General features: G+C 38.0%; 1 protein-coding gene, 1 long non-coding RNA gene and 1 other non-coding gene across 3 annotated transcripts in view; 2 read left to right on the forward strand and 1 right to left on the reverse strand.

Annotated features, from left to right (window-relative positions):
- Positions 1–15,035: 15,035 nt before the first annotated feature.
- TRUB1 (TruB pseudouridine synthase family member 1) lies at positions 15,036–54,661 on the forward strand. The gene is made up of 8 exons (XM_054503867.2): positions 15,036–15,426; positions 19,547–19,645; positions 28,031–28,086; positions 36,694–36,775; positions 47,330–47,402; positions 49,106–49,245; positions 51,314–51,370; positions 52,102–54,661. The coding sequence occupies exons 1-8, from the start codon at positions 15,141–15,143 to the stop codon at positions 52,356–52,358; spliced, it is 1,050 nt and encodes a 349-aa protein (XP_054359842.1). The 5' UTR covers positions 15,036–15,140; the 3' UTR covers positions 52,359–54,661.
- Positions 46,427–46,534, reverse strand: LOC129006980 (U6 spliceosomal RNA). The gene has a single exon (XR_008492165.1). It is a non-coding gene; the product is annotated as a U6 spliceosomal RNA (small nuclear RNA).
- Positions 54,662–70,489: 15,828 nt separating the features above from the next.
- Positions 70,490–72,089, forward strand: part of LOC129045295 (uncharacterized) — a 1,942-nt gene continuing 342 nt past the window's right edge. The window contains exons 1-2 of the long non-coding RNA XR_008504939.1: positions 70,490–70,618; positions 71,273–71,365. This is a non-coding gene — a long non-coding RNA (uncharacterized LOC129045295). The remainder of the gene's footprint in view (positions 70,619–71,272; positions 71,366–72,089) is intronic.

The raw sequence follows: 72,089 nt of genomic DNA on the forward strand, positions 1-72,089 counted from the left end.
AGAATTCCTTGTGGGAATGGAGACTGATTCCTTAGTGTCCTGGTAAGCCTACATATTTTCCTTTACTCATCCCTAGAAACAAAAGAGAATTACTTCACAGAAAAATGGTCATTTTCAATTCTATCCAGAGAAGTAATTACCATATTAAGTATTTCTACAGCACAGAGCATTGTATTATTGCTGGTAGGTGGATATTTTACTTTATTCTCAGTAAAAACTAAAATATTTTCCTGATAGAAGCACCAAACTAAGTACTTTTTAAAAATCACAGAAAAGCAGTTTTTTGTAAGTGTAAGAAAAAGAGCTTTGTGTTACAGACTTCTACAGAATATTGAAAATGGCCAAATGTGATTTTTTGGAGGAAAACAAAATGTACTTTCTCCAATGGCAATTCTTCCCACAAAAGGAAAGTGAAGAAAAGGTTGTAGTCTTAAAATGAATCATTGAACACTAATACCCAGTTACAGGTTTTATTGCTGTAATCTCAAAAGGCCAAAGACCAATATCATTTCCTATCACATCTGTAGCCAGGTAACAACCTTTTAGAAAAGATCATGGTCCGGAAACACACACCAAAATAACTGATGTATTCTGCAAAAAGAAATAGTACTCTGCAGTGCCCATCAGCAATCCTGGAGAGGGATAAATAGCCTCACTCAGCCTATGCCACCACTTCTTTTTTTTTTCTTTTTTGAGATGCAGTCTCACTCTGTCGCCCAGGCTGAAGTACAGTGGCACGATCTCATCTCACTGCAACATCTGCCTCTCAGCTTCAAGCGATTCTCCTGCCTCAGCATCCCAAGCAGCTGGGATTATAGCCACGCGCCCCCATGCCCGAATAATTTTCATATTTTTAGTAGAGGTGGAGTTTCGCCATGTTGGCCAGGCTGGTCTCAAACTCCTGACCTCAAGTGATCTGCCTGCCTCGGCTTCCCAATGTGCTGGGATTACAGGCGTGAGCCACCACTTCCATCTGCAAAGAAAGCTCTGCTATGGTAGGGCATCCTGTGTAATGATACCCAGCTAAAGTTACACATTAGTGATCACTGATAGTCTTTCTTTATATTTGTCCATAAAAAAACGCTGTGTGTCTCTTCTTGAAGCTATCAACAATTTGTAGTTTTCAAGAGCTATCAAGCTATGTAATGTTTTTTCATCTCCAATTAAATAGGTGTGTCCCACAGCCATGCTACTCCACACTTTGCCTGCCTAGCACTGTGCTGGCTACATTGCTCAGTAAGTACCCACTGAAGGACAGTTCAATGACTGTGGTGTGGTAGCTAATGCCCAGTGAAGGATAGTGACCTCACTTTGAACCCTCATTGGCAGCTAACCAAGGAATTTATGTCTCACCCATTCCAATTTCTGCAAGTTATTAATATAATGAAGCACTTTCTGAAACTCGTTAAAGTGAGAAAACCCTTCGATTTTTCTCTGCTGGCATTGCCATTTTCCTTTGCTTCCTTTTTTGTTCTCTTCTTTCTTTTTTACTACTTCCCTTCCTTTTCCTTTCTCTTTATACTCATAAGCATTTATTGTTGGGCACTGAGCTAGAAATTGGGGCATATACAAAGATAAAGATGTGGGTTTTTTTTTTCCACAACCTGCCTTAAAAGGAGCTCCCAGTTTAGTGAGCTGCCATTTATAATGATAGTTCCATTTATTGCCTATTCACTTCATACAAGATACACTTTATACATTGTTGCATTTAATCTTCATAACAGTCTTGAGAGGAAATTGTTATGGGCACCCTATTCTACAGATTAGGGAAAAAAAGGCAGAGTGGTTAAGTAACTTGCTAAAGAGCCAGTAAATAACAGATCGGGATTCAAACCTAGGTCTGATTCCCAAACCTGTGTTTATTCCACAATATTTCATCCCCAGAAAGGAAAAGATGAGTTCCATGTTGGCAGATATACCACCGAACTAACAAGGTATTTTTCCTCTTCTGAGACAAAATTTCCTTGAAAAAGTTTGCATCTCAGTTTGATTTCAATTTATCCAAGCATATAAGGATATATAAAGCACAAAAGGCAATGGTTCAGGTCGTGTTACTTAAAGCCTGACCTGTAAACCTGCACCAGTGGGTGAACTATGTCTCAGTCTGTCATGAGATAAATACAGAAATTGAGAATAAATATTTGAGAACTTTTATAGGAATTTAACACAGTATAATAATAATAAATATGGCATTGTATTATGGGCTTTTAAAATTTTAATTAATTAATTAATTTTTATGTATTTATTTATTTTTAAGGCAGGGTCTCCTTTGTCCCTTTGTCGCTCAGGCTGGACTGCAGTCCATACATGATCATAGCTCACCACAGCCTCAACTTCCCAGGCTCAGGTGATTCTCCTGCCTCAGCCTCCCAAGTAACTGGGACCACAGGCACACACCACCAAACCCAGCTAGTTTTTGTATTTTTTGTATAGATGGGGTTTCATCATATTGCCCAGGCAGGTCTCAAACTCCTGGGCTCAAGCAATCCACCTGCCTCTGCCTTCCAAAGTGCTGGGATTACAAATGTGAGCCACCACTGTGCCCAGCTTCTTTTTTTTTTTTAATTTAATATTTTTAGTAGTTCATTTTCATTGTGTTTTATAAAAGTATGAGTGTACAATAGATTGAGCATTTTTAAAAACTCATCCTTTTCCACAAGTAGTTTGTGAAGCACTAGTTTATATAAATATGTAACATTTAAACAATGTTAATAAATTGCCAATATGATTTTCCTGTGATACCACTAGGATTCCCAGAATAGATAATTTCCCTGTCCTGGGCCAGCTACTGTTGTTCTTCTGAGCTCTAGGAAGTATATTTGCCCCAGAACTTCTTTAGCATGGAACATGAAACAAAGGCTCTGTTTTCAAGAGGTGTTTGATGAATGTTGGATGGACCAATCAGTAACCAGTGACCCCTGAGATAAAAATGTTTCCTGAGTGTTAATTTATATTTCTCAGCGAAAAAAGAAATGTGGACACATTGGTGCACCTTCCAGTAATTTTGATCATGAGACTGAATGACAGACATTGAAGACAGTTTTGAGTGGTGTAATTTACACACGACATTGACCCAGAGTTTTGTCCTTTACCCTACCACGGTGGAGTATGTCAGGGAATAATACACAGCGAAAAGATTCTCTCAGGGCTCTTCTCTGGGCAGAATATAGAGGTATAATTTGGTGCTTGGAAGAGACATCCTGGACAATTTATGTACCCAGGAATCAGAATTGGCTTATTCATGACTTCTAAGGGAAGTCATGCATTTAAGGAGTTAGTTATTGCAACTGATGATAAAATGCTGCTGCTAGCAGAAAATGTTATTTTATGAAAGCTTTTAACAGAATTCTTTCCCCAGACCCTGAATGATAATATATTTAAGATTTCAATTGCATGTGTCATTTCCTTATTTTCACAGCCATGTCCTGGCTGTGAAAACATCTTCTGCCTACAGTGATACCTTAACTGGAGTTGATAGGGTTGATTTTCTGCTGGTTGGTGACAAATGTGAAACCATGGAAAAATCTGCAGTTGCGTGGCTGGCCCTGCCCCCAGAGACCAGTGACTCTGGGGCACAAGACTGCTCTTTTATCTATGACTAAAGAAACTAACAGGATGACTCAGAGGCCAGGGGAAAACATGCTCTAGGGATTTCTTCTCTCAGACCCCTAATATGGGAGGAAGATTAATGGCTGGCAAAGTCACACTGCAGATTATAATTCTCTTCCAGCAGGTTATAAAGGTGTACTGACAAACTCTGCAAGGTGGGGGAGATGAAGAAAAGCAAAGGCTATATGGCTGCTTTCAAAGCTGTTTATCAGAAAAGAAGATATCTCTCAATAAAATAACACCATGTCTAAAAATGCTTGCCTGGCATCCCGATCTGTTACATGCTGGAGTGTGAACTACATTTGCCTTCATTGTAATCAGAAAATAAAATGTATGCCCATGAAATATGTAAATATTAGATATGAATGTGTGCTTAATACAACAGACTGGCTATAAACTTTGAAATGGATCAAGACTAAAACTTAATATATGAGCTTGCCCTTCTGTTTGATGAATTGTATAGACTGGTAGCTTTGTAGATTCTATAGGTATCCCAGCTTTCTCATAAAATATGGAATATTTATTATGTAATATCAGCAGCAGGATATTAATGTTATTCTAAAAACTACATACAAATGCTCCTTGACTTATGATGGGGTCATGTCCCAGTAAATCCATCATAAATTGAAAAGATCATAAGTCAAAAATGCATTTAATATACCTAATTTACTGAGCACCATAGATTAGGCTAGCCTACCTTAAATGTGCTCAGAACACTTACATTAGCTTACAGTTGGGCAAAAGCCATCTAACACAAAGCCTATTTCATAATAAAATGTTGACTATCTCATGTAATTTATTGAACACTGTACTAAAATTGAAAAACGGAATGATTGTGTGGATATTTGAAGTACAGTTTTTACTGAATGGGTATCGCTTTTGCACCATATCACCTCTTCCTTTCTCCTCATATACATAAATTTATGTATATATATTAAAGGTGGGAGGAGGAAACGGGGGGGGGAGGGAAAGAGAGGGGGAGGGAGAGAGAGAGAGAGAGAGAGAGAGAGAGAGTTGTCCCCCCTGGGATAGTTCTTGGTTATCGAAGATAAATTTGTTGGGTGAGATACACCCTTTAGCAGAACAGGATAAAATAAATCAGTTCAGCTACTGACTGAGATGTCATGACCAATCACAAACCAGATATGAATTTTAAGTTCCCGCGGTACAGATTAAGAGACAGATCAAATCCCAGCAACACTGAGTTTTGAGTGTGGTCTTAAATGAACTAAGAAAGTATTGTTTTCTTTCCCTTTAGAAACTCCGTAAAGTAGAAGTAAATTTTATTTCTGGGGCGATAAAGGATCAGGTGTTCGTGGTTAATTAGTGCTGTTGAAAAGTACGAGAGTAGAATAGAAAAGAAGTCAGAAAATAATGTGTATTGTGGATGTAAGATGTGAGTGTAGGTTAGAACTTATTCTTGAGTTTCCTATTATGAAGTTCATAGAGTAATAATCTGCAATCCAATGTGAAGAGTAAAAAGTAATTTTGGGGTTTGTAATCAAGATTTGCTTTTTAAAATATTTTTCTCTACTTAAAGCTAACCATAAAAATCAAGACACTTAGGCAGATATGCCTTGGCTCCAAGGATGAGAACATATTTTTATTTTCTAATTTGGCCAAAACATTCAGATGTTTTTTAAATTGTGGAATAGATACCAATCACAGATGAGAAGGAACATATCCAAACCTTCTCCAGCCAGCACCCCCGCCCCCATCAATTTTACATTTAAAAACCTGTAAAATATTTAAAAAGAAGATCACGATTTTCTAAATTCAATTACGTAGTAATAGGAAAGGTTGAAGCTTTCAGTTTTGAGATAAAAAATGACAGAGTAAAGCCTTCTTCCTCGGTTTGCCTCTAGGCATGGACAATGCTAAATAAGAGGCTTTTCATTCAACCTGGTAATGGGAGACATCCATCACCTCTGTCTCTGAAGCCAGCCTTAAACCCTTCCTCAAGTGGAGAATATTATTAAATGTTTAAAGAAAACTGAAGTCACAGAAGGACATTTCCCCAACCTATGATAGTGTAGATTAATCAAGGAAGACAATTTGCTCGTTATCTTTGAAATGTGAATATAAAATGGCTTTAAATGTTCCAAATCCTCAGAGCCTACTTAAGAACAGATACTGATAGCACTTCTCCAAACTGTTTATAAGAATGTCTCTGTTTGCAGCAGAGATATGAAAGTTTTCTCACGTGTCCATTACTGAGCAATTGCATAATAAACATTTGTTATACAAATGAATGTTAAATAACATAAAAACAGTCATAACTACTGTGTTATTTTGGCAGCATTAAAGACAACATTTGACCAATTCCAGAGTAGTCGGTTCTATTGTATTTGTAATGTATTCAACATATATAATCACACATATTTAATATATGTTATATTATAAATATTTATATTAATGCAATTTAATAAAAATTCAATATTTGTAATTGTATATATCCATTTAATTTGAGACTTTATTAAATGCCCTGAATGTCCCTGTATAACATTCTGCACATTGTAGAGAATCAATTATGCTCCATGAATGAATGTTCTGAGGGCTCAGGAGTAATTACAGGGATTTCTTTATGGACTAAAAAGGAAAAAATTCTAGTACTCGTATTTTTATATATTGTAAAATATCTTCATCCTCCCAGGCCTCTGCATCCTGTCCCCTCATTTCCACCTCTTTGCCCTTTAAAATGTTCACATTTGTCTTACTCCAAACTCCTAAGCTGAGGGAGAGAGGACATGCTGTCTCTTTTTGCTTATTAATGTGAAAATGTGCTGTATACTTTTTGATAGAGAGGGTTGTGTGAGCCAGCAAATGCACTGGCAGGTGGACTAGTTTTTGCTGCCAAATGAGTCAGCTGAGATAGGAACCGTAATTTATTTGAATGGACATGGGTTGACAATGCCATAAAAAGGTACTGGTATAGCTTAATGGAAGAAACTGTCAAGAAAATGTAGGTTGAGCATGGTGTGATTTGGCAAGCATCAGAGTGTCTCCATGTCCACAAGTGTCTGCCCTTCCTAATCCGGGCCACTGTCTTCTGGATTCCTTGGCAAAAACGCAAATACCCCTAGAGGAGTGACACATCAAATGATTATCAGGTGTTAATATTATGTTGAAATCACTGATATTAATTTTTTTTTTGAGATGGAGTCTCAACCTGTTGCCCAGGCTGGAGTGCAATGGCACAATCTCAGCTCACTACAGCCTCCGCCCTGGGTTCAAGCAATTCCCCTGCCTCAGCCTCCCGAGTATCTGGGATTACAGGTGCCCGCCACCACGCCCAGCTAATTTTTGTGTATTTCTAGTAGAGACAGGGTTTCACTGTGTTGGCCAGGCTGGTCTCGAACTCCTGACCTCGTGATCCTCCCACCTCAGCCTTCCAAAGTGCTGGGATTACAGGCGTGAGCCACCGTGCCCAGCCAAGATTGCTTTTTTAACAAAAGCAGAGGACAAGGCATCTTTGAGACAGAGAAAGACCTGGAATATGAACTGTTGCAGAGAGTCAGCCATGTTATGTTATCAGGACCTGATAACAACGCCCTCATTCTAGACACGATGAGTCTGTTATTGCTGTCAAGATCACAATCGCTGTTCTGGTGGCCATTTTATATTCACACAAAGCTTATATTGCACTCATGTAAGGCTCATTCTAGACTGAAATCCTCAAGACTTTTCATTTAGATTGATTCTAACCTATATTTTCTATGACCTGATCTTGAAAATTGTTTTTTAGCATTCACATGTGAGGGCCTAATGGTCCATCACTGTAAAAATTCAGTTGCATGTAGGTTAAATGAGTTGTGCTAATCACCATGGCTGACATATGCTAAGTGCTCAGAATTTACCATTCTGGAAGGTCTTTCTGTTCTCAAATGTGCTTACTCTTTTTTCCTAGCTTCTTGTCAATGGTAAATGATGTAAACATACTTTCTATAGCTTCATCCAAGTCAATGATACTTAAATTTTTGGTCAGAACAGGGCCCCAGATGCTGCCTTGTTACACAACACCAAAAATCTATTTTGAGTGACAGTAATCCATTAAACAGCACCCTTTCCCAGTGGATATTCCATGTAATTTTTCCTACAATGCCCACATTTCATCATCTTGTTCTTAAGAAGAACAAGAGTTCTTCTTCTTTATATCATTATAAACCTTACCAAATAGTTTGCTTAAGTGCAGGTAAACCATACCTGCTGATTTCCTTCACTTACCAGTCTAGTAAACTTATCAAAGAAGGAACTGTGTCAATATAACATGACTTGTTTAAAAGGAGTTCTGAGAGTAGGAACTTTTTCTTTTACATCAGGCACAGAAGCTCAAAACACATTTGCAGAATTCCAAACTCTGTACTGCTAAATCCCTAATGCTTTATACATAGTAGATTCTTGATAAATGTTTGTGGAATTAATAACCCATTCTGGTTTTTTATGACCACAACTTCCTTTCTATACAACTATTTTTTTTTTTGAGACAGAGTTTCACTCTCACCCCCCAGGCTGGAGTGCAATGGTGCGATCTTGGCTCACTGAAACCTCTGCCTCCCTGGTTCCAGCAATTCTCCTGCCTCAGCCTCCCGAGTAGTTGGGATTACAGGCACCCACCACCATACCTGGCTAATTTTTGTATTTTTAGTAGAGACGGGGCTTCACCATGCTGGCCAGGCTTATCTTGAACTCCTGATGTCATGATCTGCCAGCCTCAGCCTCCCAAAGTGCTGGGATTACAGGCACAAGCCACCAGGCCCAGCCTATACAACTATCTTATAAGGAACTTATGTTAGAATTTTGCCCTCATTTATTGCCTGTAGTTCACTGAATCTGGCTTCAATTCCTTTTGAAAATTGAAATATGTACACAATTTGTGTCTTCTGAAATTACTCCCGAGATAATTCTTCATTTTTGCTCTAAGATCTTTGGCAGTGGGTATAGCAGGCTTTGAAGGATTTGGAGGAGGCAGGGGTTCCAGTGCCAGCTTCTTTACTGTGCAGTAAAGGGTTAAGGCCATGTGTTGGTTAATATTAAGTGTCAACTTGATTGGATCGATGGATGCAAAGTATCGTTTCTGGGAGTATCTGGGTGTTTCTGGGTGTGGCCAGAAAAGATTAACATTTGAGTCAGTGGACCTGGAGAAGACCCACCCTCAGGAAGACCCACGCACACTGTGGGTGGGCACCATCCAACCGGCTGCCAGCATGGCTAGAAAAAGCTGGCAGAAGAAGGTGGAAGGAGCCAACTTTCTGAGTCTTCCAGCCTTCATCTTTCTCCCTTGCTGGCTATTTCCCGTGCTGGCTATTTCCTGTGCTGGCTGTTTCCTGCCCTCAAACATCAGACTCTACATTCTTTGGCTTTTGGACTCTTGGACTTACACCAGTTGTTGCCAGGGGCTCTTGGGCCACTGGCCCCAGACTGAAGGCTGCACTGTCAGCTTCCCTACTTTTGACATTTGGGGACTCGAACTGAGCCACTACTGGCTTCCTTGCTCCTCAGCTTGGGCCTATAGAGGGAGTTTACTCTGTGACTGTGTGAGTCACTTCTCCTTAATAAACTCCCCTTTATATATACATCTATCCTATTAGTTCTGTCCCTCTAGAGAACCCTGACTAATACAGACAGTAAGCTTGGGGTACGCAAGTTTTGCACATTTCAGATAAATGACTGACCCTTTACTGGCTCCTGGGAGACAACCTCTGAGCCCGTGGAGTATCCTGTCTGATAAAAACGTTTTTGTGTACCTAAGGCCCTGAGTTACTGCTGTATCAGTTTGATCTCTAGGGGACTAGAGACTGAGTACCTAAGGTCAGTCATGGAGGCACCGTGTCTACATGACTGATCCCCAATAAAAACTCTGGACGTCAAGGCTCAGGTGAGCTTCCCTAATTGGCAGCACTTCATACACCTTTGTCACACTTCAGTGCTGGGAGAATTAAGCACTGTGCATGTGTCAGTTGAGAGAGGATAACTGGCCTTCATCCCACGTGCTTTGCCTTTTGCTGATTTTAATTTGTATCCGTTCACTATAAGAAGCTATAACCATGAGTATTATAGCTTTTCTGAATCCTTGAGTTTTTCTAGTGAAGCCAGCCTGAGATTGGTCTTGGGAACTCCTGACATATCCACTTACTCTATGTTAGCAATGTGTCCTTGGTCATATTATCTAATCTTATTTAGTTTCAGTTTCCTCACCTATAAAATGGGGATAATAATAATATCTCCCTTGTAGTGAAGTTCCAGCACCCAGCCTACACTTTATTTTCTCCACAAGTATAAATTGAGAATTGCTATAGAAATTATAAGAAAGTGCTATGTCAGCACATAGTGGATGTTTAGCAAAAGTCTGTTTCCCTAAGCAATCCCTTTTGTAAGTTCTCATATTTCCCCTCTCCCCCAACCCTAAGATATAATTGTTGAGACCAGGAGATCTCATCTCAGCTAGTCCAAGGAGATGTCCTCTTCCAATCTTTTCACCCTTATGGACACCATTCTCTTTTTATCAATTGTTTGCTTTTTCCATTTCCATCCAAAAATTGTTCTCTTTGATGAAGAAGACAGGAAAAGTCAGAGCTTTGTTTGGCATTTGTCTTCCATCACCTTTATCTTATTGGCCTTAAGCAGTAAATCTATCTCTTTTTCCATCTGTTTTAAAAGTTCACTTTTGTTTTATTCTACTCTCTCTGGGATGTTTTCCTATTCCCAGATCAATTGGATGTCAGCTTTTCTGGCCTTACTCCTACATGTTTGTGATGATTCCTGGTATTAGTTGTTTTTTTTTTTAATCTACCCTTCCTTTTTCAAAAAAATAAAAACATATTCTTTACTTAATTTTAAGATTTATTTTGTTACTATTATTTTTCCTAATTACAAAAGGAATGTATGGTCAAAATCAAAACATTACAGGTATTTGTACCTTAGAAAATAAAATTTTCTAGACGCCTACTTCTAAAGATATCATATTTCCTTTAGACTCTTCATTTCATAGCGAGTTCTTGTGCAGCCAGCCACTGGTTTCTTTAATTACCTTACCATTTTCTTCCCTGTTAGGAGAATTTTCAATTGCATAACAGAAGTTATTTTTAAAAGTGTTCCAGCTCTCTCAGATTTCATTATGGAAATCATGAAAAGATGGATCATATTCATCCTTTTCTCTGGACTTTAAAACTATGTCTTTCTCAAGTCTACACACAGGTTTGAGCATACTCAGCTTTCTCTCCCTGGTTTTCAGGAATACCTTTTCGTGCTTCTTTTTTTAAATGAAGGACTTGGAGTATGTGGTCTAAAAGCACTCATCATTTGCTACTTTCTCTGATTCTACCATCCACAGAAAGCTGCACAGGTGAACAACATTTGAATAAGCCTTTGTGAAGAACAGCTTTCCCAGGCATACATAACTGTGACAGGGATCAGAGAAGTGCCCCAGGAATGCAGCCACGGGGGAGCTAGTGACAAATTTGGAGTAGATAATTTTTGAATCTTATTAATTAATGACCCTTTGAGGTACATGGGTGGTTGAAGGCAGCATGGAAGTTGGTCTAGAAAGGTAGAGTCTTATTATATGACTTTAGGTGATATTATTCTCTTTGCCTCAGTTCCATATATGTAAAATGAGATAATGGAAATTGAAGCCAGGTGTGGTAAGCTACGCTTGTGACTTACATCTATTATTTTATATGTTCAGCACTCCACTTTTCTGGGAACAGGCACTAACTTGCTGTTTTAGTCAGGGTTCTTTCAAGGGACAGAACTAATAGGGTAGACGTATATGAAGGGGAGTTTATTAAGGAGTATTAACTCACAGGATCACAAGCTGAAGTCCCACATAGGCTGTCTGCTTGGCTGAGAAGCAAGGAAGCCAGTCCGAGTCCCAAAACTTCAAAAGCCGACAGTGGAGCCTTCAGTCTGTGGCCGAAGATCTGAGAACCCCTCGAAAACCACTGGTGTAAGCCCAAGAGTCCAAAAGCCAAAGAACATAGAGTCTGATGTTTGAGGGAAGGAGGCATCCAGCACAGGAGAAAGATGAAGGCTGGAAGACTCAGCAAGTCTGCTCTTCCATCTTCTCCTGCCTGCTTTATTCTAGCTGTGCTGGCAGCTGATTAGATGGGGCCCACCCAGATGGAGGTGGGTCAGCTTCTCCCAGCCCACTGACTCAAATATTAATCTCCTTTGGCAACACCCTCACAGACACACCCAGGAGCCATAGTTTGCATCCTTCAATCCAAGCAAGTTGACACTCAGTCTTAACCATCACATCCGCATTTATAGAAGTTTCATTCATTCATTTATTCAACAATGTTTATTGGCTGGGCGCTATGGCTCATGTCTGTAATACCAGTACTTTGGGAGGCTGAGGCAGGCAGATCACCTGAGTTCAGCAGTTCAAGACCAGCCTGGCCAACATGGTGAAACCCCATCTGTCTCTACTGAAAATACCAAAAAATTAGCCAGGTGTGGTGGCAGGCACTTGTAATTCCAGCTACTTGGGAGGCTGAGGCAGGATAATCACCTGAACTCGGGAGGTGGAGGTTGCAGTGAGCAGAGACTGTGCCATTGCACTCCAGCCTGGGCAACAAGAACAAAACTCCGTCTCAAAAAAACAAAACAAAACAACCCAGTATTTATTGAGTGCTATGTCTGACACTGTTCTAGGTCCTGGAAATATAGCAATGAATAAAACATTCCTGTCAGCATGAAGCTGATATTCTGATAGAAGGCATCAGACATTAAACAAAATTAGTAAAATATGTGGTATGTATCAGTCCATCTATGTTACTATAAAGGAATATCTGAGACTGGGTAATTTATAAAGAAAAGCTTAATTGGCTCACAGTTCTGCAGGTTGTAGAGGAAGCATGGTGTGGGCATCTAATTCTGGTGAGGGCCTCAGGAAGCTTCCAATCATAGCAGGTGAATGGGGAGCAGGCACGTCATATGGCTGAGAGTAGGAGCAAGAGAGCAAGGGCAGGGAGGTCCCAGACTCTTAAACAACCAGATCTCACATGAACTAACTGAGTGAGAACTCATTTGTCACCAAGGGGATGGTGCTAAACCATTCATGAGGGGTCCACTCCTATGCTCCAATCACCTACCACCAGGCCCAACCTCCAACACTGGGAATCACGTTTCAACATGAGATTTGGAGGGAACCAACATCCGAATCATATTCACAGTATGTCAGGTGAGATGTGCCATGGAAAAAAATAAAGCCAGAAAGTTAGCTAGGAAAGTGCCATGGTAGAGGGATAGAAAGAGTGAGGTATTATGTTCTATAGGTGGTCAGGAGTGACTTCATCCAGAAGATTTTTGGAATTGGATCAAAATAGGATGGTTTAAAACAAGGATGTGGAATGAAGAGTTAGAATAAAAGGCCTGTTAGAAACAGGAAAGAGGAATAAAGACACAAGTGGGCCAGGCGTGATGGCTCATGCCTGTAATCCCAGCACTTTGGGAGGCCGAGGCAGGCGGATCACCTGAGGTTGGGAGTTTATGACCAGCCTGACCAACATGGAGAAACCCCATCTCTACTAAATATACAAAATTAGCTGGGCATGGTGCCACATGCCTGTAATCCCAGCTACTCAGGAGGTTGAGGCAGGAGAATCACTTGAACCTGGGAGGCGGAGGTTGCGGTGAGCTGAGATTGCGCCACTGCACTCCAGCCTGGGCAACAAGAGTGAAACTCTGTCTCAAAAAAAAAAAAAAAAAAAAAAAAGACACAAGTGAGTAGCATAAAAGAAGGATGTGCAGCCAGAGACAGAGAACTTTCTAGGTTCTGAATAGTGTGCCAGTGTATTTCTGATAAATCATCTCCCCCTGTGCCCCCCAAGCTGGTATGAATCAGTTTTCTGTTGACCAAAGAGCTCAATCTCATACATGTATTGGAGCAAGAAAACCTGTGAATTCAAGGCCTGCCCAATGTGGGAGATGTTGGTTACCTTAGAAAAACAAAGTTTGGTGCTTCTGATCCCAAGAATGCCGATATGATAGCAGAGTAGCATTAATTTTGTTGTGTCCTAGCATCCCGGAAATCAAACGTGCAAGAAATATCAATTTCTTCATTTTCTTTAAATCAAATTAACTCTGGTCCTACACTGGGCTGATGGAAAATTCAAATATAAGCATGATTTGTCACCCCTAGTTCTGCTCTCCCTCTGCATCCCTCACCCCCAGAGCCACAAGAGAAATAGGGAGGCTTGCTAATGTCCGGACAATCGGGAAAAGGCCTCTAATCTCCAAGTCATCATTGGTCAAGGCTTGCAACCTTCCCTGCAAGTCCCTGGCTCTCTGCTTCCATGGCGCAAGAACAGAGAGCACTTTCCTGAGGCTAATGGACACCATGCTCCTTTGGGTGCAGTCATCCCTTCTGAAGTCACAACATCTTCCTGGAAAAATTAACATCTTGAAGCAGGGCCAGGTGTCCACTAATCTTGTGATATGCCAATCTTTTCAGTTAGCTTAGGCTTTTATAATAGACCACAAGAGTAGGTGATTTCCTTCTAGGAGTTTCAGCTTTCCGCCCTGAAAAAACTCCCTCAAATATATTTTTTTTCCTTTTAATAAATTGTTCTGCCATGTGTTTCTTGCACGAATGGGTGCAAGTTCAAATGGGACCCCATGACTGGTGATTGTGAGCAGCTAAGGGGCATCACTAAAATACTAGATATTAAAGTCCAAGAGTATGATGAGGAGAAAGAGTGGTTGTAAAGAAACCTAAAAAACAATGAGGGCAAACTTTATCTATCTCACAATAGTTATGATAGCATTTAATGTATCTGGTGCAGAAGTAATTTTTCTCCACTCTGCCTTGTGCTGGAATCAAAACAATATTCCTCAATCTTGTTGGGGAGTGAATAACTTTTAGGGAGAGGTCTCAAATGGAAAGTAGTTTAAATTTTATGAATTGCAAGAATGCCTTTTGATGTCTAAGCAATGTGTACTAAGGAATTCAACCCACAGAAGAGCTGATACTCAAAATCAGAATTATTAAAAATTGTAGTGGGGGCAGTGGGGGTTTGGGGAGGGTGAACAGGAGTGCATGAAGAGCATCAAAATAAGCCCAAGTGATTTACCATTGGCTTGGTTTCTTCGGGGAATTTGAAGAATTCATACTTATTTATACGTTTTCAAATATTTATTTAAGTGCCTACAACATGTGAGGCATTTGGGAATGTCTCAGTTAACGTGGTACATAAGTTCCTTGCTCTAATAGAGCTCACATTTGGATGTCTTCTAATTCTGAACCTGAATGTAAGAGCACAATACAGTCAATGAAGCAGTGAGCCCAGGAAGCCATGGATCTTCACAAGCCTCAGGAAAAGTCAACATTTAACATTTTTCTATTTAAAGTACAAGGGCACAGCAAGCTCTTGGTCTCTATGGGAAGGCCACGGACTACAATTCCCACAAGTCCTTGCGACCTCTCCGTTCTGCGCAGCTTCGCGGTATGAGGAAGAGGGTCCTGTCAGGCGCACTCTTGTTGCATCATCAGCGTGCACCTCCACGATGAGACAGGTCTGGGCTACAAAAGTATGGCCGCTTCTGAGGCGGCGGTGGTGTCTTCGTCGTCTTTGAAAACAGACACATCCCCTGTCCTTGAAACTGCAGGAACGGTCTCAGCAATGGCTGCGACCCCGTCAGCAAGGGCTGCAGCCGCGGTGGTTGCGGCCGCGGCCAGGACCGGATCTGAAGCCAGGGTCTCCAAGGCCGCTTTGGCTACCAAGCTGCTGTCCTTGAGCGGCGTGTTCGCCGTGCACAAGCCCAAAGGGCCCACTTCAGCCGAGCTGCTGAATCGGTTGAAGGAGAAGCTGCTGGCAGGTACTGCAGCCCGGGTGGGGACCAGGCTGAGGCGGTCGCTGCGAGAGGGGAAGCACATTAGGCTTTTTTGCGACGCTCGTGATTCAAGAGACAAAAAGAGGGGAAAAGGAGAATGACCATTGAATTAGCTCTGGACAGGAATCTCAGGCATCTCGGGCTTGGACTTGCCCTGGCACGAACTCTTGTAGCCTACTTGGCAGTTGTAGTTCTCAACGGGAGAAAAAAAACCCATACTTACACAATAAAACCCTGCCCTTGGGCGTGCAGACCTGTTTTCTGTAATCTGATCGATCCCTCAGGAGGTTTTTGTTGGGTTCATGTGGATGAACCCCAAAAGGAAGTACTGGCTCTGCACCCCTAAAGTTGCATTCCTCAAAATGTATTGGAAATGCAGATATACTTCGTTAACCAAGACTTAATATAGTCGTTTTCACATTTTAGTGGGCCTAACAATTACTTAGAATCTCTTGTACAAATACGGATTCCTAATCCCTGCCCTGTCCGAGATTGTGATTCGGAGAGTTCGGGGTATTTTTAGGAAACTGCAGTTCTAAATAGTTGCTCCAGGTGATTCCAGTGTAAGTAGTTTATGGACCACATTTGAGGAACACTAAATATAACTTGGCCACTAAGCTGAGTGTTCATTTTATTGATTCGTTTATTCACGTACACTGGGAAAATACTAGAAAAGCCTAAAGAATCACCCCGTTAATCAGCTCGGATGATTTCACACATAAAGCATCCAAGATCCTTAAGTTCATTGGACATATACAATAAGCCAGGTCTGTGCTAGCCTATAGAGACTTGAAGATGAAAGATACTGTCTCTTACCTTAGCTGAGCTGATAGCCTAGTAATTTCTGCACCTTGTGGTAAAACTAGTTAGCTAGGTTATTCAAGGCCCTCCAGAGTTTGGCCGTAGTCTGTCTCACCATTAAACCAGTACAGGGACATTCTTACATTGTTTAGTGTCCCATGGAAAACTTTACACTTTAAAAAAATGCAAAAACAAATTATTCTGATGGAAATTGTAACTGACAATACAGATTTAAATGTTTATGGGCAAATAGGTACACTCCTGCAGATGTTTAATTCCAGTATCACGACTACTCATTCCTTTATTAAAGTTTTGCATTGTTGCCTGAAAGGATGGGTCATACAGAGGACGTCAAAGTGAGGAATTGCATCAAGGATATGTATTGTGGTGTCATCATAGTTTTTTAGTTTTCCTTCATAGAACTGCTTTCCTGATTTGTTAGCTAAACTCTGGGTTTCTTTTTTTTTTCTTTTATCCTTAAGGTAATGATTACCATTCTTTCAGACAAGTTTCTGACAAAGCCATATTCTGGCTTTCTGGCTAATCTGACTCTAAGAACTGAAGTTTCTTGTTGAATCTTGATTGAAATGATTGTTTCAAGGCTGTTGCTAGGCTAGAACCTTTAGCTAGAGACATTCTCATTATCCCCGATTTCTATATTGCTTGTGATTGGCCTATTCTGTATTAATGTTAGTTAGGCTAGGGCTTTCCAAATGTCATTGTAACTGGCTGTCAGAATTACTTGGGAAGTTTTTTTGTTTTTGTTTTTGTTTTTCTCCTGAGATGGAATTTTGCTGTTGTTGCCCAGGCTGGAGTGCAATGGCACGATCTCGGCTCACTGCAACCTCCGCCTCCCGGGTTCACGTGATTCTCCTGCCTCAGCCTTCCAAGTAGCTGGGATTACAGGCATGCACCACCACCTCTGGCTAATTTTGTATTTTTAGTACAGACGGGGTTTCTCCATTGTTAGTCAAGCTGGTCTGGAACTCCCGACTTGAGGTGATCCACCTGCCTCAGCCTCCCAAAGTGCTGGGATTACAGGCATGAGCCACCGCTCCCGGCCTTGGGAAGGTCCTTAAAGATACCTACATTCTAATGCCATGTTTGACAACCACAATCAGTGGCTGGGTCCTCTAATACCATTCCTTGTCTTTCTTTGCATTGATTCCTGTTACACTACAATCCCTACTCTTTGTCTGTTGGGATCCTTCAAAGCCCTAAGTGTACCAGAATTTTATAGCTAGAAAATAATAAAAATCCACAAATACTTAGTTCAGTGGGGTGAACCAAATTCCCCACTTTATATAGTAGAGGCAGTATGTCTGCAAGTTAGAAGAAGGTATATTTGGGCACAAAGGGAAGATAGTATATTTATGGGGCCTTCTTACTCCAAGGGGTGTCAAGTTGAAAATATAAAGAGTTCCCCAAAAGGTTTCTGTTAATTTATGAGTGAGAGAGATCCATGATGGATTGCAAGTGACAGGTCAAGGGTTTGAAACCAAGGTCTGGCCTTAGAAGTTTATGTCAAAGCAGACAACCATACCCTTCTAAGTATGGTGATGTCATAATTAGAGAATGAGGCCAGGGTGTTCCAGAGACCATGGTTCTCACTCAGTAGAGTGGTAATTTTGTTGGGAGGCCGAGCCAGCATATCCTTTTGGCCATTTAATCTGGCTTCTGCATTTCCACGGTTGCTTTGTTTTCCCTCCTTCCTTCTCTGTCCACTCGTTTCATTTTCTTTGCTTTATTTTCTTTCTGCTCAGTGTCAGTGTTGATAAGGAAGGTTTGATGGGCTTGGGGGCAGGTATAGATCAATATAGCAGTTCCTGCTTTTCTCTTCTTTCTCATTTGAAGTCTAATAGCCAATACTCTCTCAGTACGTTATATGCCATCATCAAAACAATTTATATTTATCCCGAAGGAAGCACTGGCTCTGTCTCCCCAAAGTACTTTCAAGTAACATTATTTTGCATTATCTTTTTTTTTTTTTTTTTTTTTTAAACAGGACAGGATCTCACTCTGTTGCCCAGGCTGGAATACAGTGGCACAATCTTGGCTTACTGCAACCTCTGCCTCCTGAGCTCAAGCAGTCCTCTCACCTAAGCCTCCCTAGTAGCTGGGACTGTAGTTGCACACCACCATGCCCAGCTAATTTTTGTATTTTATTTTGGGTAGAGACAGGGTTTCCCTGTGTTGCCCAGGCTGGTCTCAAACTTCTGGGTTCAAGTGATCCACTCATCTCGGCCTCCCAAAGTGCTGGGATTACAGGCATGAGCCACTGTGCCCGGCTCACTTTATATTTACAACAGGAATATGAGATAAGCCAGGCTGGCATCCTCTTTTTAAAAATCGAAATGCTTGGGAAGTTAAGGTGCAACTTAATCTTAGCTGCTTTCCACATAACGTTTTGTTGAGATTCGCTTCCTTTGTTTTTTTTTGTTTTGTTTTGTTTTGTTTTTGAGACAGTCTTGCTCTATCGCCCAGGCTAGAGTGCAGTGGCGTGATCTCGGCTCACTGCAAACTCCGTCCGCCTCCCAGGTTCACGCCATTCTCCTGCCTCAGCCTCCTGAGTAGCTGGGACTACAGGCACCCGCCACTGTGCCTGGCTAATTTTTTGTATTTTTAGTAGAGGCGGGGTTTCACCATGTTAGCCAGGATGGTCTCGATCTCCTGACCTCGTGATCCGCCCGCCTTGGCCTCTCAAAGTGCTGGGATTACAGGCGTGAGCCACCACACCCGGCCTAGATTTGCTTCTTTAATGAATTGAAAATTTTGGTTAGGAGAGGGAGACAGCGAATACAGGGAGTTTGGGAATTTAGTGTATTTAGAAGTAGCCCTGCATGAGATGTACTCGCAATGTTAGGTAGCTGGAGATAGCAGCAAAGACCATGGAAGAGATTTAGAAATGGAAATTGAGGACTTTTAAAAGTATCTTTCTATATAAAAATTAACTTCTTTTCATGATTCTCTATCTAACAGCCCACCACTACCACGAATTTACTAGATTTTTGCGGGTTAGCTTGGATATTTACCCACCTTTTAAAAATGCTGTTTTTCTCTTAGAGAATGAATTCTACTGTCTTGATAGCTAATTTTGGAATACTCTTTCTTTATAATTTAGGGAATGTCCATTTTAAAATCTTTTCTTTGCTAGTAATGAGGTCATAGTCTCTTAACATGTAAAGTTTGTATAATACTTTTTATTTGTTTTGAAAATGCCATCCCCTCTTCCTCCCAAGTTTATGGAGATCCTACTTCATTTGTCTTGGTAATCACCTTTTTTTCATCCCCATTTCTCTCGTAGAAGCTGGAATGCCTTCTCCAGAATGGACCAAGAGGAAAAAGCAGACTTTGAAAATTGGGCATGGAGGGACTCTAGACAGCGCAGCCCGAGGAGTTCTGGGTAAGAGATATGAAAGGAAGTGTCCACTGTCACTTAATATCAGAAAGAAACACTGGTTGAGAACAGATAGATTGACTAAAGCCTTCTATTTTTCAGTCTATTTTGGAATGTTTCAGATCTACTGGATATATATAGTGCTATCTTTTAAAGAAGCCCTTAAATGGTACAAGGCCTACAAGGCTGTTAGAAATAGCTACTTTTATGTGTGGATGGGACTTTGAAAAAAGGTTTCTCTCTGTACAGAAAAGAGTTAACATAACAGGCCTGAAATTACTAACTTTAGAAAGGCCTGCTTGGACAGCTTGCCCTTGGCTGGTATCTGGGAACTTGGATTTTGGGAGTGTTCCCACCCTTCTCTGTCTGATAAGGCTGGTTGGCTGTGCCTCAGATGTTTCTGAGAACACCAGCTTTCCTTCTAGGAATCTGGAATTTTGTTCCACTGCTAAGTCAGAGGGTGCCTGAGTGATCATCCTGTCAAATCCCCAATAAAAGCTTTGGGCACTGGGGCCGGGTGCAGTGGCTCATGCCTGTAATCAGCACTTTGGGAGGCTGAGGTGCATGGATCACGAGGTCAGGAATTCGAGACCAGCCTGACCAACGTGGTGAAACCCTGTCTGTTCTAAAAATACAAAAATTGGCTGGGTGTGATGGCATGTGCCTGTAATCCCAGCTACTTGGGAGGCTGAGGCAGGAGAATCGCTTGAACCTGGGAGGCAGAGTTTGCAGTGAGCCGAGATCGCACCCCTGCACTCTAGCCTGGGCGACAGAGGGAGACTCTGTCTCAAAACCACTGCACTCCAGCCTGGGCAACAGAGGGAGACTCTGTCTCAAAACAAAACAAAACAAAACAAAACACAGCTTTGGGCACTGAGTTTCTAATGAGCTTCCCTGAGAGAAACATTGCACACGTGTTACCACTTTTTTTGTTGGCGAAAGCAGCACGCTTGAGCATCCCCTCACAGGAGGGAGAGAGGATAAGGAAGCTTGTGCCCAGATTTCTCTGTGTCTTTTTCTCTTATGGTCCAGCTGTGTATTCTTACTACATCAGTGTAAAATTCTGAGCTATATATCAATCTTTGAATGTGGGCTGGTCTTGGGGATTCCTGACAAGGTAGAAGGCTCTGTTTGTCTGCCTATCTCTAATCTAATCTCTGAGATCAACTCTCTTGAGGAGGGGAAGCTTGAGAGTAAGTCATTTTCTGCTGGAGATGTATTAGTTGACTGTTTTATTGCTTGTGAAGGAAAATTGGTAGAATTGATCAAAGGGAATAAAAATATTTTATCCTTTTTTATTCCATCTTTTTTTTTTTTTTTTTGCACCTGGTAGAGATTCTGAAGTCCAACTTAATGGACTGCTGAACTGTGTGTACACAGGCTAGGGTATATTTTACTCTGTAACTGCATCCTTAGTCACAGAACTGCCTACATACATTGGGATCCCTCTCAGTGCCCCCTTCCCCACATATGAGAAACAAACTTTTATGGAACAATACTTATCTTTTTACATGCTCTGGTATTTTATATTTTATTCAGTTTCATTTAGAGCAAAAATTAGGTACAAAGAAACAACAGCAAACCTTGATCTAAGCTATCCAAAGTAAATGAGCGCTTATTTAAAAGGATAAAATTGGTGAAGAAAATGGTATGCTTCAAGAACATTATAAACTGTATGATTTTGTATTTTCTAAAATTATAGATTTATGTTGGCAATAATATTTTTACTTGAGGTTAAAATAGAAAAAATCAGTTCGAGACCAATCTGGCCAACATGGTGAGACCCTGTCTCTGCTAAAAATACAAAAATTAGCCGGGCATGGTGGCATGTGCCTGTAATGCCAGCTACTCGGGAGGCTGAGGCAGGAGAATCACTTGAACCCAGGAGACAGAGGTTGGAGTGATCTGAGATCGCACCACTGCACTCCAGCCTGGGCGACAAGAGCGAAACTCCGTCTCAATAAACAAACAAACAAACAAACATAAAATAGAAAAAATCAGGCTGGGCACGGTGACTCATGCCTATAATCCCAGTACTTTGGGAGGCCGAGGTAGGTGGATTGCTTGAGCCCAAGAGTCCAAGACCAGCTTAGACAATATGGCAAAACCCCATCTCTATAAAAAATTAAAAAATTAGCTGGGTGTGGTGACACATATCTATAGTCCCAGCTGCTTGGGAGGCTGAGGTGGGAGGATCACTGGAGCCTGGGAAGTTGAGGCTGCAGTGATCTGTGATTGCACCACTGCACTCCAAAAAAACAAGCAAACCAAAACCCCAGCTAATAATAACAAGCATTTATTGAGCACTTACTGTATATAAGGTCTTCAGTTTTGGGCATTCATAGGTTCTATAGTTTAATTCTCATTGTAACCTATAAGAGAGATTATTACTATCCCCATTTTACAGAAGAAGAAAGGAAGACCCTGAGAGAGAAAGTAACATGTTCACTGTCATAGAATTAGTGAGTGACAAAGTCAGGATTTGAGCCCAGATCTCAGTTCCAAAGCATCTGCCCTATTGTGGATGGCAGATACCTGGTGCTCCTGCTTTTGTTCCTCATGCCCTGTGCTCTTGGCAGAAATTAGGGCTTCATGATTCTTACCAGCTTAGCACTTCAGTAGCCTGCACCAGTTGATTAGAGTTGGCCTTTAAGTTGAAGCCTGTGTTTCTAACCCTTCTGCTTTACTGTTTTCCAGGCATGGCACCACAAATACAAGGAAAGAGAGGATAAGATCGGTTGCTTGTTTATGAATAGATCAATTCTATTAATTTCTGGTGGCGGTTCTTCATTGGCATGCAGAAAATAGTGATATTCAAGGCAGTGAATGAAAGTTTAGTTTTTACCCTGAACCTGAGGCTAGCTTGTCCAACCTTTGGCCTGTGGGCTGCATGTGGCCTAGGGCGGCTTTGAATGCAGCCCTACACAAATTTGTGAACTTTCTTGAAACATCATGAGTTTTTTTGTGATTTTTATTATTTTTAAGCTCATCAGCTATCGTTAGTGTATTATGTGTGTGGCCCAAGACAATTCTTCTTTCATTGTGACCCAGGGAAGCCAAAAGATGGGACACTCTTGGCCTAAGGGATCTTGTTGAAGCTTCCATTTTAGTATTATGAAGGGGCGGAGATTTGTATGCGTGGAAGAAATTGTACTGGAAACAGTTTTCTGGTTGGAGGCTTAATTTATATTTGATCACACAGGGACTTTTATGATGATATAATATATTTATATGTCAGATGTATTAATTTTTCTTTTAATGCATGTGATTTCTAAGGAGAGATAAAGTTTAAAAAATTGTAGGTGTTTAGTCACAGAGTAAGGGATGTTTGTTGTCCAAGTTAGCAGTTCTGGAAACTTATGAGAAGTCGATTTTTGATTGTGTGGTAAAATAAACACTGAACTCTAATCATACTTCGGTTTGTACACTGGCTACTGGCTGCTTTAATTACTAACTATATACATCCTAAGAATATCCCGTAACTTCACTGAATGTGTCTTCATCTCTTAAAAGAAGATAATGTCTACCAAAACTGAGTCAAAAGGTTTTCAAAAATATCTTACAAAGTACCTATAGTATATAGATATATACTTTATCCTGTGAAGTGCTGTATACGGGTCTTTTTTATTTTTATTTATTTATTTTTTTTGAGATGAGTCTTACTCTGTTGTCCAGGCTTGAGTGCAGTGGCGTGATCTCGGCTCACTGCAACCTCCACCTCCCAAATTCAACTGATTCTCCTGCTTCAGCCTCCTGACTAGCTGGGATTATAGGCGACTGTCACCACGCCCTGCCAATTTTTGTATTTTTAGTAGAGTCAGGGTTTCATCATATTGACCAGGGTGGTCTTGAACTCCTGATCTCAAGTGATCTGCCCACCTCGGCCTCCCAAAGTACTGGGATTACAGGTGTGAGCCACCGTGCCCGGCCCAAAGTTCTTTTTTAAAAAAAACAAAACAAAAAAAAACTAAAACTGGACCTGTGTGAAAAAAATATACTTTTACTTTCAACATTTTTTTTGCAATATTAATGGTGCAGATTAAGAATTTAGCTGACAATTTAAGATTATAACCTGAAATTCAGGTTTATAATTCTACAGCATAATTGCTAGAGGGTTCACAAGTTTCTCAAAAATACGTGGTAGGCAAAATAATGGCCATCTAAAGGTGTCCGTGTCCTAATTTCCATAACCTGTGAATATATTAGGTTACATCACAAGGAACATTAGGGTTGTAGATGGAATTGATGTTGCTAATCAGCTGACTTTAAGATAGATTATCCTGGAATTTCCAAGTGGACCCAATGTAATCATAATATTCTTTAAAAGTGGAAGAGGAGGCAGAAGGAGAGAGTCAGAGGAGATGTGGCAGTGGAAGCAGAGGTTGGAGTAATGTGGTTGCTGGCTTTGAAGAGTGAAGGGGATCACAAGCCAAAGAATGGGGGCAGCCTCTAAAAGCTGGAGGAGGCAAAAAAAAAAAAAAAAAAAAAGGTCCTCTAGGGAGGCTCTAGTGAAGGATTCTCCCCTAGCACCTCCAGAGAAGAACACAGTCAAGCCAACCCTTTGATTTTAAGCCTAGTTAAACCTGTTTCAGGCTTCTCACCTCCGCAACTGTATGATAAAAAGTTTGTATTGTTTTAAGACAGACTGGTAATTTGTTACAGTAGCAATAGGAAAGGAATACACCTATTTATCAGAAATCACTTAAAATGTAAATAAAATTTCTATATACCATTTCAAAAAATTTTTTTTTAACTTTAGAGGTTATAGAAACAGTGGGAAAATTTAGAAAATACAAGAAAGTTGAAAATAAAAAATTATCCATTTTCCACCTTTCATCAATAGTCAGTTAACATTTTTGCCATATTTCCTTGTAGCTTTTTGTCTATGCAGATTTTTAAAGTTGAGCTCTACTTCACTGTGTATACTTATATATCCATTTTTTAAACTTAACATTGTAACATAAACATTGTTCATGTTGATAAGCTCTTTGTAAACTTTATTTTTAATGGCTATAAAATGTTCCATCATGTGGCTAAAATACAATTTATTAACGATGTCCCTGTTTGAGGTCACTGAGGTTATTACCAGAGTTTTGTCAGAACTGATTTTGTGAGAGATGTCTTTATAGATAGAACTTTTTGTTTGTTTTGTTTTTAGTTTTTACCCACACATCTGTATTAGCCAGGTGTTTCAGATTCTTAAAATAGATTCCTACGATTGGAAAGATACAGATCTTGTAAGGTGATCCTACAGAAAGCTGGAAATACATGTATAGAGTCCATGCCTGTCCTAAAGAGACTCTCATCATAAACAAATTCTATCTTTTTGATTTGAGAATAGGATACTAGGACATTGGATAAGTTTGGAGATAGTTGTTTTTGTTTTTTTAACGGAAAAGACATTTGAGTGAGCACAGAACACTTGGGAGATAGAGTAGGAGAGTAGTAATTGTGCGACAGTGCATGGAAAACCCTGTTATTCATCTACTCTCTAAATTCTGCACACCTTTTCAAACGTGGTGCCTTTGGTCATGTTTTTCTTTTATAAGCTGCTCATCTCTCTTAGCACCTTTGGTTGTAGAAATCCTACTGACCTTTCCAGGTTCAGCTAAAATGCCATTTCCTACCTTTGAAGCCTGCCTGCTGCTCTTCTATACTGCTAATGTAAAATTTCATTTTGTTCTCTTGGTTTTTGTTAATATTTGTCTCCCTATTAGATTGTTAAATCACAGCTGAAGCCAGGTCTTATTTATTTCTGTACCTACACAATAAGTACTGAATACAATTTTGAATGATTGAAGGGAAAAAATGCTGAGTAAAAATTCTGTCCAGGAAACTAACCTGTGAATGAAAAGCTGCTGGTTGGCTAGGTCCCAACTCCAGATAATTTTTCTATATGCCACCACCATATTAGTCTTCTTAAAATTCTGCTTTCACTAATCACCTCACTTCAATGGCACTTGGTTATTCTTAGGTATAAAATGAGAGGATTAAGCTGGGTAAGTCTAAGATGCCTTCTTTTAAATTTTATCCTTCTGGGTCACTAAACTAGCTCAGAAACCATCATGAGTTCAGTATTTCAACCATGTTAAAGTCAAACATGTCAGCCTGCTTCTAAGACACCCTGTGTTCAGTTGATAAACTTACTGTTCTCATCCTTATATCTGAGAGTTTGTGCAATTATTTTCTTTTTTAGAACATGCTTCTCTTCTCTCTGTTGTGTTCCCTATACATCCTTTAAAGGCCTAATACAAACTCCGAAATGCTTGAATGAAGCATTCTCCGGCCTCTTTAGCCATTTAGGATGCTCCCACCTTTGCCCTGCTTTGGCAGCGGTTCTCTCTGTGTTCATTTGACACTTAATCATATACTATCATATTGTTATTTAGCATTATTCACTCATTAGGCAACATTTCTTGAGCACTGTGATTTTTCTGTATTTTATTTTCCCGATGAGATTATAAGCTGTTTCGAAGTTAGGAAATGTGTCACAGGTTTCTTTGTTTTTACATTAGAAGTATTCCTCTTGGGATTATGTGCATAGTAGTTGTTCAAAAAAAAATTGATTGGAGATTTATTTGAATGGAATCGAATTGCATTGAATCTTTCCTGTTTGCCTCATCAGCAGCAGTATCTACAAGTTCTGTCATTTGAAGAGTATTATGCTCTTCAGAGGATTACTGAGGACAGACTGTTTTTGATCTTAGACCTTGAACTATATGACTTAGAAGGATCAATACAGATGAGTGTCATAGAAGTTTTGAGGAGGTTGGAATTGACTTTATGAATGAGTTGGGGCTTGAGCTGGGCTTCAAAGGATTGACTTTGAATACTTTAATAAGGAGTTGGTGCTGTAGGCACTGGGACCCTACTAAGGATTGTTTGGGGGGCTTTGTAATGTGAAAAATAGGGTTTCAGAAATGGTTATGAAGTGGTATGAATTGGAATAGGAAGGGATAGGATGTAGAACTGTCAGGTTTGCAGGGATGTAGCCTGGTTGCAGTGAGAAGAAAGCCTAGGTGAGTTAAGGTGGCAGAGGGAATGGAAAGGAAGGGAGGTCTGCTCTTAGACCATTTGGTTTGAATCTTAACTCTACCAGGTACTGGTTGTGAGATGCTGGACAAAGTTCTTAGTCTCTTATTCCTGTTTCCTCATCTATCAACAGGGGTAATTATACTATCTTTTAAAGTTTTCTTTTTTTTTTTTTTTTTTTTGAGATGGAGTTTTGCTCTTGTCACCCAGGCTGGAGTGCAATGGTATGATCTTGGCTCACCGCAACCTCTGCCTCTTGGGTTCAAGCGATTCTCCTGCCTTAGCCTCCCAAGTAGCTGGGATTACAGGCATGCGCCACCATACCCGGCTAATTTTGTGTTTTTAGTAGAGACGGGGTTTCTCCATGTTGGTCAGGCGGGTCTCAAACTCCTGACCTCAGGTGATCCGCCCGCCTCAACCTCCCAAAATGCTGGGATTACAGGCATGAGCCACCACACCTGGCCTTTTAAAGTTGTTATGAGGATTAAATAGGATAATGAAAGGAGAGCATTTAGAGTAGAATCTGATACATGGTAAACTCACTGAATGATATTTGCTGTAAATAGTGGAGATATTTTTTCCAGTTTGCCAATCAGCAGTCCTTGTTTGCTCTTATAATTCTGAATTGTGGTGGTTGTACTGTGTTCTTATGCACAGTTGTATCTGTTGATGACAAATATTTCTATTCTTACAAAAATGTGGCTTCTTAACAAAAAGAGAAGTGACTAAATCCTCTCACCCTCACCAAGTGAAATGTGTTGTCATATGAATAATGTAAAGTTTAAGAGAAAGGTAGGCCATTGTTGTACTTTGGTCTCTGTTAAAATACATTCTTCAGCCTTCATTTTACCTTGTATTCTTCTTTGTGTTAGACTGATTTGTTATATTTCTCTTTTCTTGATTGTATATACTGCTGGGTGCTAATCATCTTTAAATGGTTCATTAGCTATGATAATGGCTTTTGCTTTAATAATGAATTCTGTCAAAAGACTTTATCATACCCACTTGAACATGGTTAATTGTGCCATGTGTTTTTCACTGGTGCCCATATAAAATTCCAGTGCATCCTTTGAGATTGTTCTAAGGCTTCATTATCTAATTGGCTGGGTTAAGGTTTCTACTGAGTTTAATACTTTGAGAATGGGGAGAAAGGTCTTCTCTCGTCCCTTCTTTAGAATTTCTTACTTGCATGATAAGTTCAACTGTTTGGAGTAATAGGAGCCCTAAAATTTTGCTAAATATCTGCTCTTTCACACTTCACATTACTTGAGCTGGGAAATTATGACCAAAATATATAGCTATTTTAAAAACCTAGTTTTCAGAACAGAGTGTCATAATATTTCTTTCTTTGATTTGTAGTTGTTGGAATTGGAAGTGGAACAAAAATGTTGACCAGTATGTTGTCAGGGTCCAAGGTAAGAATACTGAAATAGTTCTATTTTTCTTTAATGTTCTTAATGATCTACATGTATTGGATTTTTATCAAATAAAAAAAATAAACTGAGTAAACTGCACGAATGGGTATCATTCCTGAGTATTAATTATGTCTGTAAATGTATCTGAGATTGAAAATATCGAGACTGAAAATTGGAAATTCTTAATTGAAAAACCAATTAGACTTAAAGAAACAATGCTACAGTGCTCATCATTTAACAAAATTATATTTAGACTTTTAAAACATCATATTTCTTAGATGATTGGGACTTAGATGTCATAAACTCTAGTGACAGACTTTTTTAAACCTTGGAATTTTTATAGAAACAATACCATTTTGTAAACCATGCCCCTTGAGCAAAAATATGCTTTGTTCAATGGTTATAAAATGTTTATTAAAGAAAAGAGTAGGGCCTCTTTAAGATGACAAAGTATGTTCATATGTGATAGTAACCTTGAATAGATCCAAAAGCACTTTTCCAGGCATTTGATAGAAGAGAGAAGGGGTTATTTGGAGGCAGGAGAGGCTGGAAAGCTGTGAACTGCTGGTAGAAGGGGTCTCTTCCACCTCTCAAAGAGAGAATAATATCTGTATCTTAATGAGTAATTAGGTGCTGGTTATAAGTGCTGGGACTAAGGGCCAATGAAAATGCACGTGGAAGGAAGCTTAGTATGCCAAGAGGTAGCGAAAAATTTCATTATGTTCCTGGAATAAACTTTGTTTTAAAACTCTTGCTCTAAATGTGATATAAATTGTTGATAAAATGATTTTTGTTTCTTTAAAAAAATCTGTAGTCAAAGACCATTTAAAAAACAATTTCCAGTTAATTGCAGACTGATTGATGACTTTTGTAAAATATAATTAAAATATGGCAATGTAAAATTGCTAAATAAGTTTCTACGCAACCTCATTTTCTGAACTTATTATAGATACTGGCCTGTGGAAAACACTTGACATAGTAGTGGTTTAAGTATTAAAATAAAAGCCCTGTCCGAGCGTGGTGTCTCAAGCCTGTAATCCTAACACTTTGGAAGGCCGAGGCAGGCAGATCACTTGAGGTCAGGATTTCGAGACCAGCCTGGCCAACATGGTGAAACCCGTCTCTGTTAAAAATACCAAAAACATTATCCAGGCGTGGTGCTATACACCTTTAATACCAGCTACTCGGTAGGCTGAGGCAAGAGAATCACTTGAACCCAGGAGGCGGAGGTTGCAGTGAGCCAAGATCACGCCACTGCACGCCAGCATGGGTGACAGTGAGACGACTCCATCTCTATAAATAATAAGTAAGATAGGTAGGTAGATAGGTAGGTAGGTAGGTAGGTAGGTAGATAGATAGGTAGATAGGTAGGTAGGTGGGTAGGTAGATAGATAGATACATAGATACATAGATTGATTAATTGATTGATTAATAGATTTTAAAAAGCCCCATAGAACATATTGCATGTGATATCTCATTTTGGTTATCAACTGGCATAAAAATCGGTGCCATTCAATTGGAAGGAATCTTAGTGCCTCTGATAAATGAAAAACTTCAGTGTGGCTTGCTCTGTAATCTTCAAAATATTGGTGTTGAAAAATTACAGTGTATAAAAATTGCATTAGAATGAAGGCATTTGACAGTTTCTCAGTAAATTTGTATATTGTGCTTAGTGACACACAGAGTTTAGAATCTGTTTCTGATACTGGTTTTTGCCAGTTGTTTAATATTTGTTTCTGAACTCCCAAAGATGAACAATGTTTATTTTAAAATGGGATTATGGATGATTTTTTTTTCCACATTATTTGGTATTTTCTAAAATCTATACAATACACAAGTCACTTTTATGTTAATAATAAAAAAAAGATTTACATTAAGGAATTTGTTTGGGTTTTTTTACCAAGATAAAATATGTTGAGTTCATTGAGATATTCGTTGTTCACCCCTCCTCCCGCAAACCACAAACACAGCACACTATATATTACTGAAAGATTTTACTTGTAAATTTCAGGCATATTTTCAGAAATATTATGACTGAAAATGTAAATACATCATTGACTCTGGTATAAATTTTGTAACAGCCAATTTTCTGTTCAGCTACGAAACCTGAATATTGTACAGTGAAATCACTGATCCTCAAAATGACTGTAACATAAATAGAATACCACAGGCACGTCTTGTTACAGAAACCTAGTTCTTAGGTATTTCAAAAATAGGCATCGTTGTCTTGTTAGCTATTTATGTTTCTTATCCTTTTAATTTTATGTACATGTTAAAAGAACTAAATCATTAAGAGTTTAATGTTGAAGATTACTTTTTAATAAAAAGTAGTTAAAAACTGTTAATAAATATTTTTTCTTTTTTAAAAAGCACTAGAAGGAATCTTAGAGATCATCTTATCTAGTGACTTTCAAAATTTTTTTGACTAAGACCCATAGTAAGAAACATATTTTATGTAATGACCATATAGATACATACATTTATGAAAAGGAAAAATTTTATCAAACAACTTTGTGTTAGTCTGTTTGTGTTGCTGTAAAGGAATAGTCGAGGCTGGGTAATTTATAAAGAAAAGAGGTTTATTTGGCTCATGGTTCTGAAGTCTGTACAAGAAACATGGTGCTGGTATCTGCTTCTGGTGAGGGCCTCAGGAAGCTTACACTTGTGGCCATGTCGCATGGTGAGAGAGGGAGTGAGAGAGAGAGAGGCGGAGGTGTCAGGCTCTTTTAAACAGCTAGATCTCGCATGAACTCATTATTGCAGGGAGGGCACCAAGCCATTCATGCGGGGTCCGCCCTCATAACCCAGACAATTCCCACCATGCCCCACCTTCAACACTGGGGATTACCTTTCAACATGAGATTTGGAGGGGACAGACATCCAAACTTTATCCAACTCTAACCCTATGTATGATGTATTCTTGATACTTTTCCTTCTATTTCATTAAAAAAAATGGTGGCTGCAGCCCCCTAACTTGGCCCAGATCTAATGTCCACTTTTTCTTTACTTCCTATTTTGACAGATGAATTTTTATTTGCATCACAGTGCAACTAGAAAAATTAGACTTCTGGTGTGTGTAGGATGGAGTTACGTCAAGAGTAGAAATATTTAGTTCTAGGATGGCAAATATTCAGTGTTCTTGTTACAGCCATATTACAGGACAGCCTTCTCTCCCTAGCCAGTCCTAATTGGAGATATTGCTAATTGAACATGGCCTAACATTTCTTCTTGCTGAATCAAGAAACACCCTTAGAATCTTCTTCAACATGGTGCCACTTCATACAACTACTGTCACTTACTAGATGAAATTCTGGCTTTTAAATAAAATCTTTAGGCCATCACATTATTTTGCTTCCATCTATGAAGACTAGACACTAATCAGACCACCCAAATCATTTCTTGCCTTTCCGCCCATTCAGATCAGGGTAAAAGTTAAGAGCCACTGCTCTGTGTTCCTCATTGTCTTCCTCTCCTGCCTTGGAGTGAGCTTTGTTCTGCCAGTGATCATATTTCTCAAGTCTTTTTTTTTTTTTCCCTCTGCCTGATCATTTAGGATTATGTGTATAATGTGTGTGAAAAGCATGTGAGCTTTTTGTACAGTGCCTTGTGTACGGAAATTGCTCATTAAATACTGTTATTACTATTCCTAAGTATTTTACTTATCCCCAAGTCTCTCTCTTGAGGTCCAGGCCTGTTGGAGCTTTCTAGCCACATGTTCTGTAGACACCTGAAATTAATTTTACTCAGGCAAGTTCTGTTGGAACTCTTGAATACAGTTAACTTCATTTTTTTTTTTCATTGCTATCTGTGATTGCTGGTGATGTAGGCAAAATATTGCACTCATCAGAAAGAGAAAGTGTGCCAGTTCTTTAAGGGAGAGACAGACTTTCCTTGGACATTAAAGCCAGAAAGAAGTTTCTGACAATAAGGGATATTAAATGACAGATAGATGGTGATTTTCAAAAATAGTTTTACAACAGATGTAGAAATGGAGCTACGTAAAATACAGTTTAGGCAAAATTCTGAGAGGTTAGGCTGATGTGTTCCTTTGGCATAAGTTGATCTGAGTATAAAATGTCGCTTACCTAGAGGAGGGCAAATAGTCCCTCTTCTGTCTTCTCTAAATTACACTTTCTTTGAGCCAGTCATTCAGCAAAAGCTGGATAGCAGACGTTGTATTTTGAAGGAACGGACAGAAGGAACAGAAGAAAACAGATGAGGTTTTGGAGTGCTGTCTTTATTAGTTTTCTATATTGTTGATCAAAGTTGGTTACTTTATAAATGCTTTAGAAACCAGATGAAAAGGTTATGAAAACCTGAAGAATCTAACTAGCATGTCCAGATATAAAGGTACCTCCATATCTCTGTGCAGGTAAACCATAGTGGCACCTGCAGGCAAAGCCAGCATTTCCTCAGAAGGCGACTTTGTATCCCCCTCCAGTAATTAAACAAGTGTCATCATTGGAGTGAATGAAGTTTCCCCTTCTTGGTGTGTCAAAGGATAGTAACTTTCCCCAAGAACACTAACATTTTTAGGTTAACCAGTTATGAGAACTCTAAAGTGTGACTTGAGTAATGCTCCTATGAAACTTAGCCAACTCTTGAAGATTTCAGCATTTCTAGTCAGTTTTCTCCAGAGGCTAGTCCAGTTTGTAGCTTTTCTATGTACTGTATTAATTTTCATATATTTCATAAATACTGTGTTGAAAATTTTAAAGGGCTTGTACTTATGAACTATAAAAAAGAACTGTTCCTTCTTAATGAAGACATTCAAAGCCACATGTTTTTGGTTTGATAGGTTTTTTAAAAAGTGTTCTTTCTCATCCTCAGTAATATCCCTATTTTGTTTGTGAAGGTTTAAATCACAAGCTTTCAAAATCACACCTCAGTTGAGATCCAAGGAAATGATTGTGTATACTTTCTGTAGTAGAAACATTTTTCTTTCTTCTAAAGAGAACAGAAGCTGATTTGCTGCTAGAGATGTCTAGCTAATACCTGCTGTGGGGTTTAGGGAGCTTGACGATGAGTAAAGTAGAGAGTAGAATAATACCAGTGAGAAACTATGAGTCCCAGAGAGTACACAGGTCAATGGAATGTTCTTCAGGACCTCTCTTTTGTTGCAGTAGAATTACATTGTAATGAATACAGTAGTAGAATTCACAATTCCCAGGTATACGTCTTGGAGAATTAACAACTCTAAAGCACAGACTCTACGTAGAATTTAAGCCAGTGAAAAGAAATATTTTAGACTCCATAAGATAAAATGTTAGGGTTGAATGTGTATATCTCCATGTCTTGTTTCTTCTATCCCAATATCTTTTTGGTCATGAGGCTTTGTTTCAGCTGAAGGCTTAACTGTGTGGGTGAATTTTTCTAAGTGGTTTGTGGATAACTGAATAAAATTGAAGGATAATTATTACTAGATGCCAGGACAAGGGAAAGCTAGGAAACAGCTGATTTCAATCATCGGTTCACAGGGTGTGGTCTAAGGACTCCTGAGACTCTTTCAGGGTGTCTGTTGAAATTGAAATTATTTTCATAGTTTTGCCTTTTTAACTTGCAATCCCACAAATACATGGTAGAGTTTTTCAGAGGTTACTGGATGTGCAATGACATCATTGCTCTGATGGCTAATGGAAGTTTTAAACATTTTTCAGCTTTAATTTCTAATACAATAAATCTAGGCAGATATAACATGTTTTTAAAAAATGCGTGCCAGGGTTTCTCAATAAGTTTTAAGTGTGTATAGGAGTTCTGAAAGCAAAATGTTTGAGAACATTTTGATTTGATTTGAGAATGTTGATTTAGATATTGTCTCCCCTAAAAAGAATCCAGCACGTAGCTACATACAATATAATTGCAGATCCTGGAGTGGGTTGAGACTTAGCAGATAAAATCTAGATATTCAAAACTATGGTGAAATGTGAAGAATTGCACACACAGGCACTTTTCTAGCATGTGTATCATTCTGTCAGCAACTTTTTATTAAGCTGCTACTGTGTTTCTATCTAGTAAAGAACACAATAGAATGGCAATGGGAAACTCTAGCTAAGAGTTCATACTTCGAGAAAGTGAGGATCAATAAAATATACTCGGAAAACAGTGAATATCTCTATAGGTCATCATGTGCTAAGCCGTGTGATATGAGAGCTCGGTGAGATAAACCAGACATGTCTATTGTTGCCATTATATCCAGTCCCCTCTGCAGTACTTGTCTTTATTGACATTTTCCCATTACACTGTAACCTCTTAGAGGGAGAGGAATCTATCTTATGTATCTGTGTATCCTTCCCTAGCACTTAGGAGAATACTTTGGACATTCGTAGTCCTTAAGAAACATGATTGAATTTGTGGATTTGATATAGGCCTTCCTTCTTTCTATGTATGGAATTTGTATCGAGCACCTACTCTTAGTCATGCTGTGGAGGTGGGTAATTGGAAGTTGGGATGAATTAAGGGGTGGCTCTGAAAGCTGAATAAGGTTTGATCCTTAGAGAAGAGAGGGAGTTCAAGGCCAGGGAAGTGGCATATGTGCCCCAGGTGCATAAAACACCAAGAGTCCAGAGACTAGAATGGGCATTGCATACTTGGGAAACATGTTAAGGTTCCTAGTTCAAACTTGTTGCAGAGCAGAATACTGCAGATACATTCAAGGCATAGTCTGCAAGATTGCACCGTGGTTTTCTTATGCAACTAAACAGACTCTAAAGGCAAAAAAATCATAAAGCATTTTGATGCTTTGCTTTCCTTATGGGAGCTGACTGTAACCAGATGAGTCAACTCTAGCCACTGTTACTGTGAATCATTCTGTATTTTCTTTCTTAGGAAATAAAAATGATGATGGTGGTATTATCTGTTATTTACCAGGGCTAGGTATTGTTACTCTGAACTCTTTGCTTCTTCTCATGTGGCATTATTATTTTCCACTTTTAAGATAAGGAAATTAAGCTCCAGCAGGAAAGACTAACTTGATCTACAAATTGTGATAGAGTCAGAATTCAAACCCAGCCAGTTGACCCTGAGCCTGTGCTGTTACCATTGTTGTACTTCTCTCATACTTCCCCCTGTGGTATGCTTAATCAAGGTTGATTGTCCCAAAATATAGAAGCAGGAATGGGTGTCTCAGGTGATGAGACTGTGTTTAGTTACAAAAAGCTAATTTTTGTCAATACCTATGAAACTTTAAAAAAATTAGTTGAAATGCGTTGGAATATTCCCTTCTGTATTATATTTATTTAAAAAAATCTGAGCTTGATAATATTAAGGTGATTTCATCAAAGGGCCTTAAGCTGTTATAAAATGTCTGCATACTTACGAGGTTTTGAAGTTTTAATATTTTTCTCATTTTTGTCTTGGGTCCCTTCACTAGCGTAATACATTTTTCATGAATAAGCTTATATTTCTGCAAAGTACTTTGAGCCTTCTTTTATAAAATTGCTCACATAAATACAGATTATTTTCAGGGGGAAATACAGTTCTTGCACTTTTTTCACTACTTCATGTGATGCCCCAAATAAAATTTGCTTTTGACCAAAAGAGAGTAGTGAAAAGAATACGTACTACAAGTGTGTCCTAAGATGAGAAATAAGACAATCCTCACGTAATTAAGAATTATCGAATTCTTCACTTGTGAATAAAGATCAGTTCTTAGAAATGATTCTTGTTCCTGAGATCTTAAGTAGTAATTTATCTTTATTAAGAAAACACATGGCCGGGCGTGGTGGCTCACACCTGTAATCTTAGCATTTTGGCTTTGGGAGGCCGAGGTGGGTGGATCACCTGAGGTCAGAAGTTCGAGACCAGCCTGACCAACATGGTGAAACCCCATCTCTACTAAAAATACAAAAAATTAGCCGTGCGTGGTGGCGGGTGCCTGTAATCCCAGCTACTCCACAGGGTGAGGCAGGAGAATCACTTGAACCCGGGGGACGGAGGTTGCAGTGAGCCGAGATCGTATCACTGCACTGCAGCCTGGGCAACGAGTGAAACTCCCTCCGTCTCAAAAAAAAAAAAAAAAACAAGACAAACAAACAACACATTGAATAGTTAAGTGACTGATTCTGTGACTGTACTGGTTTTGCTCTTTTTCTACAGATTTAGCTCTTGTTTAAATACACGACCTAGTTACTAAGAATTGTCTTAGTATTTCATGTAAGAAGTACTAAGTCGGCTTATTTAAAATTAATTTTAATTGTATATGTGGGAAGATTATTGAATCTTATGATGGCCGTAGGGTCAGGGCTATTGTACCATTCTCTCTACTCATGGATAGACTTGAAAATTTTCCTTAAATGAAGTTCTCAGTATAAAGGTGGTTTGAGAAATTTGTTTACAATAATAATGGTCATAATTATTAAGCCATAATTATCAATAAAATCAGGTTTATCTTTCTCATATTGGCTAGTGTGAGACGTTTGTGAATGTTCTGCAGTTTACACAATTGCTTTCCACATATTAAAAACAAAAAAACAATTGCAGTCTGTTGTTTTAGCCTTTATTTTGTACCAGGTTGGTAGTATTAGTAAAATTCTGTATAAACTTCAAGACGTGCATAACAGTTTTTCTTTGCCTCACGGCCTGTTTTCTCTCTTGTTTCCCTTCCTCTAGAGATATACTGCCATTGGAGAACTGGGGAAAGCTACTGATACACTAGATTCTACGGGGAAGGTAACAGAAGAAAAACCTTATGGTATGGAGCTCATCTAATGTAGGCCTCTTTTCTAACATTTAGGAAAAGTTTCTGTGAAGGTAGAATTTTAAAACAAATCTCTGATAGTATCAGTCATTTTAATTCTCAGTATGTTTCTTAGGGCTAAGAAGATTGGAAATTGTTTATCACATTGTTGCTTACTTGATATGAGTTTTTGAATAAAGATTTATTGTGATTGCCTCTTTTTCTATAATGATTTTTTAAGTGTTCAGAATTATTCTTCCAAATAACCTCCTTGCAAAAGCACTTATGGCTAGGATTTGGGTTATTTTCCCTAGTAAATGAGAAACAAAGCAGAGATACTCTGTTAGATTTTATCTGTCTTGCCATTAAAAAAAAAAAATTACCTATCAGCTGTTGAAATAAATGTACCAAGTTTAGTACTTTAAAACTCGTCATGTTTTTGTGCTTTTGGACTATGTGAAAAGAGGACAGAGGGCAAGCTATTTCTCTGGAAGTAAAGCAGAACTCACAGGGGCCCACCTTAAGTTTCCTACTACCCCTTCTTTCACTACCCTAAGGAAGGATAGATAAATGAAATGGTCTCCTAGCAACTCTCACAGTGCTTATGCTGTTTATAATGCAGCAATTGCAGTTTTCTAAGTCAGTTCACCTGCATCATTATGTCACCAATTTGTGGACTTTCTGGTTTTTTTTTTGTTTAATGTTATCTCTTAGTCATAGGCAAGCCAGCATTTGGCCCCCTTATATTTTTGTGTTGATTATCCTTATTACATACTGCATATTGCCCCAGTAGTGAGGCCAACCTTTTTATTGTTCATAATAGCTTCATTTATTCTGTTAACATTTATATATAGCTTAGTATCTTGCTCAATTAATCAATCAACATGATGAAAAGAAAAATTGCTGATTGATTTCAAGGCTTTTCAAAAACAGATGTTGAAATATTCTTGGAATTATTATTATTAGCAAATAATAGCAGACCCTCACTTAATTGAAAACCAACTATAACCTTCAACCAGAAGACTTTTAAGATTAAGGAGGCATAGGGCAATAGGAGGACATCAGAGACTTCCAGAGTATACTAAAGTATTCATGAGTACTTATGTAATTAAGTCTCCTGTATCTCTGACTCCATTTACCAAACCGTAATAAGGAGAATGATTATTATTCAGAACAGTAGTCCTGGGGTAATATAATTAAGGCTGGGGGGGGGGGGTACCACGTGGTGAAAAATATAAGGCGCACTAGAGTAGACAAATCTGGGTTTAATTTCTAGCTCTGCCCTTATCTAGCTGTGTAAATTTGAAATTTTCTTAGTCTCTTTATGTTAAAGTTTTTCCGTCTCCAAAATGACAATAATGATAGCAACCTCATAGTGTGATTATGAGGATTGATTGGAGGAGAATGAATTTGGAGGTCTCATAGACAAGTCATGAGGCTCTTATAGTAGTACAAGCAGAGATGACCAGGGTTGGACCAGGGTGCCAGTGGTAGAGACAGAGTTTTCCTATTAGAAAAATTTCCCATGATTAGGAAGTAAAATTAGCAAGACTTGATTTTTAGTTGATTGGATGGGATAGTGAGGAAGTTGTCAACCATGACCTAGGTTTTGGGGTTTTAAAATTGGTTACGTGATGGTGTAATTCATTGAGGATGCTGGAAGGGGCCCAGGGTGACTAAAATACTTAAACATATCCTTTCTTCCTATTCTTAAGCATTTTAGAATTTTAAAAAGCTCTATGCTGTATTAGGTAATTTGTAACCTTATTTACTTACCTTAAAGAAAGCTCAGTTTGTTAAATCATCTCATTGTAATGATGCAGTAAATCATAGAGAAACTAAGAATGTTTTTCAGGCTGTGAAGAGAAGAGCTTCCTACAGTTTATTGAATAGTATTTTTAGTCCCAGAAAATGAGAGCTCAGAGAATTTTGCTGATTGGCATGATTTTTCTGTGTGCTTTCCGTAAATCAACAAATATTTTCTATTTGTTGAAGCTGCTATAGCAGGTACCAAGGGAAAGATAGATAAATGTAAGACCTAGCTTGTGTCCTTAAGGAACTTACTGCCTAATGGAGAACTCTGACCAATATTCTCAGCCTTCTGAGACCTAATACAGAGACCTAGGACCAATATCTTATAATGCCTTCTTTACTATCCTGAAATAAAATTCAGAGATACTTGAATTTACTTATACATTTAGAAAAATCAATATGATATAGTCAATGGAATATAAGTAAGAAAAGTAATTTATAATAAAGTAGGTGCATTCATATGTAAGCACACAGATATTAGCAGACTAAAAGTCTTTTGGCTGGGGTGTAGTGGCACGATTTTGGCTCACTATAACCTCTGCTTCCCGGGTTCAAGTGATTATTATGCCTCAGCCTCCTGAGTAGCTGGGACTACAGGCATGCACCACCATGCCTGCCTATTTTTTGTATTTTTAGTAGAGGCAGGGTTTCACTTTGTTGGCCAGGCTGGTCTTGAACTCCTGATCAGCACTCAAACATACAGCATAATTGTAAATAGTGAAAAATGCTATTTAGGAATAATAGAGTGTTATGATAGAGAACAAAGGGAGAGGCCCTGTTACATGCTTTGATGTTTGAGTCTAAGCCAGAGACTCATTTTCTTATTTCTCTGAGCTAGCTTTCAGCTGTCTGAAATAACAGTTAAAAATAGTATTTGTCTAGATAGGACAAAATGACTTAAGAACATTAATTTGCCATTGACTGCATACTGAGTTACTTTAGCCAACATCAGTTGTTCTGGACAGGTCAATTAAAAACTGTGTTTCTAGTTGTTACAATGACTGGGTGGGGTGGTGACACCAGCTGCCCTCAGTGGGTGGAGATCAGGGATACCAGATGTCCTGTAACACAGAGGATCATAGAACACAATGAAGAATTGTCCTGTGTACTGTCAGACTTAAGGATGTCTGCCAGATAGTCATGCAGGTGTATTTCAGCCATGGGGCTGAAACCATGTCTCTTTTGGTCCTCAGTGTATTTTTGGTGTAGTATACGGCATACAGAATGACATATATAACATACAGAGTTTGAATTAAAAAAGATAGGCAGCAGAGGTATTCTCAGAAAAGATGACTGCAGATAAGCCGGGAAAGGCAAAGCATCTTCCTGCCTTTTGCTGCTGTCTTCTCATCCACATCTAGGTATTAAGTGTCTGCTACTATTGCCAGTGTCTCTGAGGACACACAGCTTCAGTGTGCTCATCTGTTCTCCGCTGAGCTAAGGACACTAGGACCATAGCTTCCCAGGCTAGATGTGGACCAAGCATCTGGGAAGGCCTAACTGTCCCTTTACTGGGAGTAGTTTTTTCTCTCCCTCCCATGAGTCAAGAAAGGTAGAAAGAAAAGTGGAATCTCATGCTAATCTTTTATTCTAAACACCACCATCCCTTAGTCCTGAGATCAGATGTTACCAAGGTCTTCTCAAATGGATGTAGCTGATGTATCTAATGGTACAGGCTCCTCTTGGACTGTGTATGGTTTGGCTGCTGAGACTTTTCCTGGAGTAAGCTCAAGAGTTGAATTTAGTTTCAAATTGTGATGTAAACCAATAGGGCATATGCTATAATTGGACTAGTGTGTAGCTGGGTATAAAAATTCTTACAGAGCTGTTTGCATTTAAACTTTTCATTATAAAATGTTGTACAAGTAAGAGAAAACTGAACAAAAAATAAAGGTACAGCTCTATCAATTTGCACAAAACAAATATCTGTGTAGGTAGCTATCACCCTTAGTCAAGAAATAGAAGATTTCTAGAAACCACACTTGTGCCCTATCTGTCATTACCCTGTCTTCCTTTTGCAAAGGTAACTACTATTCTAACATCCAACACTATGGAGATGGTTTTAAAACTAAGGCATAGTTTTGCCTGTTTTTGAATTTAGTATAAATGGAATTAAACACTATGTGTCCTTTTGTGTCTAAATTCTTCCACTTATTATATTTTTGAGATGCATGTTGGTACATGTATGAGTATTTTGGACTTTTTTATTGCTATGTAGTATGCCACTGTGTGAATATACTATACACATACTCTCCCAGTTTGGGGCTTTGTGAATAAAGTGCTGTGTATATTTTATACCTGCCTTTTGGTAGACACATTTCTACCGTCGTTTCTTTTGGGTATATACCCAAGTGGAATATAGGTCGTGTGTGTGTGTGTGTGTGTGTGTGCGCGTGCGTGCATGTGTTCCTGGGTTATAGAGTGGGTGTATATTTAACTGTACTGGAAATTGTCAAACAGTTGTCCAAAGTGATTGTGCTTGGAAAACTTTGCATTTCCACTAACAGTGCATACGCATTCCACTTGCTCCACATCCTTAGCTATTAATAGTGTTTTTGATTTTGGCTGTTCTGGCGAGTGTGTAGCAGTATTTCATTGTGGTTTTAATTTGATTGTTGATGAGATTTGGCACCTTATTAAGTGTTTTTGGCTTACTAGCCATCTTCTTTTTTGTATTGTCTGTTTAGGTGGTCTCTTAACCCATTTTTTGTTTTTTCTTTCCCTTTTGAGTTGCCTTTTTCTTATACATTTGTATGAGTTTTTTTATTAAGCACCTTCCATTTGAGGATGCATAGGTTCTTTATACAGTCTGGATATGTTCTCTTCTTTTGGCTATGTGTGTTGCAGATATTTTCTCTTACTTTGTGGCTTGCCTTTTTCCTCTCTTGTCTTTTGAAAAACACAAGTTCTTTGTTATAATTTAGTCCAGCTTATCAGGTCTTCTCCTTTATGGTTGGTCCTTTTGGTGTCCTGTTTAAGAAAACTTAGAATTCTGACTCTAAAAGCGTGAAGATATTTTCCTATGTTCTAGAAGCTGTTATTGCTTTGCCTTTCATGTTCCCTCTGCAATCCACCTTTTCTTCCTGCATGGATGTCCAGTTGCTTCAGCACTTTCCCAGTACTCTTGTGTTCTCTCCTTTATTACACATCAAGCACCCACTTAGGCTATTGTTTAAAAAAAAATCTGTTTTTTTACATTGATCAGTTTGTTTATACTTGTATATACACCAGACTATATTAATTGCTGTAGTTTTAGACTATCTGGATATCTGGAAGAACAAGTCCTTCCTACCTTATTTCTTATAGATTTTTTTCTATAGGTTTTTGTTTTTTTTGTTTTTTTTTGAGATGGAGTCTTGCTCTGTCGTCCAGGCTGGAGTGCGGTGGCACAATCTTGGCTCACTGCAAGCTCCACCTCCCAGGTTCACGCCATTCTCCTGCCTCAGCCTCCCAAGTAGCTGGGACTACAGGTGCCAGCCACCACGCCTGGCTAATTTTTTGTATTTTTAGTAGAGATGAGGTTTCACCGTGTTAGCCAGGATGGTCTCAATCTCCTGACCTTGTGATCTGCCTGCCTTGGCCTCCCAAAGTGCTGAGATTAAAGGCTTGAGCCACCGTGCCCGGCCTTATAGGTTTTTTTTAATAGCTTTCTTATCAAAGTAAAGAAGTTGCCTTTTATTCCTAATTTGCTGAGTTCTGGTTTTTTAAAATCATGAGCAGACATTAAATTGTATCAAATATTTTTTTCTGTATCTATTGATTTTTCTCCTTATTCACATATTAAAGTAACTTTACATTTCTGGAATAAACCCAACTTAGTTGTAATGTGTTATCCTTTATATAAATTGTTGCATTTGTTTTGCTAATATTTAGTTTAGGATTTTTGCATCTGTGTTTGAGTGAGATTACCCTTTATTTTTCTTTTCTCTTAATGTCCTGGACTGGCTTTGATATCAAAGTTATGACGACCTCATACAATAGTTTGGGTGCTGTTCTCATTTTTTCTATTCTCAGGAAGAATTTCTATCAGATTGGTATTTTTTTCTAATGTTTGGAAGAATTTACAGGTAGACATCTGTTCTTGAGTTTTCTTTGTTAAGAATGTTTTAAACTATGGGTTGGATTTTTTTCTACTAGCTATTGGATATACTATTTTTTATGCTTATATCAATGTAGATAATTTTTTCTCTTGGAATTTGTCATTTCATCTAAAATTTCAAAAATATTGGTATAAAGCTGTTTATAATAGTCCCTTATGACCTTTCTTTTATTTTGAAATAATATCAAACTTACAGCAAATAACTTTTGCTAAATTACCCAAGAGCAAGCTCAGCCATGATGTCCCACCACCCCAAATTCATTACTGCAATTTAGTTTGAAGACCCTATTTATTTTTTAAAAACAGCTTTCTAGAAGTATAATTGGCATACAGAAATACTATATTTAAAATATATAATTTAAAAAATTAATATACATTCACCTGTAAAATCATAGCTATAATGAAAACAGTGAACATATTTATCATCATGAAAGTGTCTTTATTCCCCTCTCTCCATTGTGAGTTAATTTTTGAATATGATTTCAGATATGGATTCAAGGTCATTTTTTGCATATGTACATCATTTTGTAACCATTTTTTAAAAGTCTATCCTTTCTGTGGTTGCCTTTGAACCTGTGTCAAAAAACAGTTGTCCATATCTACATACTTTTATTTTGAGACTTTTAGTTCTATTCCATTGGTGTATTTATTTTTAAATCAGTACCACACTGTCTTGGTTATTGTAGCTTTGTAAGTCTTTAAATTAAGGAGTGTTAGCCCTCCAACTTGTTCTTTTTCAAAGTTGCTTTTGCCATTCTTGGCCTTTGCATTTCCATATGAATTTTTGAATCGGCTTGTCAATTTTTATACACACACACACTCAAAGTCTACTGGCAGTTTGAGATTGTTTTGAAGCTATAGATGAATTTTGGAAGAATTGACATCTAAACAATATTGAGTCTTCTGACCCATGAAATAAGATATCTCTCTTCATTTGTTTAGGTCTTTTATAGCCATATTTTTGTAGTTTTCAGTATCAGATCTTTACATCCTTTGTTTATGAAATCTCTGAGTACCTCAGATTCTGAAGTTTCAATTTCTAATAGTTCATTGGTGGTATATAGAAATGGAGTTGATTTTTTTTGTGTTTTTCAACCTTGCTAAACTCACTTATTTGTTCTAGTTGTGTTTTGTATAGATTTTATATTAGGATGGCTCTAAAGTAGACTTTTTTTCCAGGTCTAGATTAGCTCTGCTCGTAAAGCATGACTTTTCTGGGGTGTCTATCAAATGACCTGTGCATTCAACAAAGTTTCTTCATTCTGGATGGTTGAAATTGAAACATCCCCCAGCCTTGTAAGAGCTTTGGTAGTACTTCTTTAGTTAATTTTGTACAGACTCTGTATATATGTATGTACAGCCTAGAATTTAGTCAGAGTATCAAGGGGGCCTTCATAGACATTTCTTTCTCTGTGTATTTTCCTCAAATTCCAGCTGCCACTACTTCCTCAGATTCTGAACTATGTTCACTGAGATCACTGTGCTTTGAAGTTCCCCTCTCTGTCCCACAGTTAAGAAAGCACCTCCAGACAAAAACAAGTGATCATGGGACTTGCTTTGTTTGTTTCTCTTTCCTCAGGGATTATAGTGCTTGCTGCCTGTTGTCTGTCTAAAAACTGTTGCTTAATATATTTTGTCCAGTTTAACAGCTGTTTATGGTGGCAAGATTTGTCTAGTCACAGTTACTCTTTTGTAGTCAAATATGGTTTTTAACTCAATCATATTGTTTTTAGCTCTGTAGTCCGGTTAAGTCTCAGCTATGATGTTGTGAGTTCACTGGAAGAGTAAAATTTTAAGCAAATAATGATGTATAACATGATTGGTATATATTCATTTTATGAAAATGATTTTAAAAAGTTAATTTCAAATGAATGCTGTCACATTGATGGCTTATTAATTTACTAAACAAAAAATAATTACCTAAGTCCTGTGACACTTGTATCTCTTTTACCAAATATATTTATTCTGCCTAGTTATTGGATATATTTACTGAGGACATTTTATTCTGTTTCTTTTTAAATACTTTGGAAGTAGAGTCTTTATGCTTATGTCATAAGAACAATTATTATTATTTTGATTGGACTTATATCATATTTTAGATATAATCAGTTTGTACTACATACTCATGTACCACAAGCTTAGATTTTATTATAAGATAACTTGCTGTGTAGGCTGCCTAGTAATTCAAACATCAGATGGATGATTGGCCTAGGTGACTTTTAAATGCCCTTCAGCCTTGAGATTCTATTATTCTTCAGCAAATTAAATTCAGCAGATGTCTTGAGTGCCATTTTAATAGTGTATGTTATATAAGAAAAATTATCTTTGTCTTTGAGAAGCTTAGAATTTCATTGGTGAGATCATACGTACGTGTGTGTATGTGTGTGTGTGTAGAAATCAAATATGTAGAAAGAAGAGAATATATGTAGAAAGAAAGAATAGTTAAAAATTGTGTATGATTAATTGCAGAGTGAACAGCGCAAACCACAAATGCTTGACAGGTTCAGTCAGAGAAAGAGACAATATGGCAGAAGTAGAATGAGAAAGAACACATCTTGTCATCTTGTGTGTGGTGATATCAGCAAAAGAGGGCCACCAAAGCAGCACAAAGGAGTACACAGTTGCAGGAGTGTCAGTAAAGAGACCAGCTTAGCAGAAGTAGAAAGTTGTTTGGCCTTGTTTTAAAAAATATGTGGCTAAGTTGTGAACTATTGCAATTTTATCAACAGTGGCATTTCCTTCAGCAAGTGCCAGCATGGTGACAGCATTGGCTGTCTAGATCTGGAAATCTTATATTTGTATAACTAAGGTGCCACTAGTAATAATGTCTTAATGTTGCCATAGACTAAAATTTTTTCATAGAAAAATCCTCATCTGTATCATGAGATACAGTTTGAGAAACAGTATGAACAGATCAGCCATCTGAGGTCTGCCTTGTTGGAGCTGCTAGGTGCTAGAGAAATTCTTTTGAGTGTTATAGCTCTTCTGTCTGTTTGAGTCTAGTAGATTCTAGTCTTTTGTTTGTATTTAGCTTTTAAGGGTCAAGGTCATACTGAGGTTAAAACTGTCTTGCTGGGTTGATATTAAAATCTGGACATAGTATTCCATGCTGACTTTTAATTCTGGTATTGGAAGAGTAATTCAAAGCACACTCGTTTTTATTTAATATTGTTCAAATAAATTCAAATTTAATACACATATACCAGAATAAAAAGTTTAGATAAATTTTCTACAAAATGGTAAAAGCACTGAAATTTCTTACCATTGGCTGTGAACTAAACAGATTATAGAATATTTCTGTGATTTAGTTTATTACTAAATAGGAAATATGTATGAAGACATCTTTGAGTATGAAAATTCTAAATTTCAGTGTATCATATATTTTAGTTTTTAAAATTATAGAACTGTACTTTTTGTCTTTTTTTTTTTTTTTTTAAATATGGAACACGGTCAGGTACAGTGGCTCATGCCTGTAATCCTAGCACTTTGGGAGGCTGAGGCAGGAGGATCACCTGAGGTCAGGAGTTTGAGACCAGCCTGGCCAACATGGTGAAACCCAGCCTCTACTAAAAAATACAAAAAGTAGGCATGTGTGGTGGCACATGCCTGTAATCCCAGCTACTTGGGAGGCTGAGGCACGAGAATTGCTTGAACCCAGGAGGCAGAGGTTGCAGTGAGCCAAGATCACACCACTGCACTCCAGCCTGGGCAACAGATTGAGACCTGTCTCAAAAAAATAAATAAATAAATAAAAATAAAATATGGAACACTTCACTAATTTGCATGTCACCCTTGCTCAGGGGCCATGCTAGAACTCTACTTTAATATTGCATCATTTTGTTTGAAGCAATACCAAACAAAAGCTGAAAACATGACTAACAGATAGTAAAAGCTTTATGTATATGTCTTCATTCATATTTTCTAAAATCGTTTAAAAAATGCTTGTTTAGTAAGCATGCTAAAATCCTTGCTTATGTATGTTTTTTTTGCACTGGCTTATTTTTGAGGCTGGCTGGGAGTGTTCATGTAAAACGAGAGAAATTCCAACAACAGAGAAGCGGGAGGCTGGGGTGGGGAGACAGACAAATGCAATTTTACTCGACAACAGAGTTGAATGTGAGTGTGTAAAATTTCTGCCATAACATAAAACAGATTTGAAATCTTGCCAGGTAAAACTTAAAATGTGGATAATACTTGTTAAGTGCCATGTTAAGTTATTTACAATATTTGATCCCTAGAGAAACTTAGAAAAGAACTTACGGGGATTATTTTGCTGCTTGTATTCTGATCACTTCATTATTAATTACTGCAGGATCATTTCTATAGCTAATGTGGGATTTTCCTCAGATCTTCTTAAGGCCATAGTCAGAACCAACTGAATATATGTATAAGGTGATTGCATTATTTTTATTGGAGAAAAATTGGAGCAAATGAAATTGTTTTAATAAAGAATATAAGACTTTCTCCCTCTTTTATCTCATTAATGTATATTTTATTCTTTTTAACAAGGTACAATTTTGGCTATAAAACACATACTGTACTGTAATATATGCTTTTTTGGAAGAAGTTTTAAATGAATTTTCAGGGCTGTTGGTGCTGTGAAAATAGTACATGTACTTCTGTGGTTGTTTTAGTGTCTTTTTGTTGATTTTTGGCAGATAAAATAACACAAGAAGATATTGAAGGCATTCTACAGAAATTTACTGGGAATATAATGCAAGTGCCCCCCCTGTAAGTTCAATTGGTAAATTTGGAAAAATGTTTACTTTTCTTTTCCAATGGTTAACATCAGTCTAGTTAAAATACATGAGTTTCCTCTTAGCATATGGCGAGGCAGGTTTTAAATCTGATGTGCCAAATGTTCAAGTAAAGGTAAGACAGGATGTGGAGCTTTTGACACTCTCTAAGAGGCAGTGTAATGTGGTCTCCTTTGTTTCTGAGTGTGGCCCCAGCCTGACATCTGTGCTATTATAGTGTTTATTGGCTTTTCTGATTCTATCAACAAACATCAGGGCAGTTCTGGAGCCCAGAGATGTCTCTTTTCCTAGAACTGTTGTGAAGGGACCAGTCCCGTCTGGGAGGGAAGTCAAGGTGTGAGTCAGAGTCCTAATGTGCACTGCATGTCGGGTGCTGGGACCATTCCTATTGGGCACAATCTTTTGCTTCACTATTCTCTGCAGCCAGCGAAACCGATGAGAGTTACAACTTATTAAAAATACAAGTATATTGCTTTACTGCTTGTCTTAGTTTGGGCTGCAGTAACAAAATAACATAAACTGGGTAGCTTATAAACAACAGAAATTTATTTCTCACTGTTCTGGAGGCTGGGAAGTCCAAGATCGCAGTGCAGTAGGCTCAGTGTCTGGTGAAGGCCTGCTTTTTCACAGATGGCACCTTCTTACCGTATCCTCCCATAGTAGAAGGGGCAAGGCAGCTCTCTGGAGCCTCCTTTATAAGCGTACTAATTTCTTTCATGAGGGCTGCGCCCTACGACCTAATTACCTCCCAGAAGACCCTACCTCCTAATAGCAACACCTTGGGGGTTAGGATTTCAGTGTATAAATTTGGAGGTTTGGCATTCAGGTCATAATACCATGTAGCCATATTTTTGTGCACATTACCATTTCAAGCAAATTGCGTCTTTTGAAAAAAATGGATGAATTGGTTATAGGATATGTCAGGGTAAGTTTCTGACTTCTATTTTAGAATTTAGTATTTATTTTGTATTTAAAATCTTGGGTTTTTTTCAGGAACATTGAAATATCTCTGAGGAGATGCTTTTTCATGATTTTGCCTCAAATGTAAAAATTTAAAAATTTTAGCAAGATCTGCATAAACGTTATTTTGGATCATTGTTAAATTAAACTTATTTATATTTATGTATAAGAATTGTTTTAATATTTTCTGTGATTATTGCAAGGATTTTGTTTTCTAGTAAAATTTTATCACGAAAAGCTAAGATACGCTAAGTAGATTATTTGCTTATTAGCTTCTTAGAAATGTTTTGGTAACTTATATAAAAATGAATATTATAGTAGAGATTGTTTCAAGGAAATATAGCTGAGAGTATTATGACCAGAGTCTACTAAATTCCTTGTGCCTTTTAACATAGAATGGGGACTAGTAAGGACAAGACATGAATAGATCGTCTCCAGAAAGATGATTAAAGAATAAAATTGGTAACACTGCATATTGTGTGCCAGAATGAGGTTATATCAGCCTTAGAAATATTTAGAAACTCTATCCATGACAGCATTATGGAGTAGATTAGAATTAAAAATTCATTCATTTTTTAGAAGGATTTTCATTGTCAAGCACTGCCAGTCATCCTTCCTTTCCATACCAAATCTGAAATTATTATCTCCCAATCTTTCCAAATCCCTCTCAATTCTTGCTCTCCTTTCCTTCCATTTCTCCTTCTCTCATCTCACAAGCTATTCTGCATTAAAGAAAGATGGACAGAGACTTTCGACTTTGATGAAGAGAGGTGAAGTCGTAGAAGCAAAACCTGCCAGGCCAGTGACTGTATACAGTATCTCCCTTCAAAAATTCCAGCCACCATTTTTCACATTAGGTAAGATGGAGAAATTTGAAATCATTTGTATTTACGTGTATTTTTAATTTGTATTTGGCTACTTTTGTGTCATTTTAATAGATCCATAGGATGTTGGAGATTTTTTAAAATTTGAATTTAAGGAAAGTTAGGATTTCTTTATACCTTTTTTGGTAACACATTTAATGAGATACCTATAGCTATATGGAGGTTCAGAAATGCCTTTCTAACTGGGCTGACTTTTTCATATATTGTACTATGTTATCTTACTAGAAAGTTGAAAGTAACATACTTTAGATCTCTATAGAGAAGAGTAGGTAAGGAGTATATACTTTTTAAATTTTAGGTTTTTATTATCTTTTGGATGCTTTTCCTCCCATTTTGGCTAGTACCCGATACATTCCATTTTAGAACTGACATTAATTTTCCAATGAAAACAAAGCATTTTTAGTTTTTGGACAAGAAAACCCTCACTCCCTTCTTCACCACCTATTACTTACTATTAAAGATCCTGCAAATATGGAAAAAAATGGGTAAGGCAGAAATGTATTCTTCAATACATGGTCACATTTTTAATTCAAGTTATGAATTTTAATTTCGAATACATATTTGAAATGTAAAGACTAAAAAGTTCATTTCTGTTGTTTGGAAATTTTATGATCAGGCTGCAGAAAGTTGTAAACATGTAAGATCTGTGAAGAATCCAAAGCCATCGTTCTTAATCCTCAGACTCCTTTAAATTGAGCCTACCCTTAGTTTCACAGTGCACTGAATAGGATTCCTTTTAGAAATAATGTCCCCAAATCTTTTAATCTAAACTTTATTGCTTTGCTTTTTTATTGGCATTATTGTTTTATCTGTGTTGTGTTTCTGCAGGATATGGTTTTGTACCATTAGAAAAAAAAAGTCACTTTGTTTCTTCATGTTCCTGCTTCTAAAATATTTGACAGATAATGAAAAAAACACACTTAAAAAGGTTGTGCTCCATTCCATGAAAATGAAGCAGCTGGTTTGACAGAGTAGATATTCTCTATGAAAGCAAGAAAAACTCGGATTTTTCAGGTTGCATTTAAGTCAGAAATATTTTATTGACTAGGGAGAGTGTAACAGGCCAAAAGAGCTGTCTTTTCGCTCAAGTCAAATATCATGCAAGAATGCTAGCACACCTGCATTTCATCCCAGTGCCCACTTTTAATCTCAGCAGTGGCCCCCAACCATGAGCTGACTAAAGAAAGCGGGGGGTGATTAAAATCCCCAGGTGGTGAGTTTTGATTAATTCCCCCAAATGGCTTTATTTCTACCAGTAAGACTTGAAGCAGCTAGAATATATTCCACAGCTAGAATATAGTGTGGAAATGTGGCAGCTCTTTTCAGGAAGTCTTGCTGATGGATAAAAATAATGGAGAGCTCTGTTCTTAACCAATAAACTTGTGTTAGATTGTGTTAAGAAGATATTTAGATTTACATTCAGTTCTGGGACATTGTGTAATTTTAAGTTGTTTTATGATTTCTTCAGGAGTATTTCCAAGAGAACATTTAAATAAACTGAGTTCTTCATGTGTAGTACAGTACCCCAAACATAATTTTTGTCACTGTGAAAAGGGGTTTTTGGTTGGTTGGTTGGTTGGTTGGTTGTATGTTTTTTGAATGTACAAATCAGAAAATATTTTAAAAATCTGCAGCTCATGATGGCAAAGCTACCATTTCTAACCATTTACAACCTATTAAATGAACAAGGCATACAAATCTGAAAATATTTTTTAAAATCTACAGCTCATGATAGCAAAGCTGAGATTTCTAACTATTTAAAACCTATTAAATGAACAAGGCTGAAGTATTAGAGTGGTAAGACTTGCCAGTTAATTTAAAATGTGTTCATGAGTTTCTGCTGTTTGCTTTCTCCACACTGACTTTTCAGTCTCACAAACACATATGCTACTGGATGAATAATTTATGTTTTAGTGCATAAATATTTTATCACTCAATTGTTTGCATAGTGCATTTTTACATTTGTTTAGGGACATCATTTCTATGTAAAGTGGATTTCATAGGAGGTTAGCAATTTACTATGTCACTGTTAACATTCCAGATGTTGAATGTGGAGGAGGTTTTTATATCAGAAGCTTGATCAGTGACATTGGAAAAGGTAAGCATAAAAATGAATTATGAATTATCATTTAGAGAATAATACTCCTTTTCAATGGGAAGAGGGAATTTTCCGTTTTTCTTATTTCTGAGTACTGGCCTTAGGAACTGAACTCTTGCTGCCTTCAGCTTTAAAAGCATTGTAGGTTTCTGGCTTGCAATTATCAGCCTCAGCAGCTGCAGTGAAATGCTTGTAATGGGAAAGAAGAGAAAGAACAGAAAATGAAGACAGGAATAATGAACGTAGGGCTGACATCTTTTCAAGTACAAAAGATTTTAACTCAAACTAGGGATCAAAAAAAAAAAAGATTTAACCTTCTAAAAGTTATTTTCAAATTTTTTTAAACTGAAAGCCGTAGTCTTATAAACAGCCAGAAGGTTTCAGTTCTGGCTGTGCCATTTACTGGCAGTTGTCGCACTGGATGGGTCATATGATCTCATCTGTAAAGTGAGGCTAATCTTTACTCCAGGGGGTTGCTGCATGAGTTAAATAACAAAGATGTGTGCAAGTTCTTTGTTGATTTTAAAGCAGCTTATAAGGTGGATTATTAAGTGTTATTTTGCTACTTAATCATTTCTTTATCTCAGGCCTCTTGGTTCTTATATTGGATTATTATACTTTTGGGTGGTTTTGAGAGATTTGAATTGAGTATGGTCATTTGAACAATTATAGACTGTGAAATACTGAATCGTTTATCTTCTGGATTTTTTTTCCACCTTTTGTTGCCATAGAACTATCTTCCTGTGCCAATGTGCTAGAGCTGACCCGAACCAAACAGGGACCATTTACGCTAGAAGAACATGCCCTTCCTGAAGACAAATGGACAATTGATGACATTGCACAGTCTCTTGAGCATTGCTCATCTCTTTTCCCAGCAGAGTTGGCACTTAAAAAATCAAAACCTGAGTCTAATGAACAGGTTTTGAGCTGTGAATATATAACTCTAAATGAGCCAAAGGGAGAAGATGATGTAATTAAGACGTGTTGAGATTGGCCTGGGAATATCATCATTTTCTGGTTGACATTTGAATCCTGTGTGCAGATGCAGAATGACAAGCTACATTCAAAAGACAGACAATATTTCTAACTTTTTTTTTTGCATGAAGAAAAATGTCTATCATTTACAATTTCAGTAGCACATAATTTATTTTCTATGCATTATAAATGGCCTTGCAGTTGCTCAGTTGTTTGCTGTGTTGTGGAATGTTCTTTTAGGATTTTTTGTATTGTGAAAATATGAATATGATTGGATTCAGAAAAATTAACTTTCTGAATTTGATCTGTCTTCAGTCTTGTAAAAAAGTTGAACAAATTTCCTAATCAAAGAAAAATGTATGAGCTCCATGTTTCTTTAGTTTCACAAAAATGAACATAATTTAGTGTTATTTTTACTTTATTTAGGCTTCCTGGTGGCTTCATTTTATTGAAATTCTTTAAATTGTTTAAAGTGGCCATTATTGATCTCTTTCTTCTGTTTTGGAGCGTTTATTATTAAAAACATTTCTTTGATAAAATGGCCATCATCTAGTGATACCTGTGTTTGTTTAGATCTTGGAAATGAATAAGCTTTGATAATATTTGTAAATGAGCCAAATTATTACTGCTACCACTAACAGGATGTAAATAGAAGACCAATACTTAATTAAAGTCACCTTCCTACCATTAGAGCAGAAGACAGCTCCTATAGTTTTGTATTTTGGCAGCTATGAGATATTTTCATAGTAATTTCAACATGGTCAAGCACTTTGTACCAAGTTATTAAGTAACATAATTTTTAAAATTTAAAGAATGTGTCTTCAACTAAAAACTTTATTCTTTAGCATTTATTTATATCTCTCTGTAGGGCGTTATCCCTGTGATATTGTCTCTTTAGTTTGCTCTTTCAAGAGATATTTACAGATGTTGAGATGGCTGCTCTGCATTTCCAGCTAATCTCTTCTGCTCTAAATATTTAAAAACAGTTCTTCTCAAACATTTTCATTCAGATAGCTTTCTGAAAGTTCCCTATCCCTCTTTACCATAATTTTTTAAATGTAGCCACATTATAATAGTAAACTTCATATATAATGAGTGCTTCATATTTTTGTTATGGGAAAGCAATATATTATGCAGCCAGTCTGTAGAAACATTCAAATCCCTCTTCCTTTACTTAAATACAGTTTCAAAAGGAAGACTCATGAGAAATTTCATAAAATACAAGTTTTTAGATGTTTATGCTTTGCCTTTCTTTTTAAAGGTGTTTTCCTGCTTTGTAGTCTCTAACTCTGAAATTTAAAATATGTAAACTAAAGTGGTTTTATTTGTGCTTAACTCAATTTAAACTCAATGTAAAATATTATATATGCATCAGTACAGCATTTTCAACATATTGGCAACATATTTTAAATGAAAACATTAAAACAATTCTTAGTATGAGACAAAATTGTAAGGAAAAAGAGTGTTAATACCATGATGCATTAACATAAAATATCAAACACACAAAGTCATAAAATGAAAATTTACAGTTTTACCTATTCATATCTAGTGCCCCACAGTGTGTGGTCAACCAAAGGTGGCAGTGGCTACACCTGCCTGTTTGGAATGGTACGGGTTACAATATGTCCTCTTCCATTGCAAATTAAAGTCCAAATAGAGAAATACTTAGGTTTTAGAACACATCAGAGGTATTTCTGCTATATTTTTCACCTTAAAAATTGACACAGAGTTTACTAATAGAGGAGTAGAGATTGTTGACCATTTTTTAAAAACGATAGCCGCTCTTTTTCTTTTATATTTAAAACTGAAGTTTTGCCAAATGGGAAAATTACTGTTACCTCTACCATCTTAATGTAGTAACTTCAGAATTTAAATTTTTATGTTACTATTTTCATGTTTGTTGTTCACATAGTCTTAAGGCACCTATACTTTTAAATTGACTTTTTCATTTGATATTATCTATATGTATGTAGTTGTGATAATGATTATTTTAATTATATTACTTTATACTCTTAATTTATTTAAACTATTTCTCTATTGCTGAATACTTAAGTAGTTTTAAATTTTATTATGATAAATTCCTGGGAGGGGGATTATTTAGTGAAATAATATGAAGAACTTTATGACTTATGTTTGCCTTATTGCATTCCCAAAGAGTTGTAACATTTTACAGTGTTACCATTTGAGTAGGGGTTTTATGTGTTGTTGCTAATTTAGTAAATATAGGAGAGAAATCAAAGTTTTTCTGATTTGCTTTTATGTGATTTATCTGTATACTTTGTTCATTTATATAAATAAATGTCAATGGTTTCTATACATATTTGCATGAGTTATTTGTGTTGTAAATACCTGATAGAAGGATTTTTCATGGTCTGTTGTCCTTTTAGTTTTAATTTTCATTTTTGCTAACTAAATTTGCTGATTCTAATAACTCTTCCCCTTTTATCATCAGATTAATAAGTATGAAAAGTTTAAAATTTATTGAAACTTTAAAATCTTACTAACTCTCATAAGCAGTTGAAACTGAGATACTCTGAAAAGTTCAAGACTCATTCATAAAACAAATTAGTTTTCCCTGATAGTCTGGTATTTAAATACCAACTCAGTTTTTTTTTTTTCATTTTTATCAAAATATTCAAGAAATTTCTGTGTCTTATATTTTTCTAGGTCTAAACCTTCATGACATGATAAAAGTTGTTTTACTTGTAAGAAAACGATAAAAGATTTAAAAAATCCTGAAAATGTTTCAACCTGGAACATACCAAATCACTTGATATTTGACACTTTAAGTTTTTTATATTTGAAAAATAATGTCTTAAAAGTTGTTAAAAGTCATAGAATTATTTTATTTATAGTCTTAAAATCCAGGACCTTTATGTAATAGAAATTTGCTCTTTGCAAATTCAGTTTTGAAATGTGAATAAAGGCTAAACACACTTTCCTCTACCTGTACTGACTAGGTCTTTTTTTTCTTAAATACTTGAATTAAAACAAGCCATTGACTCATCATCAGACATGATTTACTGTATTAAATAAGAGTGCTTTGTATCAGATCTTCAGTACATTTTATGTCCCCTGACCAGTTTGAAATTTGTATCAGATTTACAATGAACATTTTGAGGTTCAATTAGATGGTGAATTGTTCTGTTTCAAAGAAATTAAGTAATTTACCTTATATCATGACGTATGTAATAGAAAGAGATGTGATTCAAAAGCACTGTAAAATGCTGAAACATTTAAATAGAGGAAAAGATAATAGATATGAGGTTTATGCACCGAAATGAGTATAATGGCCTTGTAGTTAAATTTAAAGAGAGGGATTGTCTTGAAACCATTTCTTTCTCTAAGGTATGTATGGGCAGAGCTCCAATTTGTCCTAATTCTTCATTAAATACTATTTATTAAGCACATTTATTAAGGCAGTTGAATCAGCAGTACCTTCGTTTGTTAATGTGTGAGCTAAATTCTCTTTAGGAATATCTTCAGATTGCTGCTATAAATAGTGATACCGGCCGGAAAGTTGAAGTTCGGGAATTATTTTGCTCTTCTTATCCATAACCCTTAAAATGCAGCATATTAACTTTATTTCTGTCTTTACCGTTAGCCAACTTTTTCATCCTAGGTGAATCACTTAATCTGTTTAGGTCTCAGTTTCCTTATCCTTACAACAAAGGAGACAGACTAGTCCATCTTGAAGAATCTCTCCAACACTAAAATATTAGGCTTCCAAGTGTAGATAATTTGTAATTATTTTGCTTAGGAACTCATTCCTCATGTGAACTTGAACTTTTATATTTATCAGTTCTGGAGAATTCCCATCCTTCATTTCTTTGGATATTTCATCTGTTCCAGCTAGTAATCCTATTTAAGTCTTTTTGTTTTATTCTGTGTCTAATTACTCTTTCATATTTTCCATCTCTTTATCCCAGTATGCTGCATACTGGGGAATTTCCTCCAATTTTTTTTCCAGATAATGAATGCCTTTTGCTATTTTTATTTACTGTTTAACAATCATATATTTATTCCAATCACTCTTGTGTTTTATTTATTTATATTTATTTATTTATTTCGAGACAGAGTCTCACTCTGTTGTCCAGGCTGGAGTGCAGTGGCGCAATCTTGGCTCACTGCAACCTCCGCCTCCCAGGTTCAAGCGATTCTCTTGCCTTAGCCTCCTGAGTAGCTGGGATTACAGACGTGCATCACCATGGCCAGCTAATTTTTTTATTTTTTATTTTTAGTAGAGATGAGGTTTCACCATGTTGGCCAGGCTGGTCTTGAACTCCTGACCTCAGGTGATCCTCTCCTCTCAGCCTCTCAAAGGGTTAGGATTACAGACATGAGTCACTGCCCCGGCCTTTTGTTTTTATTTCTACACCAGGTTTTTTTCCTCCAAAATCTGCCTTCTTTTTTCGTGTGTCATCTTACTCTTTCATTAAGGTTTTAGTAAAATGTATTTTTTTTTAACTTTGGTATTTAATATACATACATACAGTCACACATAACTGTATAGCTTAGTGAATTTTCACAAACCAAACATGTCTATAATCAGCAACCAAGTCAAGAAACAGGACATCACTAAGCCCTCCAGAAGCCCCGACTGCTCCATCAAGATTATGGATTAGAGTTTCATGTAACAATATAGATTAGTAATTTTGTCTGTTTTTGTGCTTCATATGATATGTTTTCTTTTATGTCTGGCTTCTTTTGCACAAAGCTACAATCATGAGGTTCTTCCATATTGTGGCTGTCTTAGCTTGGGCTGCTATGACAAAATGTCATAGACTGGGTGATTTTAACGTACTTGTGTCTGACAGTTCTGGAGGCTGGAAGTCTGAGATCAGGGTGTCAGTGTGGTTGGGTTGTTGTGAGGGCTGTCTCACTGGCTTGGAGAGGGCTACCTTCTCATTGTGTCCTCACATGGCTGAGAGAGGAGGCTTTGTCTCTCTTCCTCCTCTTATAGGGACGCTAACCCCATCATGGCGGCTCCAACGTCATGACCTCTTCTAAATGTAATTACCTCCCAAAGGCCCCACTTCCTGTTCATTGTTCATTGTTTAGTATTATTCAGTTATTACCACGATTGATCTGTTTTACTGAATGATGGATACTTGGTTAGCTTTCAATTTTGACTATTTTGAATAATGCCTCTATGAGCAATCTAGTACTTGTCTCCTGGTAAACATTGCACACATTTCTGTTGGAATTTTTTTTTTTTTTCACAGTCTTACTCTGCTGCCCAGGCTGGAGTGCAGTGGTGCCATCTCAGCTCACTGCAACCTCCGCCTCCCACGTTCAAGCAATTCTCATGCCTCAGTCTCCCGAGTAGCTGGAAATAACAGGCACACGCCACTACACCCAGCTAATTTTTTTGTGTTTTTAGTAGAGACAGGGTTTCACCATATTGGCCAGGCTGGTCTCAAACTCCTGACCTCAAGTGATTTGCCTGCCTCAGCCTCCCAAAATGCTGGGATAACAGGCGTAAGCTACCGCGACTGGCCTCTGATGGATATTTCTAAGACTGGAATCTAGGTTGTAAAGTATACACATGTTAAGCTTTAGTAGATAGTGCAAGCAGTTTTTCTAAGTTGCTGTACCAGCAGCATAAGGGAATTCTGATGGTTCCACATCCTTATCACCACAAAGTATTTTACGTTTTCTTCTTAACCATTTAGGCACATGTTTACTTTATCACAATATGGTTTTAGTGAACTTTTCTCTGATTTCTTAGGGTTTTTAGTTATGTGTATTTTTTAGTCTAATTTTCTATGTAGTCTACTAGTCTATTTAGTCTTATTGTCTAGTCTAATAGTCTCTGTTAACTTAGTTATGTGAAATTCTTATGGCGTATGCTCTAATATTGCTTGTTGAATCTCCCAGTTCTCAGCCAAGGTAGATTGTGTCCTACCTTGTGTTCTTTGTGTTGCAAACTTGGATTATGAGGTAATTCAGTGAGACTTTATGGGAGTGTGTGTGCTTGGGTTGAGAGTGTCCTTCCAGAGAGATTTTGGGATTGTTTCTGCTGGGCACACCAGAGATCGCTGTTCCAAAATCATCGTAAATGATCATTGCAGAGATGTTTTATTATTGTTGTGTTGTGTTTTGTTTAATTTAAAGCCTAAGTGAAAGAAAAGCTTCCTTGTTTTTGCCCTGTGTTTGTGGTAAATTGCATTGTAGTCTACCATTTTATTAAATGTATAGTCCTTTAAGGGTACTAGTTTTATGCCTATGTTTGCGGGTGTCACAGTTCCAAAACCTACCTCTCAAGATCCACACTTCATTTCCATCCCCACTGAAAATGCAAACCCTTTGGTTACAGAGAGGAGTAAATCTTGCCTCCCTCCCCCACTACCTGGATTGCTGGAGCATCAACAAGTGTGTTTACCACTCCGGTTTTCAGATCGTTCTTTATTTTGGACCTTGGTGAATTTCCTTAGTATAAGTTCAATTATTTTTTAAAGGAATTTTTAAAAGGTCACATTTATATGCAACAAAATTCACCATTTTAGGTGTATAGTTCAGTGAGCCAGCTTGAGGTTTAACTTGCTCTTTTTCTAGTTTTAAAGTAGAGGCTTAGGTCACTTTTCAAACTTAAGCATTTAATCTTATCAGTTTTTCTTTGAGCACTGCTTTAGCTGCATCTCATAAGTTATAATAAGTTGTGATTCAATTTAAAATAATTTCCATTGTGATATTTCACTTTACCAATGACTTAGAAGTATATCATTTACTTTCTGAATATTAGAGGATTTTCTATATAAAATTCTGTAGTTGATGTCTTGTTTAATTTCATTGTGGTGAAAGAATATAAAATACATGAACATAAAATGTGTGATTTCCATTCTTATAAATTTATTAAGACTTGTTTAGTGACTCAGAAATGGTCTACCTTGGAATTTGTTCCATGTACATTGGTTAAGAATGTGCTTTCATGGTTGTTGGGTGGATCATTCTGTAAATATCAATTAGGTCAAGCTTGTTGCTTGTGTTATTCAGGTCTTCCATAGCCTTAATGGGGTTTGTTTTGCTTTGTTTTGTTTTCTGTTTTTGGTCTACTTCGCCTGTCAGTTACAGTGAGAGGAGACCTGCAATCTCCAATTATAATGTTGGACTTGTCTGTTTCTTCTTTCAGTTCTTTTTTTTTTTTTTTTTTTTTTTTTTCTGAGAGGGAGGCTCACTCTGTTCCCCAGGCTGGAATGCAGTGGCGTGATCTTGGCTCACTGCAACCTCCACCTCCTGGGTTCAAGCAATTCTCCTGCCTCAGCCTCCCAAGTAGCTGAGGTTACAGGTGCCAGCCACCACGTCCAGCTAATTTTTGTATTTTAGTAGAGACGGAGTTTCATCATGTTTGCCAGGTTGGTATCGAACTCCTGACCTCAAGTGATCTGCCTGCCTCAGCCTCCCAAAATGCTAGGATTACAGGCGTGAGCCATCGCACCCAGCCCTTCTTTCAGCTCTATCACCTCTTTTTGCTATATTTGTATGAGAGCTTTATTATTAGGGGCATATACATTTAAAATTGTTATGTCTTATTGATAGATTGATCTGTCATTATGAATGTCTGTATTCATTCCTGATGGTATTTCTTTTTCTAAATATTTTTCTGCATGTGTCTGCTGATAATCTCAACCTTTTTGTTGGAGTGTTTAGACCATTTACATTTAATGTAATTATAGACATGGTTTGATTTGCTGTACCATCTTTTCATTTGTTTTATATGTGAGCCATCTTTTCATTGTTCTTTTTTCATCTTTGACCATTTTCTTTAGTACTGAATACTTTTTTTGTATTTCATTATATCTATTGGCTTTTTAGTTATACCTCTTAAAATTTTTTTTCTGTTTTCTGTAGGATTTATAATATACATCTTTAACTTATAACAGATTACCTTCAAATAGTATTTTACCACCTCATGTGTAATGTAGAAACCTTACAAGTGTGTATTTTCATTTCTGTCTCCTAATTTTTATGCTATTGTTTTTATACATATGATTTTATATGTTAGAAACTCTATAATACATTGGGTTTGTTGTTGTTTGTTTTTACCTTATTGCTGTCGGTTGGGGTCAGCAAACATTTTCTATAAAGGGCTAGATAGTACAGGCATACCTTGGAGATACTGTGGGTTTGGTTCCAGACCACCGCAATAATACAAATATGCAAGAAGTGGATATCACAATAAAGTGAGTCACACAAGTCTTTTGGCTTCCCAGTGCATATAAAAGTTTTGCTTATACTACACTGTAGTCTGTTAAGCGTGCAATAGTGTTGTGTCTAAAAAAATACATGTACCTTAATTTTAAAATGGTTTATTACTAAAAAATGCTAACCATCATTTGAGCATTCAGTGAGTCATAATATTTTTGCTGGTGGAAGGTCTTTTCTTATTGATGACGGATCGGGGGTCAGGTGCTGAAGCTTAGGGTGGCTGTGGCAGTTTCTTAAAACAACAGTGAAGATTGCAACATCAGTTGACTCTTCCTTTCATGAAAGATTTCTCTATAGTGCGTGATGCTTTTTGACAGCATTTTATGCACAATAGAACTTCTTTGAAAATTGGAGTCAATCCTCTCAAACCCTGCTCTGCTTTAACAACCTAAGTTTATATAATATTCTAAGTCCATTGTTGTCATTTCAACAATTTTCACAGTGTCTTCACCAGGAGTAGATTCCATCTCAGGAAATGAGATGGAATCTTTGCTCATCCATAAGAAGAAATTCCTCATCTGTTCAAGTTTTATCATGAGATTGCAGCAGTACAGCCATGTCTTCAGGCCTCACTTCACTTTTAATTCTAGTTCTCTTGCTATTTCTACCACATCTATGGTTCCTTCCTCCATTGAAGTCTTGAACCTCTCCAAGTCATCCGTGAGGGTTGGAATCGACTTCTTCCAAATTCCTGTTAATATTTATATTTTGACCTCCCATGAATCATGAATGTTCTTAATGGCACCTAGAATGGTGAATCCTTTCCAGAAGGTTTTCAATTTACTTAGTCCAGATCCATCCATCCAGAAGACTCACTTTCAATGCCAGTTATAGCCTTTTGAAATGTATTTCTTTGATAATAAGGCTTGAAAGTTGAAATTACTCCTTGGTCCATTTTCTGCAAAATAGATGTTGTGTTAGCAGACATGAAGGCAACATTAATCTTTTTGTACATGTCCATCAGAGCTCTTGGGTGACCAGGTATATTGCCAGTGAGCAGTAATACTTTGAAAGGAATTATTTTTCTTAGCAGTAGGTCTCAACAATGGGCTTAAAATATTTGGTCCACCGTTCTGTAAACAGATGTGCTGCCATCTAAACTTTGTGGTTTCATTTATAGAGCACAGGCAGAGTAGATGTAGCATAATTACTAAGGGACTTAGGATTTTCAGAATGGTAAATGAACACTGGCATCAATTTAAATCACTAGCTGTATTAGCCCCCAACAAGAGAGTCAGCCTATTTTTTGAAGCTTTGAAGCCAGGCATCGACTTCTCTTCCCTGGCTACAAAAGTCCTAGATGGCATCTTCTTTCAATATAAGGCTGTTTCATCTACATTGAAAATCTGTTGCTTAGTGTAGCCACCTTCATCAATGATACTATCTAGATCTCTTGGCTAACTTGTGCAGCTTCTACATCAGCATTTGCTCCTTCACTTTGTATTCTTATGTAATGGAGTGGCATCTTTCCTTGTACCTCATGAACCAACCTCTGCTAGATTCCAACTTTTCTTCTGTAGTTTCCTCAACTCTCTCAGCCTTCATAGAATTGAGGATAGTTAGGGACTTGCTTTGGATTAGACTTTGGCTTCAGGGAATGTTGTGGCTGGTTTAATCTTCTATCCAGACCACTAAAACTTTATCCATATCAGCAATAAGGCTGTTTTGCTTTCTTATTATTTGTGTGTTCACGGGAGTAGCACTTTTAATTTGCTTAAAGATATATTTCTTTGCATTCAAAACTTGCTGACTGGTGCAAGAGGCCTAGCTTTCAGACTGTCTTGGCTTTTGACATGCCTTCCTCACTAAGCTTAATCATTTCTAACTTTTGATTTAAAATGAGAGATGTAGGCCAGGCACAGTGGCATATGCCTGTAATTCCAACACATTAAGAGGCCAAGGCAGGAGGATTGCTTGAACCCAGGAGGTGGAGGTTGTAGAGATCACATCACTGCACTCCGTCCTGGATGACAGAGCAAGACCCTTTCTCAAAATAAAATGAGAGGTGCACTTCTTTTTGTTTGAGCACATAGAAGCCATAGTATGGTTATTAATTGACCTAATTTCAATACTGTTGTGTCTCAGAGAATAGGGAGGTCTGAGGAGAGGGAGAGAGGTGGGGGAATGGCTGGTCAGTGGAGCAGTCAGAACACACGTAACACTAATAAATTGTTTGCTGTCTTACATGGGTGTGGTTTGTGATGCCCCCAAACAATTACAATAGTTACAGCAAATATCACTGATCACAGATCACCATAACAGATATAATAATCATGGAAAAGTTTGAAATATTTTGAGAATTAGCAAAGTGTGACACAGAGAAACAAAGTAAGCACATGCTGTTGGAAAAAAATTGGTATTGATAGACTTGCTCCACGTAAGTTTGCCATACGCCTTCAATTTATAAAAAACACAATATCTAGGAAGTTCAATAAAGTGAAGTGCAATAAGATGAGGTATGCCTGTAAATATTTTAGGCTTTCCAGACCATAGGGTTTCTGTTGCAACTGCTCACCTCTGCCATTATAGCATGAAAGCAGCTATAGAAAATACACATATATGAGGCCTGTAATCCCAACACTTTGGGAGCCCGAGGTGGATGGATCCCTTGAGGTCAGGAATTCGAGACCAGCTTGGCCAACATGGCAAAACCCTGTCTCTACTAAAAATACAAAAATTAGCCAGGACTATGCATGCCTGTAGTCCCAGCTACTTGGGAGGCTGAGGCAGGAGAATCTCTTGAACCCGGGAAGGGGAGGTTAGAGTGAGCTGAGATTGTGCCACTGTACTCCAGCCTGGGCAACAGAGTGAGACTGTCTCAAAAAAAAAGGAAAAGAAAATACACATAAATGAATGTGTGTGGCTGTGTACCAATATAACTATATTTATCCTCATGCTCTAGCTTGCTAACCCTTGCTTTACACTGTCAGTTACCTTCTAAAGAGATTAAAAATCATAACAATATCTGTTACATTTATTCACATCCTGGTGCCCTTTATTCTTTATGTAGAATCAGATTTCATTCTGGTATCATATTTCTTCTTTCTAAATAATTTCCTTTAATATTTTTTATAGCACAGGTCTAATAGCAATGAATTATACAATTCATTGCTATTAGACCTGTGCTATAAAATAGCAATGAATTATGTCAGTTTTTATTTGTCTGAAAAAGTGTTTTGTTTTTGAAATATACTTTTGCTGGGTATATAAATCCATGTTGGATAACTTCTTTTTTCTTCAGCACTTTAATGAAGTCACTCAGTTATCTTCAGGCTTGTATAGTTTCTCTGGCTGCCTTCAAGATTTTTTCATTGTCTTTAATTTTTAGCAGTTTGATGTCTAGAAGTGATTTTCTTTGTATTTATCCTTTTGGGGGCCTCCTAATTTCTTTGATCCTTTTTTTCTTTTTTTTAAAATCAGTTTTGATCTGTCTCCTCAAGTGGGTTGAAAAAAAAGAAAAAAAAATCATAGTTTAAAAAACTAATTTTGGAATATTTTCAGCCATCGTTTCTTCAAATATTTATCCTACTCCATGCTCCCCTCCTCCCCTTTCCTTCTGGCACTCAAATTACAGATATATTTAACCATTTTATTTGTTCACAGCACTTGGATGCTCTGCTTTCTTATTTTTTGTCTTTCATTTTGGATAATTTCTATTGACTTATCTTCAAGTTCACTGATTCTTTTCTCAGCCATGTCTAGTGTGCTCAACACCTGTTGAAGAAATTCTTTGTCTTTAATATCATGTTTTTTATTTCTAGCATTTTCATGTAACTCTTTGTTCTCGTTTCCATCTCTCTACTCACTTTTTTTTTTTTTTTTTTTGAGACAGAGTCTCGCTCTGTCACCCAGGCTGGAGTGTAGTGGCGCGATCTCAGCTCACTGCAACTTCCGCCCCCTGGGTTCAAGCGATTCTCCTGCCTCATCCTCCCGACTAGTTGGGATTACAGGTGCCCACCACCATAGCTGGCTAAGTTTTGTATTTTTTTTAGTGGAAACAGGGTTTCACCATGTTGGCCAGGCTGGTCTTGAACTCCTGACCTCAGGTGATCTGCCTGCCTCGGCCTCCCCAAGTGCAGGGATTACTGGCATGAGCCACTGCACCCAGCTCTGCTGACATTTTTTATCTTTTGATGCATTTTGTCTACCTTTTCCATGAAATCCTTTAACATAGTAGTCATAGTTACTTTCAATTCCTTGTCTGACAGTTCTGACATTCAAGTCTAGGTCTGTTAATAGCTTTGTGAGTCTGTTAACAGCTTTTTTTTTCATTCTTGTCTGTGTGTTTTGTATATCTTGATTGTATGCCAAATATTGTCTGTAAAATAAACTTAGATAAGTCATACTTCTATCCAGAAATAGGCACATTTTTTTGTGTGCAGTCATTAGTGTGGAGGGAGGTTGGGGCAGTCTAGTCAGTGGCTGAACTAGGCTTGGATTTGTTGATGCTATACTTACAGTGCACCAGACTTCCAGTCGCTGCAGGAGTGGGCTGCTGCTGCTTTGTGCTTCTTGTGAGGCCTTAACTGCAGAAGGGTTTTTCCTTAGTGTTTCCCTCCATGCTGAGATTTCGGCAAGTCTTCATATCTGTGCCACAGAAGGAATCCGACCCATGCTCTTTTTGGCCTCCCCTAGTGATCGTCTGTTGCTTGTTACAGCTCGTCATGGAGTAAGAGGGTGTTTTTTAGTTTTCATCCTCCAGCCTTGGTCTTGGGCCCTGAGCAGAGCCTAGACTCCAGGGGTAGATGGAATCCAGTGATTTCTCAGTAATTCAGCCCCTTTCCCAGTAGTGGCAGATCTCTGCTTTGTATCAGTGCAAGATCATGGGCTGAGCTCATTTTCTGCCCTTCCTCGAGTGGCAGACAGCTGTTGCTTTCACCCTTCTACCAAAGGCAGTGCATCTTTTCTTGGGCCTCTCCCCAGCCAAGTTATGACTTTCACATAAGAGAAGGGCTAATGTATCAGGGAATTCTTTGACTTTGTGCCACATACAGAGTCTCTCAGTTCTCCTGTCCTGCCCCAATCTTTTTTGTGAGCACCTAGTAGAGACCCTTGGAGAAGAGCAACAAAGCGAGTATGGACTTCTCTTGTGTCTGTTGATTGCTTTGTTTCTCAACTGCTACTCTTGGACTTTAAGAATTCATTACCATTTCAGCTGTTTTTCAGCTGTTTTCTTTTTTTTCGTTCTTTCTTTTTTTTTTTTTTAGATGGAGTCTTGCTCTGTTGCCCAGGCTGGAGTGCAGTGGCGTGATCTTGGCTCGCTGCAACCTCTGTCTCCTAGGTTCAAGTGATTCTCCTGCCTCAGCCTCCCAAGTAGCTGGGATTACAGGCACCCGCCACCACGCCTGGCTAATTTTTGTATTTTTAGTAGAGATGATTTAATAAATCAGCATTCATGTATTCAGGTGCTCTGAATTATCTGACTTTTAAATTCTTTACTTTATAAATGAGAAAATTGGGGCATGGAAAAGTAAACTCTCCTAACCCCCAAATTATTACATTATTAAGGACAGGACTTAGAGGCCAGATATCTTAAGTCATTAATATTCTTTGGCTCACAGAATTGGCAATATAACCTAAAGGCAATAACTAGGTGATTTTCTTTTATATCAATTAAATATGTCAGTTTTCAAATATTCACAAGTACCTACTGTGCAGGGAAAGAACATGCCATACAAAAGATGTAGTCCAGGCCTTTAAGAAACTTTCATTTAGTGGGAACTCAAGAAGTGTACATATAAGGAGGGAAGTAGCAGTATGGTACAAGATAATACATACATATCAGTGAATGATATTGCCAAAAAGTGCTACTGATAGAGCAATAATTCATTTCTGCAAACATCTGCTGATCTCCTACTGAAAACAGAGGAGGGAGAACAGGACGCCTGGTGGTCAGGATAGAAGAGAAAGACCTTGAGTTGAGCCTTGAACAGTATTTAATATTCAAAGGGTTAAGAGAGGAGAGCAATTGAGGAGGGGAGAATAGTTCCAGCACAAATGATGGTGTACAAGATGAACACAGTCAGTAAAGAGCAGACTGGTCTGGATGGAGAGGAGGATTTGCATCATTTGGGATTACGTCATTTAGACCCTTGAAAGCCAGGATTGAGTAAAGCTGCAGTGAAGTGACTGGCTCGTATGGAAGCTTTATTTTAAGAAGATTAATCTGGTAGTGACATGTGCCAAAAACTGAATAGGTAGAAATGAGATGCAGAGAGCCCAGTTAGAACTGAGTTTGGTGCAGTAATGCAGGATTGAGGCAATAAACACCAAACTACAGTATCACCAGATAATGGATGTTTGAACGGACGGTTTAAAGGAAAATTGATGGTATTTGCTAATTTATTAGATAATCCAGGGCCATGGAATGAGAGGGGAAAATGACGAACCATAGTCATCAAATGGTTTTTCTTAATGAATCTGAATTTTGGCGTAAGAGCAGCATTTTCTTAGGCCTTGCCTAGTTGGTACAGTTGACTATGATAATGACGCCTACCATGCTTGTTCCTCTTTTAACAGCTGTGAGTCCCCCACCAGCCAGACAATGAGCCTCTTGAAAAGGACAATGCCTTTTCACTTCTCTCCAAGTGCTTGGCAAATAGGAGGCCTTTTGAAGTTACTCTATGGTTAGGGGTTCCCAGTTAGTATTTGAAATATTAAGTCCTGCCCGTGGTTGACAGCATGGCCTCTCGTGTTGTAGATTTTCCTGGCCCTACTGCTCATCATCAGCTATTAACATTAGGCAAGTTAATGAACTTTTCTAAGCCCCAGTCTATTCATTTATAAAGTGGGATTGTTAATAATATCTACTTCATACAATTATGAAGCCTGAGTTAGGTCATTCAGATAGTGTTTAGTCTGATTCTTCAAACCTAGTAAACAGTCACTAAACAGAAGCAAATGCCACATGCCTGATTTATATCCAAGGGGAGAAAGGTAAATCCGGAATTTTCATGATTTATGGATTCAAATTATACATTTCAAAGATGCTTTATAAGCTGTTGTTTTGGTAAGAAGAATTGAGCTGAAACAAAGGATTTTCTGACAGCAGTGATTATTAAATGGTGAAATAGGCTATTGATGTCTTTAGAGGATATAGATGTTCATCTTTTGCATATAAATGCACAAAAATTCACTAAGTAGATATGACTATCTACACAGAGAGAGAGAGAGCATTAAAGTTAGTAAACATCCCCCTCGCTTTTTTTTTGAGACAGGGTCTTAGTCTGTTGCCTCGGCTGGAGTGCAGTGGTGCAATCGTGGCTCACTGCAGTCTCAACATCCTGGGCTCAAGCGATCCTCTCACTCAGCCTCCTGAGTAGCTGAGGTGTGCACCACCACACCCAGCTAATTAAAAAATTTTTTTTTGTAAAGGTGAGGTTTCATCATGTTGCCCAGGCTGGTCTCAAACTCCTGAGCTCAGCAGTCTGGTCACTTCAGCCTCCAAAAATGCTGGGATTACAGGCGTGAGCCACCACGCCTGGCCAGTAAACCCCATTCATTTACATCATCTTATTTGTCCCTCCAACAATCCTGCAAAGTAGGTAGGTTCTGTCTTTATTTGTTATTTAGGTGAAGAACTTGATGTGGCGTTGAGGAATAGGTGTTTTGCCAAGAGTCATGCAGCTGGAGTGGCAGAGTTGTATACTCTTCTGATTCCACGAATCCTGTTTACAGCACATCTGGAGAAAAGCGCTCTGAGGCACAGACATTTAGTGGGAGGGATGAGACACAGGCTGCAATGCCTAAAGATAATCGGGAATAAAAGCAGAAAACAAGATGTTTGTTTCTGTTAAAATGAGACAGAAAATAAGGCGTTTGTGGTTTGGGATTGAGCACTTGGAGAAGTGGGGAGCGATTTGATTTGGGTGAGACTGCTTTTGGAATGCTGCATCGGGTTCTGGACTACTCATTACTAGGTTTATAGAAACTAGCTGGAGGAGGTTCAAAGAAAAGCTCCAAAATGATTAATGGGCTGACGGGATTGATTTATAAGAAATATTAAAAGATTTAAATGTGTATAGCTCAGCTAAGCGAAGATGAAAGAGAGACCAGCTAAATGTATACAAATATCTGAAACGTGCAAACTTTAAAAAGAGGGATTAATCATTTAACATGATACACGGGGGCACAATATGCAGTCATAGGATGAAAATTTCAGCTGAGTATCTAGAAGAATTCCCCGATAGTGAATCTGTTAAGGCTGTCTGTAGCATGGCCTTTCCCTGGAGAGGCAATAGAAATTTCAAGCCTTACAGTTTTAAAACTTTCTTGGGAACTAGGTATTAGATGATGTTAGGGAATTATTAATTTGGTCAGGTATGATAATGGTATTGTAGTTCTGTAAGAAAAATTTTATTTTTTAGAGTTACATACCCTGAAATATAAGCATAGAATATGATGTAAGAGATTTGCTTTAAAATACTACAGTAAGGAAAGAAAGGAGGGAGGAAGAAAAGGAAGGAAGTGGAAGAAAGGGAAAAAGAGGCAAAGAAGGAAGAGAAGGTAAGAGAAAGAAAAAGAATGAAGGAAGAAGTCTGGGCACTGTGGCTCATGCCTATAATCCCAGCATTTGGGAGGCCAAGTTGGGAGGATCACTTAAGCCCAGGAGTTCAAGGCTGCAGTGAGCTGTGATTCTGCCACTGCACTCCAGCCTGGGTGGCAGACTGAAACCCTGTCTCTAAAAAAAATAAGTTAAAAAGAAAGAAAAGGATAGATGAAGTGTGGCAAGATGTTGGTAATGTTGAACCTGAAGGAAGTTAATATGTGAGTACACGTTCCTCTTCAGTCTTCTCTATGTATGTTTGCCAACTTTCATAATAAAAAATTTAAATTATATTTTCCTGATCAAAACTTAGTAGCAATATTAATCCCTGGGCTTCATGACTAGAACAGCCTCATTACCACATGGGCAGAGTTCTGGCCGACCAGGGACAACAATGGTTCACCATCTTGCTCTGGTAATGTAGTCTGGGTTGAAGGGCCCCTTCTGAGGTTGTAGATAGAAATCCAGGAAACTTCTTAGAATTGCAGACCTCTCAGGGTACCTGCAGGAGGTGGGTCTACTAAGGTGAAAAAGCAGAGGGCAGAGGTCGTGATTAGCAGCTGACCCTCCCCTGCTTTTCTGTCCTTCATTCATGGACAAAAGTAGACATTGAATGGAGCTCTAAGTGTCTTTAGAATAGCAAAACGCTAGTTTTATTTTTCTTTTCTTTTTTTTTTTTTTGGGAAACAGAGTCTCCCTCTGTCGCCCAGGCTGGAGTGCAATGGCGCGATCTTGGCTCACTGAACTCCGCCTCCCAGATTCAAGTGACTCTCCTGCCTCAGCCTCCCGAGTAGCTGGGATTACAGGTGCCCACCACCATGCCCAGCTAATTTTCGTATTTTTAGTAGAGATGAGGTTTCACCATGTTGGCCAGGCTGGTCTCGAACTCCTGGCCTCAAGTGATCTGCCTGCCTTGGCCTCCCAAAGTCCTGGGATTACAGGTTTGAGCCACCACACCCAGCTTCAAAACCCTATTTTTCTTGAATGGAGAAACACTTTCCCCTTATTTATTGAGTTTGGGAAGCAAGAAGAGGGGTAATTCATTAAGTGAAAGTTCCCAAAAACCAGAAAACATTGATAAAGCGGAGGCTTTATTTTTTTAAGGAAGAATTTTTTAAACTGTCTTCTTTTGAGCCTCTTTAGGAAGACCTCACGTCCTTGCCTTGAATGTTGAGAGTGGGAAATTCAGGGAGGTTTTGGAATGCATGCCTTATGTCTGCTTTTTTGTTTGTTAGAGAAATATAAATATTTTATCTAGGTTTTGCTGATGGCAGTCAAGCATGAACACAACCCACTGTTTGAGGAACTGTAGTTTCTGCATTTCTCCAGAGTGCACATCTAGGCCAGCAAATGGCAGTAAGAGTGAGGTGGATTTAGCGCAGTGAAAGGATGAACTCCAGAACCATCGGCTCTGACTGAAAGTGAAGCAGCGGCCGCATTGTGGGAAAGCTGGCTGGAGTCTCTCTCATAAGCAGGCATTCTTTTTCTCCAGCCCGTCACTGTGTTGGTTCGGGCCCACAGTAAGCCTCCTGGCCTCTAGGCTGTAAGCCCCACCATCCTCCTCTGCCTCGCCTCCAGAGTGATTGTTCCGAAGCACGACTGGATGTCATTCCCCTTCCTGAACTCCTAGCATCTACAGGGACTCCATCCCTTGTGCCCCACACCATGCCTCACACATAGACATTCCTAATGAAGATTTGATTGAATTATTGTAACCTCAGTGCCTCCCACTCTTCTAGATGCCTCTCTGCCTGCCTTTGTACATTTATTTATTTATTTATTTATTATTTATGAGACAGAGTCTTACTGTATCACCCAGGCTGGAGTGCAGTGGCACCATCTCAGCCTGCTGCAACCTCTACCTCCCAGACTCAAGCAATCCTCCCACCTCAGCCTCCCGAGGAGCTGGGACCACAGGCACGTGCCACTATGCCCAGTTAATTTATTGTAATTTTTAAAGGATGGGGTTTCATCGTGTTGCCCAGGCTGGTCTTGAACTCCTGGACTTAGGCGATTCACCCGCCTCAGTCTCCCAAAGTGCTGGGATTACAGGCGTGAGCCACCATGCCCAGCCGCTAGCACTCATCTTAATCGTATATTTACTTATCTGTCTTTCCCGCCAGACTGCAGGCTCTTTGAGAGTAAATGCCATGTTTTCACCTTTATTTCCCCAGTTTGTGGCACATTCTAGGCACTCGCCATCATCAAATAAACCTCTGGAGCTGTGATATTACAAACGTGAAAAGATGATGAGCACTCAAGTTTCTGTGAGTAAACAAAGGCTTTCATTCAGCATATATTTATTGACTGCCCTGACTCTGGCCTGCCTTCCTGTCTATGGTTCAAGGAGAGCATAGTCCACAGAACCAGAGACCTGGCTACTCTGGAAGTTAAACTTAAGCCCACTCTGGTCCTTGAATGGGGAAACATTTCCCTTCATTCCTGTGTTTTAGGGACATAAAGATGAGTAATGCAGTGATACATGCTGGAAATGTTTATTCCACTACCCTAAGCTGCCTCTCAACTTGAACAATCCATGAAGGAAACAAGATGGTATATAACTTTTTCTAATTTGTGATGCCTTTGTTTATTTGTTTCTGGTTAAAAGAGGAAGTGGCATTGAATGGTTTGTTTGGTTTGGATTCTTCTTCAATAAGAAGCATCTTAATATAACTAGTCTGGAAATCTGTCCCATTTTCAAAAATTACAAGTTTCGATCATTGCTAAATTGTACAGATCGCAATCTGTCTGCTCTGCATACATTTGCATTTATAAAAGCAGAAGCAGACTTGCAGTCTTTCTAATGCAATCCCCTAAATGCATGAAGTATTAGATTGCTTCTCCCTATTGGTTCATGCATTGCTAAAGGCTTAAAAGGATCATTGATTTGAATTATTTAATGTGTACAGCAGGCTGAGCTTCCTTTCTTTTTTAAGAGAAGAACCTTCAGGGGCATTGCTTTAGTTTTTTAATGTTAAATCTCATTTTTCT

This window comes from Pongo pygmaeus, chromosome 8 (genome assembly GCF_028885625.2).
Source record: "Pongo pygmaeus isolate AG05252 chromosome 8, NHGRI_mPonPyg2-v2.0_pri, whole genome shotgun sequence".
In the NCBI taxonomy this organism is placed as follows: domain Eukaryota; kingdom Metazoa; phylum Chordata; class Mammalia; order Primates; family Hominidae; genus Pongo; species Pongo pygmaeus.

Coding starts and splice junctions, on each gene's coding strand:
- TRUB1 (XM_054503867.2), top strand. CDS start 15,141: ATGGCCGCTTCTGAGGCGGCGGTGGTGTCTTCGTCGTCTTTGAAAACA. Junction 28,087..36,693: donor GTATGTTGTCAGGGTCCAAG/GTAAGAATACTG, acceptor CCCTTCCTCTAG/AGATATACTGCCATTGGAGA. Junction 36,776..47,329: donor AACAGAAGAAAAACCTTATG/GTATGGAGCTCA, acceptor GATTTTTGGCAG/ATAAAATAACACAAGAAGAT.